The sequence below is a fragment of the Ostrea edulis genome, chromosome 8 (genome assembly GCF_947568905.1).
Source record: "Ostrea edulis chromosome 8, xbOstEdul1.1, whole genome shotgun sequence".
In the NCBI taxonomy this organism is placed as follows: domain Eukaryota; kingdom Metazoa; phylum Mollusca; class Bivalvia; order Ostreida; family Ostreidae; genus Ostrea; species Ostrea edulis.
The window spans coordinates 47,179,313-47,251,401 of NC_079171.1; the positions used below are offsets into that span (position 1 = coordinate 47,179,313).

Consider the following 72,089-nt stretch of genomic DNA (forward strand, 5'->3'; position numbering starts at 1 on the left):
ATACCAAAGATTTTCTTTTGCTCCTATCATCCATTTCCTGAAGGGTGTTCCGAATTGGGTGTACTGCTTGTAATGCAGCTGCAGATTCTTGGCTTTCTATCCTCGCCAAACTCTTCAAGGCAAAACTTATCTAAGTAAAGACTTATGCTTTAATATACTTCAATATAATAAAATGAACATCTAAACAGTGTAATAATTAATGCTTATGTAATAGGTCATATCCAATGGATAAAAGAGTAAACATGTGATGAAAAAGATTATCTCATAATCAATGAATCAAAATAATGTAGAACTTAGATAACATTGAAATTCATATGCACAGGTAGAGTCTTTCACTAAATGAGTCTATTGTCTAAGCATGTGTAATGTATACCTGTGTCACTTGAGGAATAAATATGAATGTTAAAAAAGGGCCCACAGGTCTTATCGGTCACCAGGGTGAAAAAATATCACTACTCCCAAAGGCTATGCTAATAACACTAAAGAAGATGCATTTTAAGTGTTTTACACATAAACTCTATATGCTAAATTTGGCTCGCCCTGGGGTCAGAACCGCTACCCCGAGGATCATGAAATTTACAACTTTTGGAAGAGGACTTCCTGCTCTGCATCACAATGCATTTAGTTTTTCTTAAAGGTGTGCAGTTGTAGAGAAGATTTTTGAAAATGTATAGTAATAAATTTGAATCATACAAGCCATGGGAAACATGTATAAGAAAGCAGATTTGAATTTAGAGTGCATGTTCGTGATAAACGTAAATACCTGTACGTAATAAATATCTTTCTTATACATGTTTCCCATGGCTTGTATGATTCAAATTTATTACCATTGATTGGGATTAATTTAAATGACCATGGTTATCGACCAGATGGTTTATCATCCATTTCTTGAAATTCCATACTTTCTTGACAAATTTCCCTTCCTTTATAAAGCTCAAGTGTTGAAATGAATCAAGCAAATCTGTAGATAGAACGAAACTCTATAGGAAATATCTTGCTTTATAACTTTTAATCCTATTCCAAGAGTTAAGATGATGAATAGTAATAAATTTGAATCATACAAGCCATGGGAAACATGTATAAGAAAGCAGATTTGAATTTAGAGTGCATGTTCGTGATAAACGTAAATACCTGTACGTAATAAATCTCTCTCTTATACATGTTTCCCATGGCTTGTATGATTCAAATTTATTACCATTGATTGGGATTAATTTAAATGACCATGGTTATCGACCAGATGGTTTATCATCCATTTCTTGAAATTCCATACTTTCTTGACAAATTTCCCTTCCTTTATAAAGATCAAGTGTTGAAATGAATCAAGCAAATCTGTAGATAGAACGAAACTCTATAGGAAATATCTTGCTTTATAACTTTTAATCCTATTCCAAGAGTTAAGAGCATGTAATCATATTAACTTAATTTCTGATACATTTTATATATTGTTCTCTCTCTCTCTCTCTCTTTTTCTCTCTCTCTCTCTCTCTCTCTCTCTCTCTCTCTCTCTCTCTCTCCGTGTTTCCATACACATATGCTTGCTGTTAACAACCTGAATCTCGGTGGACAAGTACACCCAGCAAATGAGTCCTGATTTGTTGAAGATTTGCAATTTGTTTTGAATTTCTGGATTTTGAATAGAGAATTGGGATGTTGGATTTTCTGGTCCATTCCATCCATCATGATAGTTAGGCATTTGCTGAGATGTATTCTAGATATTTCCCTCCTTTGATAGAAAGCTTCGTTTTTGCTTCCTGCAATGTATTTATGACACGCATAGTCATGATCATACTAAGATCTTGAAAGAAACTCAGGCTTGCAAATATGTAGAAATTGTTTATTTTAGATGAGAATTATCTCACATAATCCCAGTGCTGTTTCTTTCTGTCAAGGATCAGGTTTTTCCCATCTCTGTCATACCTCCCACATTTTTCATATGCAAAGTGTAGAGTGGTACATATATGACGCTTTGAAAGAGGATTTTCCTGTCAACAGAGGATTAATTGATGAAAGGGGTCGAATTTTACACTTTGAAAAAGGATTTTCCTGTCAACAGAGGATTAATTGATGAAAGGGGTCAAATTTTACGTATAAAATAATATCTCATTTTACAATACAGACATGTTAGAAGCATAAGTTTTGATGAGTTTTAACCAACCTGTCCACAAAGTAAATTCATCTTAGTTCTACGCAAGTAACTTGGGATATGAAAGTAATACTCACTTTAACAACAGTCACGTTTCGGAAGGATCTCTTCCATATCTGCAGAAAAGATGACCTTGATAAGGACTGTGAGTCAAGGTCAGCAGCCATTATTTTCCACACTTCAGTTTTTCTCATCCCAGCAGGAAGAGTTATCTTCTCCTGATGAGGCATGTGTTCACCAATGTCACTGACAAAGTTTTGAAACCACCCAATGCTCTCTGCAAACAAAATAATCAAACACACATAGAAGGATTGAAGTTCGAGAGATCATACACCATTTTCAGATAACATGTGATTATCATTTGAAAATTATATTCAATATTGTTATAAATTGTAAATCAATAACTAATTCAAAAGATTATCATATAGCAATCAACATCAATTATTGTGATAATATATATCAAGATCCATTTACAACCAGCAATGGTATATGTTGAACCTTTTACAGATGTATGTATACCACTATTTTTAATTGAAGGCCTCACTGATCCAGCATTTGCATGTATATTTTCTCTGGTACCATTCCTACTTTCACCAAGGTATGTGTTGTATTTATAAGTAGAAACAATATGAACCTCCCTATGAAAGAATACATTTATCAATATAGATTGGACACATGATCACACATTCCTCTACTGTACATGAAAACTAAATCACTGCGTATGCATTTGATGTCTTAAAATTCTTTTTCACTCTAGGCAAACGCAGGTAGGACAGATTTTAATCTGATATAAATGAATTTGTAAACTATAAACCTAATTCATATATCTTACTAATGATATATTAAACGTCATGTCCATATGCTATAAATGTTCCCACCACACCTCTGTATGAAGCTTGAAATCAATAGTTTGAATGCTGTCTTTGAAAGTGAGCATAACCTTAAGGTGTGACAGATGGAAGACGGACATGACAAATATTAAGTGTTCCGGTCATTACATGACGAGGTGTTAAACGAATGTGTGATAATGTAACAGTACTTCCAACACTTCATGCAGACTTCCTTTCCACAAATGAGATGGTAAACTGTGTCCTGCGTTGCATGCTCAAAGAAATAGTCTAGTAACCATTGAGTATGATCTTTCTGATTCTTTGGTTCATTTCTCCTAACCTCCATATAGTTTTCACTACAAAATTACGTTTCATGAACAGAAGAAATCTCAAAATTAGATATATATTGAGAAGTTAAAGTTAAGACAATTATAAAAAAGAGTTGGACATGTACCTTGAAAGTTTAAATGTGCAATATTTGGGACATATTGTTCTACAGAGTGCAGATGAGTGATGTCTTGTCAGCCTGATGCCTTAAAATTAAGATGAAATGAATTTAATTGATTTTAAATAAATGATTTTGACACTGAAATGAGAGCTAGTTGTTCTGCCTGGTTTATAACGGACAGGATTTAACACATTGTACTTCAATATAATTCATTAATATACCTTATAACAACTTTTCATTACAGATGTTTACATGTACATGTAAATAGATCGTCGAATGACATCAGATTTCATTAAAACTAAAATTTTGTTTAATTACGATCAGAATATGAAGATTCTACTTCATCATTTGGATAGGGTTCTATGTCAACAGTTTCCTCATCAGTCTCGATATCTGAGTATGGCTCTATTTCATCTGTTTATACAACAGATGGAGTTATCACACCCATTTCAACATATTTACATGGTTCTACTACATCTGGTTTGATATTGTAACACTATAAGCTAGATTATGTGCTATAAAATAAATATACAATGATCTACTGCACTGTAGATTAAATGATAAAAAGTTGTCGTTTGTAAAAATGTATGTATAGCATAAGTGATTTTTTAAAATAATAAATAATACAAGAATAATATATTTATGTATAGAAATGTATAACTCGTTTTTTTGTCCTTACCCATTAGGACGTCCAATATGGTCCCGGGCCGAAAACTCTGTCTTGTGGGCTGTACCAATAACTGCAGTTTCCTAATTCTATTTTTTTATGTTAATCGTCAATAACAATTAAAATCGTATCATACACACCCTTTTCATTGTGCACAATAACGTTACATAACGGTTAACCCACCAGTGCGTCTTTCGCGGATTTATTATCACTTTTAAAAAAAAAATGACATATGCGGTATGAAATGCACGTTACGGTGTTCGCGACAGTTATTTTGGAGAAACGAATCAAGAAAGATGTGGGCTATTCAGAAAGAAGAAAACAATTGCTATGCCATTAAAAATAATGTCAGAATGAGATTTTCTAGGAGCAAATATGAATGCCCCCATTACAACGAGTGGATATCCCCAACAAGGACGAATTACGGGCGAAACACATCAACTGTGATCCCCAGAAAGCAATTATTGTAAGTACTAATTAAAATAAATCTCTCTTTATAAATCAAACCTATATAAATTAAAAGTATTTCCATAACGTTGTTTTCGTGATTAGGTCCCATTATGTACATCAAGATACGATAAACCAAGTAACACCAAGTGCCGGGTCAAATTTCTTCGTTGAATGAAAACAAGTATTTTTTAATCATTATTTCAGTTTTAATGACAATCTATATGTATGATTCGGATATAATGAAAATAATGTTAACGTACATGTAGGATAAATATACAGGAATAACATACCCCTAAGTCAGTTCGGTTACTCACCACAATTTTCACCGTATACTATGCTTGTTCGAAGTAGGGGTTTTCCAAAATACAGTTGTGTTCAAAAGATGTATTATGATTAATGGTCTATTTAAATGTAAAACTTATACGGTACCAATTTTGATGCACCAGATGCGCATTTCGACAAATAATGTCTCTTCAGTGATGCTCAAGCGAAATGTTTGAAATCCGAAATAACTATGAAGTTTTAGATCTAAATATAGCCAAAAACAGCGTGCCAAACAAGTGGAGCCAAATTCGTCCAAGGATAAGAGCTATGCATGAGGGAGATAATCCTTAATTTTTAAATGAATTTCTAAATTTTATAACAGCAATTAAATATACATCCGTATTTTCAAGCTAGTAACGAAGTACTTAGCTACTGTGCTGTAGAGACCCTCGGGGACTAACAGTCCACCAGCAGAGACCTCGACCCAGGGGTCATAATGTAAAAGTTATACGGTACCAATTTTGATGCACCAGATGTGTATTTCGACAAATAATGTCTCTTTAGTGATGCTCAACCGAAATGTTTGAAATCCGAAATAACTATGAAGTTTTAGATCTAAATATAGCCAAAAAACAGCGTGCCAAACAAGTGGAGCCAAATGATGCTTTTTAAAATGCAAAACTATTTTTAGATTCATGAACAACCAAGTCATTTACAACAATGTAGATGCAAGTTTTAAAATTCAGATTCTCTCTCTCTCTCTCTCTCTCTCTCTCTCTCTCTCTCTCTCTCTCTCTCTCTCTCTCTCTCTGTGTGTGTGTGTGTGTGTACTGTGTTTATGAATGTATAATGCCTCATGTATTTTTGGTCTTCAAGAAACGGTACATTGTAAATGATAATTATGAAAGATGTATTTCCTCAATCTAGGGAGTTATGGGTTTGTAGAAGAAACTCAGATGGACTCCGAAGAGACTCAATATGCAGATGACCCTGGCATCCTCGAACTTGTATGCCCTGATACATGCCCTACAGAGGATTCGCAGGTACATTGGTGTTATGTCCATCTCTTCATCAAATTAAATCTCTGAAAGAATGTATTGAAAGTATATATACGATATAAATGTTGTATTTGCATTCAATAACCAATTCATGAAGGTGAATGTAACGCATACATTAGGAAAATTTTGGAAACACATGGAATGCATAAAGAATTATATCTTAAATCCAAAGGAGGTGAATGAACCCCCTCTAAAGAGAGCCAGAGTTAAACCCCTGCAGGCATCTCTATCCCGAAGACAAATGACATCGAGTGATGCCCAAGAAAACATTATCAAAAGGTTAAGAGAAAAGAGCATGCCGGGTAAGACTACTCGTTATATTACAGCAGTTTACATTACACTGATACACGTATAATCATGATGTAAGGGGAATTATTCCCAAATAGAGGAATGAGAAATAATGAATAATTATTTCAATGCAATGATTTGTGACTAGAGAAAATATCTATGTGGGATACGTATCATTTCTTATTTTCTGTTTTTCTTTTTCTAAATGTCAAGTTCTTAAAAAAATGTTTTTATTGCAAAGTAATATAAATTTCAGGAGTACATCAGAGACTACTGAGCAGAATAGAGGGCTCAGTGACACCTTGCAGATACACCAATGCCAGTTTTGTGGAACAGGTACATACTTGAATACCGATAATTTGTATTTATAGATATAGTCTGTCTATCATTACACCAAATACATGCAATCATTTAAAAACATTTCATTTTCAAAACGTATGCAGTTACAATTTTAACTCCCTCCATCTCAATAATCCCATGATTAATGTCCTAAATTCTCATTCATAAGTAAATAATGTTACAAGGAAAAAAAAAACTTGAGGACCTGAGCGACTGTTTAATGTAACCAAGATTTAATGTGATTAATCGTACAACAGATTCAAAATGGACAAACGGCAGCTTGCACCTCTTCCCAGCCCCTTGCTGTACACCTTATTGGAAAACATGTAAATAATGTTGATATCCAACATTTAAATGGATATTCCTACAGATGTCTTGGGGAATCACCTAAGGCAAGTTTAATTTTCAATTCCTTTAGATGAAGACTCAATCTGCATTTCATTTATGTGAATTTTATCATATACATTAAGTCAAAATGTCATCATCATACAGGTTACGAATTTGTTTAATAATTTAATACAATAAAACATAAATTAATACCAAATATGATAACTGTTATTCTAAATTAAAACAGGTTAGCAGCTGTTGAAAACCATGTGCTGTGCCCCATATGCCACAGTTTCTTGATATGCCTTCACACATCTTTGTAAATCTTTCAACTGAAGAGGAGATTTTTGTTGCCAATAATCACAATATCATTGGACATAACATCCACAAGATTTCACACACGGATATGGTAATTGATACATATAATTTAAATTCCTTGTCAACCCTCCTTTTCACACTTTTTTGGGGATTAGAGATTGAACAGTCCAGATAATGTGTGCACTTAATTTTATATTTTTCTTATGGTCATAATGGCTGAGTTCCTGTAAAAACATGGATGAAAAAATGGATATCAGCAATATTTGACTTTTCATTTTCAATTTCAATACCTAGTCGAGTAGCTCAGTAGGTTTCAATACAGACTGCTGAACTGTAGGTCGTAGGTTCGAGTCCAGCAGGGGTTTTATTTTTTTGTTTTTAGATTACTTTCTACTAAAACTGTATTTTTTGACAAAATTAAGTACATTTGAAAATTTACAACTTCAATATATTGTACATATCTTCCACTTTTCACCCACATCAAATTTCTCTGGTTTAGCATACATCCTTAATTTCAAATATACAACCTCCATATCAATTCATTTCATTTTTACCTATCTTTGATTATTTGAACTAATTGATTACAGGTAAAAGTGTTTAGGAGTGTTAAACCCACCCTCATTGATGTGACCTCAAAGAGGTGCGAAGACACAAAAGAATGGAGGGAAAAGTGCCAGCAGCATCTCTCTCCTGGAAAGGTATATTGTTCATTGAGTGTACTTAAGATCAACCCTCCAATAGAAGAGATAAACGAATCTGGAATATAACAAATAATACAATTTATTAGATTACTGCCCTATATTTGCTGATATAGTCTCATTGTCTTTAGAATTTGTACTTATTTTAGGTTATGGACAAAACTTATATATACACTAAAATGTTACTCTTTCATAATGCGTGTTCATGAATGTGTCATATATGTATAGTACTCAGTTGTGAATTTGGGGTTTGCTATGCAAAAAATCGTTAACTGATCTCATTGTAATTTTAGGAGATATCAAGCTACCAATCCATCTTTTGGATCGCTTGTTCCAGTGAGGCGGTATACAAGCAATGCGTATTGGTGTTTGGCCTCCATGAACAAGGGGAGTTAAAGAACCAACAAATCAAGGTATGGAATCATGCACAAATTAAGATGACATGGCATATTACACAAATAAAATGTTCTTTTACAATTCTATTATTGAAAATTTTTCATATATTATTTCCTTTATATCATATTGATTTTCAGAAAAACGAATCCATCTCTACTCCCTCCCTAAATGTGACCACGCCCTGGAGAGCTTTAATGACTCTACCAAAGGAGACGATCCTGGAAATGCTAGTAAAGGTCACCAATTTAGATTATGATTTGGAAGAAATGACAAAGGTAGTTTTGTTTATATATAAAAAAGAATATATCTAGAATGATGTAATATATATAATCATCTGACATCCAGTTAGATTCAGAGATTCATAGGTTACTCCCCCCCCCCCAAATCTTTCCACATCACAGGAGGCTGAATATCTAAAGGGGACAAGGAACATGCAGGTGGCTGTATGCAAACTTTCAAAAATGACCTGGTAGAAGACTTTGAATACGTTTTGGACTAATGAGGATGAGGCAGAGGAAGAACTCAGTCAGTTTATAGAGAGTGTTGACGAAAATTTTCAGGAATATTATAATGTAATCAGTTCTCTATTTTTTCCTTCTTTCTAAGAGCAATCAATGAGATATCGATTTCATGTGAAATGCAGCTTTATGTATATGATACATCTATGATTTGGACGCATGTATATAATGTTAATGTCAATGATATCGACATGTCATTCATCTTAGGTATACTTCCAAAAATTACAGCAGCATCTGCAGCTTTCATTGTCCAAACTCCTTTTTTACATGTTGTTGTGTACAGGTTTATATGTATAAGCTATATGATAGTTCCAGTGAGGCGAAGCAATTTCATATCATATCATATTTTACAGAGATGTGAAAAGAGGTATCCCCGGAGAGAGGCTGCGACAATTCATGGAGAACAAAGAAAAAATCCAGGGCAGAAATCAACACCCATGATTTTCCAGGAGGATTCCCTGACATTTTTGAAGGCTGGGAGAGAGGAAAGCACTGTCGACATAACAATTTTTAATGAAGAAATAGTAAGTAAGATGGAACATATAATCACCAAATAATAATATTGTTAACGTCTATAAATAAAGCATTATATATATATATATAGATATAAACATATATATATTTATATTTATATATTTATTATAGTTTTGTTTATATATAAAAAAGAATATATCTAGAATGATGTAATATATATAATCATCTGACAAAATATTATTTAAATATAATATATTAAAACTATTATATATTTATATTTATATATATATGTTTATATCTATATATATATAAGGAATTGAGTCAATGCAATCAAACACATTTATTTTTATTGCAGTATGATTGGCAACCGTTACTCCGCGTATGTGTGGATCTTCCATTTCTGAAGGAGGACCACACATTCATAATTTCCACTTCATGGAGCGGAGTCAGCGACACGAAAAAGGCCATGGAACTAATGTACCCCGACAAAGGCACAGCCGTTGTTGTATATTACAACAAAAAGAGTAAGTTCAAAATTAAGAAAAAAAGCTTTTTATAATTTTTAACGCAAGTTTATCTAAGCTTTCAAGTTTTCATAGTATTGTAAAGCAAAATATTTTGTTTCAGGTAACTGCATCCAGCCCTTTGTGTGTCTTTCTTCTAGCAAGAGTAAGGTAAAAACTTTGACAACATTGGTAGAAGGGCCCACAAAGACAGCCTTCTTTGGAAAGTTATTTTCCCAGGTCAACAAAAAGGGAAATACCCTGGTTCTGCACTGTGGAAAAGGTAAAGTATATCTTGCATGTAATACATATTTTAAAGTATTTATGCTATTGGTTGCTAATGCATTGTTTGGTGGTCTATATTTATAATGTGCTAATTACTTATTCATTTTCTGATTTACTTAATCACATATTGGTATGCTAAGTTCTAGATATTGCTAGGTAATTGATCAACATCAATATTTTGTAGGGGAAGTCTTACAATCAGGACTGAAGAAGGGCTTCAATGTTGTTGGAGTAGATGGCAGAAATGACATGATCAGATCCTGCAACAGATTTCTTTATTAGATTAAATTATAAAATATTGATTTGCAAACAAAAAGAATTGATTGAAACGTGTATCAGTCTTTCTTGTTTTCTTTTTCATGAGCCAATAAATTTTAGTCATCTCATTGATGATAAAACAAGGAAATCTATGAAATGGTAAAGTAAATTGATAATTGGCCATACATTACTTGAATTAACTGTACATAGAAAGACATTGAAAGCCTACATTGAATCTGGAAAACAGTTGTCTCATGTCTGCATTGGTGTAACACATAACATAATTCAAGCCCTGCGTTGGCTCTACAAAAATTGCTTCAATTGAGTCCGAAAAATGGTCATCAACAGCCTGCATCATCTCTACATAATAAGTTTAGTCGAAACATGCAGTGGCTCTGTATAATTACATATGGATCCTGATATAGCCACTTCACATTCCACAGTACATATATGAATCATGCAGTGTTCTGATTCATTTGTAACAAAAGTAGACCAATGCCTGCATTGGCTCTTGAAAGAGTGGCCCAATGCCTGCTTTGGCTCTTGTGTGAGTGATCCAATGCCTGCATTGGCTCTTGAGAGAGTGATCCAATGCCTGCATTGGCTCTTGACAGAGTGGTCCAATACCTGCGTTGGCTTTTGAGAGAGTGATCCAATGCCTGCATTGGCTCTTGACAGAGTGGTCCAATGCCTGCGTTGGCTCTTGAGAGAGTGATCCAATGCCTGCATTGGCTCTTGACAGAGTGGCCCAATGCCTGCATTGGCTCTTGACAGAGTGATCCAATGCCTGCATTGGCTCTTGACAGAGTGGCCCAATGCCTGCATTGGCTCTTGAGAGAGTGGTCCAATGTCTGCATTGGCTCATGTCAGAGTGGTCTAATGCCTGGATTGGGTCTTGAGAAAGTAATCCAATGCCTGCATTGGCTCTTGACAGAGTAGCCCAATGCCTGCATTGGCTCTTGAGTGAATGATCCAATGCCTGCATTGACTCTTGAGAAAGTAGTTCGATGTCTGCATTGGGTCTTAACAGAGTGATCCAATCTCTGCATTGGCTCTTGAGAGAGTGATCCAATGCCTGTATTGGCTCTTGACAGAGTGGTCCAATGCCTGCATTGGCTCTTGAGTGAATGATCCAATGCCTGCATTGGCTATTGATAAACTGGTTCAATGCATCCATTAGCTCATGACAGAAATTATTCCAGTGCCTTCATTGGCCATTGAAAAAGTAACCAATTGCCTTCATTGGCCTTTGAGTGGTCCAATTCTTGAATTGACCATTGAGAGTCGGCATTGGCTCTCTCGAGATTAGACCAATGCTAGAGCCACACAATGATGATATCTGCTCTACAGATAGTCATGGAATTTCTGCATTGGCTTTAAAATGATAATAGTCTTGTACATTGTAATCATTTGTGAGAAATATCCATGCAAAGTTTCATTTCGTAATATTGGTTGTTGCATTGTAAACTAATTCAATTCCCTCATGTTTATTCATATTATGTGTTAATAATGAATGGATCCAAATACGCAATGACATAGATACCCATTTCAGGCGCATTTATAATTCCCGTAAAAACAAATTGCCAAATGGAGAAAAATTGCAACAAATATAATCGATGGTATGTTGATGTTTCCACACCACCTTTCGCTGGTCCTTTTTGTGAATGGATAGTTTAAACCATATCCTTTGAATCTCGTTACCAATATGATTATCAACAACTTTTAAAATAAATTAACTCAAATTCATTGAATTTGATACTAAAGCCACCATTTCTTTTCAAATCACCCCAAACATTGATCTTATATTACAAAAAAATAGTTTGGGCCAAAAAAAATAGTTCAGAGTCCGTTCACAGAATGGACAGTTTGAGGCTTATATCCTTTACACAGACCATGGGCTAGTAAAGGTAATGGGAGACCCCCTAAAGATTTTTGTAAACAAGTATTTTTTGAAAGTACACAGTCCCTTCATTATAAATCAGGTTGTTTGACATTTTTACGTGGGGGCGTGTACGAGTTTTGGGACAAAAATCATGAAATTTGTAAAAATAATAGCTGAAAACTGGAAAAACTCTTTAAATTCGATATATATGCCATTGACATTTGCAAACAAGTATTTTGTGAATGTATTTATCCCTTTCATTACATATCAAGTTATTCGACATAAATATGTCGGAGCATCTACGAAGTTTTGGGGCTAAACATTACTTCTTTCTTTAAAAATCGCCGAAAAATGAAAAACTTCTACAGATCCTATATAGATAATGTGGTCATTTGATAACATTATTTTCGGAAAGCTTGGAAGCCTTTCACTATAAATCAGATTGTTTGCATGGATATATTTTCCAGTTTAGGGGCAAAAACCTATAATTTGTAAAAAAATTTAAAAAAAAAAATTAAAAAAAAATTATAATAATAGCCGAAAACTGGAAAAACTCTTCAGATCTGATTTCGATGTCATTGAAAATTGTAAACACGTAATATTTTAATTTACGTAACCCTTTGATTGACAAGATGTTTCAAATATATATATGGAACATTTACTAATTCTGGGTCTAAAATATTTGTTTTCTTTAAGAATCACCGAAAAATGGAAAACTTCTTCAGATCATATAAAGATACCATAGTCCTTTGCAAACAATTATTTTCTGAAAGTATTGTAAATCAGATTGTTTAACATCAATGCATGAAAACGTCTTCAAGTTTTGGGGCAAAAACATAAACTATGTCATTAAAGTATTGTTAAACAGGATGTGTTTGTGAAACACAAATGCCCCCGATAATGCCAATTCCGAAGATGGTCAAGGTCACAAGGACAAATATCTTGAAACCAGTAGAAAGATCTTGTCACAAGAAATGTTCATGTGCAATATGAAAGCTCTAATATTTACCATTTCGAAGTTATGACCAATGTATTTTTTTTAAAGTAGGTTAAAAGTCAAGGTAAAAAGGTTTAGCACCAACGGAAAGGTCTTGTCACAAGGAAAACTCATATGAAATATCAACAAACTCTACCTCTCACTGTTCAACAGTTATTAGCAAGGTTACATTTTTTTTTTAAAAGTAGATCAAACTCCAAGGTCAAGGTCAAAGAGTCAAAAATGTTGGTACCCACGGGAAGGTCTTGTCATAAGGAATATTCATATAAAATATCAAAGCTTTCGCTTTTACTGTTCAAAAGTTATTAGCAAGGTTAAAGTTTCAGACAATGACAGAATTACAGAATGACAGACAGGACAAAAACAATATGCCCCCCCCCCCGATCTTCTACCTCGTTGGCATAAAAATGATAAACTTCGAGAATCTTACTAACACAATATGGCATTTGCAAACATGCATTTTACTTTAAAGAATGTAACCCCTTACAATTATATCAAGTTCTTTGGCATTAAGGCGAAGTGTATCTATGAATTACTGAAATATTTTTATTTGTCAAACTACCTTCATTTACCTTCATTTTATACACACTTTCCAAAATTCATAGTGTAGAAAAATCCCTAGAGGGGGGTGGGTGGTAATGTGTTGTTGTCTAAAATTATTTGTTGCCGCGATTGCTCTAACAGCAATATCTTCACGGTCCTATGTAATGTTGATAATGACATTTCGCGAATATACTACCTGGAAGTCTTAAACTGAATTACGCAAGTGCACTAATTTCCGGATTAAGGAAAGATAAATCATCTTTTCCGTCAGGCCTATAGTTTTACATCACCTGAGCTGAAAGATCAAATGCGTTTTTCCTATCATCTTTTCTTTATCGTCTGTTTCTTTGTAACCGTTTTCTTACATTTCCATTTTCTTCTCCAGAACCAGCATAATCGGATGTACCTTCACAGACCCATCCTAAGCAGTGATATTTATTTCCTTCAACAATTTATATATAATATTTGTCGTATTAATGATGTTTTAACTCTTGAAATGAAGTTGATACTAGAATTTATCGTGTTTTAACATCACGGTCTAAAACACCTTCACGTTACATGGAAAGCGTGCAATTCCGTAAAATGGAAAATCCTAAATGCCATGAATCGAAATTATCAGAAGGCCGAGATCTATGCTCGGTTATAATCTCCTGGAAGGAGGACCGATATGTTTCTTATTCCGTAGACCTTACTTTCTGTGATGTGTACAGCTGGAATAAATTTAGAAAATCACTCAATTTAAGGGTCCATGATAGGGGCAAATTGATAATTTATTCAAAGAAAACATTATAAATTATATGAATCGTTTCCTTTACTCTACAAAGAATTAAGTATACAAATAACAATAGTCCCTGTAATCAAAATGTGCATGTTAGATATTGCTGAACACAAAGCTAGCTTACGATTGAATGCGTGTACTGTTCGATCACAAACCCTGAATGCTGTCTACGTATTTCAGACATTTCTACATACGTATATGTTGTAGACACACAGAAGAGAAAATGAAAGAAAACTATAAGTACATGTATGTAAATAATAAAATGAATCTGATTTGGGTAATTGATGGAGGTAAATTATACAATATGTCTACTGTACAGGAATTACCCACTGCCTTCATTGTTTATAAGCTTTATATCCCTGAATACCAAAACAAAACTAGACAAATATACACGTGCTTATATTTTGGGGAGAAATTTGTTCCAAATAGTTTTCCATACAAAACAAGTAAACAAGTCTCTGTGACGCAATCAGGTGCTTGAGGGTTTGTAAATATTCAACAAGTAAAGGATTATACATTAACCAAAAATATGCAGTTTAAACACGCGTGCATTTACACATAAAGGAGATACTATCGGCCCTAGAGAAATGAAATATATGACGCCGAGAATCGTGGGAAGTTTAACGATGTACAGGAGTTTGTTTTATTTATAACTGTGGTTTGTGTTGAAGGATTTCTATTCTTGTGGAGTGAGGTTACCATGGTAATCATCATCTGTCAAATATTACTGTGTGTAATATACACCACAGCGTATGGTATGTTTCCTTCCCTTCTCTCTCCCTCATTCATACTTCATATTGAATGTGAATTGATATTGTAAAGAAATATGGTAATCCATTTCCATGAAAATGTAAAGATTTCCGAACAATCACAAAAAACTAATAAAGAATACAAAATTAAGAAAAGGGCAAACATGAACCCGTGGATATTTAGCGAATATTTCCAGTATTATTCACATTAACTGTGAATGATGGATTCAAAATAACCATGAATACAAAAAGTGGAGATGTATGAGTGTGTATTTCATTTGAGGATTTCACACCTTTTATAAATCACTTTATATCACACATCGCATTGTTTTTCCATACCTTACTGTGGGGAATATTTATTCCAGTTGCACTTTCGGTTTATCACTTACAGGTGCATGTATTTATGTGCGTAAGTTTTTGGAGATGACATGGTTTACGTATATCGTATCATCAATTTCCAAAACGTTTTATGTGATAGATTGGGGAATTTCAAAAATTAGGATCCCCCTTTTATCTAAGGAGTGGGGTTTCGGATGGTATGACCACATATCGTGATGTTGTAGCAAATATATACCGAGGTTACAAAAAGTTAAAATTGCATCTGTTGTCCCTTTGTCGGATCTATTTTAACACATGCATGTATCAAATAAGCATTCTTCTGTAACTGTACCGAAATAAATTGTTTCCAAACGTTAGTGAATCTGCATAGATACATTTACAATTTACATAAATCGATTTCAAGTTAGATATAATAAGTAAATTGATCATCGGATTTCTTCATATTGTTCTGACTTTATTTGTTCTATGTGTGGAACATGTAGATAAACAGAGGCATCCTTCCGTGTTTGAGGACATTAAAAAGAACAGGAAAAACCAACCCACCAAAAAAACCCACCATATATTAGAAAATGAGTTACAGTTGATATCCTGTTGATTCAGGAAATGTTGACCATATACAAAACGGAAGACACAAAATGAAAACAAAAATTCAAAATGCTGCCCCCCCCCCCAAAAAAAAAAAACCTCTAGTGAATTTTACTTGCTTAATCTGTATTTGTTAAAGTATTATATACATATATCATAGTCACATAGCAATTCAACGAAACAAGGAAGTTTGAAGACTGACAGAAATATCTATTGATATTGTTTACGAGATTTACAAGATTAGTTTTACTTGTGCAATACATATCAAGTAAAATAATTCTTAGCATGAGGAGTTAAATATGTCTCTATATCATGATATTATCAGGGCTTTCAACAAATTTAAAAGTAGGAGGCTGAAATGAAAAAGTAGAAGGCGATCCAATGCGAACGGCACAGCCGTATCGCACGCCGAGCTATGTTCGGCGCCCTTACGGCCGGGGGTCTGGGAGTTGCTCAAGGCCCCCAGAAGCTCTGGGGTAAATGACGCAAAATCCTGCATTCTGACAGTGATTCATTTTGGCGTGCGTCCTGCGTAAATTACGCATTGAATTTGCTCAGGACGCATTATTTCAATAACTGTGCATCCCAGCGGACGCATAAAACTTGAAATTATATGAAAATGTTTTCATTTTCCCTCCGGTAATTCGTACAAAATCGAAGCTCCAGAACGTACTACACACCCGAGATATTCCGAATTAAGAATTATCAACTCGCACTGCATTAACCAATGAAACAAAATGATATATATGGCATTACGGCAGGTAGACAAAACTGGGAACTAGAACTTCCTCGCATATAATCCGATTCTAGCGATATTTTTTTTACTTTAAAAAACGTCTAATCAAGGAAAGTTAACAACTTTTTGCAAAGTGATGTGAATGATAATATTGTCAGTTACTACGGGTAAAAAAACAAAACAAACGCGGAGTCCCCGAAATCAAACGTCGGTCCTGAAAAAGAAATAGAGGTTGAGAAAATTCGAAAGGTGAAAAAAAAAATGTCACCATATATGGTTTACACTTTATTCTTCGTTAAGATTTGAGAAAAATGAAGAAAATGGAGAAAAAATTATTAATGCAGCATTTGCACACAACACAAAAATTTGTTTAAAAGTTTTATAAAAGTTTTTTTTTTTCATTGGACATACATTTTTGTCACTAAAGTAGGCGGCACGTAATGTTACTATAGGTGGCGGATATCTGCCGGCTACCGGCTACTTTTGAAAGCCCTGTGTTGTTAACGTTGTATAATTGACATTCACAAGCTTTATTCGATATTGAATTTAATGTCAAACATTGAAATATAATTATATTAAAGAGAGCTAATTTCTTTATTTTAAAAGAAGTTGTGTGAACATGCCGAACAACAAACCTATTCATGATTAGGCACCGATCACGCATCGGGAGTTTAAGATCCGCATTGATGTTACCCGGAACAATCCGTCGCCAAAATCGATGTGGTAATAATGACCCAATAATCGGTATGAAACCTGCCAAACACCAACTAACCCAAAGATAGGTCACATTGGCAAACAAGACCATTATAACGTTCATATGATTTGGGAAATGCTGACTTTAAACGGCAACACTGTAACATCATGTTTTTGTAGTCAGTAGCCTGTCTCGATTTAAAAAACTGATCACACGCAGAAGCCCCCGCGCTTCAAATTTGTCGAGAGATATAAACACCTTATACAGGTGGTAATGGAATACTGCTACATAAACACGGGAAGCCGACGGCGGAGAAGCCGAAATCGTCCCGTTTGTTATAAAGCTGAGTCAGCAGTTAGCCGTTAATATTTATTTTCAATGTAATATCTAAGTACATTTCAGATGTGAAGGACTCTGGTGTCTTTTATTTCGAGTTCACATGTATAGATCAAGACATATGAATGAAACTATTTACTGTTAATAAATAATGAGTCTTCGATGAAAGGTGAAGATAACGAACATTGCTCAATTTCATAACGCCTATAAGCCGTCAACCCTGTATCTTATTAGGTAAATGGAGTTATCCATCGTCAGAATCAGTGTGCCAGGAATGAATCCTTAATAACACAGCAGAAGAACTTACGAACAAAGACTATAAAACAGTTAAAAGCTTTTGTCATCACAAAATTCCACAGTGTATTTATAACAGGAATGTGTGTGTAATACATCTATGCCTCAATGGAACAAAAATAGACATGCATAGTTTAAGCGATAGTAGTGCGAAACCAATTCAAGATATTGAGCAGACAATATCTTCATAGTGGATTGACCATGTGATCTAAAATCAATAAGGGTCGTCTACTCTTTATGATGTACCAGTGTAACAAGTTTGGTATCAATCAAGATTGATTGATTGAATGTTTTCTAACGTCCCTCTCAAGAATAAATCACTCAAAATTATGGAGACGTCACCACTGCCGGTGAAGGGCTGCACAATTTAGGACTGTGATCGGCACTTATGAGCAGGGTTCAAGCCCAGTATTCCGACGGTCCGATAGTCCGACGGGCCGGTATTCCGACGGTCCGATAGTCTGACAGTTCAATATTCCGACGGTCCAATAGTCAGACATGTTGACCATCATCAAAAATGTTAAATATTAGAGTTAAAATTTATTCATGTCAGGCATTATTTTAAGGAAATTACAAGAAACCGCCAAACTCGACACGGCCTGAATATAAATCAGACAATGAATTTCTGACCAAAATCATTCAAGTGTGAACTCACAGTGGCGTAGAAAGGCCATATCTAAATATATTATTTGTTCAGACGAATTAGCTATTTGTTCGGACGAAATAGAAAATCGTTCGGACAAATTGGCAATTTGTTCCGACGAATTAGCTATTTGTTCGGACATATTAGTAATTCGTTCGGACAAATTAGTAATTCGTTCGGACGAATTTCGGATTTGTTCGGACGAAATAGACATTCGTTCGGACAAATTAGCAATTTGTTCGGACGAATTAGCTATTTGTTCAGACAAATTAGTAATTCGTTCGGACGAATTAGCTATTGGTTTGGACAAATTAGTAATTTGTTCGGTCGAATTAGCAATTTGTTCGGACGAATTTGTTATTAGCTATAAGGCAACGCCAATGCCGTAGTCAAACATCGTAAAGTGTTAGTAGGAGAGCACAAAACTTAGATTGGGGCACATGCTAAAATTGGATTCAATTCCAAAATTTTCCATATAAACGTCATGAAGATAGCGACGGTTACCTACATAATCACCGCCAACCCCTGAAATAACAAGCTAAAAATGGTAGGAATCCCTACACCCTGATCAGTCTTAAAAGTTTGAATTAGGCCTCAAGTTCCCCCCCCCCCCCATCCACGGGAAAAAGTTTATTAAATTAAAATTTTCTGTATAACAGGGCATAACGCAATCAATAAGGAAATCAATTTTTGTGTGGGACGACAATAATGCAATTATTCGCCAATTAGAGCCTATCTAAGTTTTTCAACGCAAATCTGTATATCCGAATTTTATACCAATTTTATGGTATACCTTTCTTTATAGCAAATAACAATTTTTGAACAGAAATTCCTTGCACTAGAATTAAGGAGAGGATGTTATCAAACAACATTTGATATAAAGATGAGGGTATTGTTTGGGGTCCCAGAAGTGTAAAGAGGGGGCAAATACATACTCTTGTCCCCACCCCCTACTTTTGAAAGTGTTAAGGAGACACGAGCAGGCGTGTGGCATCGTTTTTGAAAGGGGGAAGGTGGGTGCCAGCCAAAAAAGGATTGGTGGGGGGGGGGGGGGGTAGATGAACCAAAAAGAGTTTTAACTTGTAAAAAAGAAGAAAGGGAAAGTTTTTAAAAAGTGGGGAAGGGATCAGCGCCCCCCCCCCCTCTCTGTTGCTACGTCCCTGACGAGTATCAGCTGTCATCCCCCCTACAAGCCTATAAATATATATATATATATATATATATATATATATATATATATATATATATATATATATATATATGTATACCTACATGTATCTACATAGCTCTCTAAACACGACACGATGAAAATGTTCCTTAAATTCAGCATACATACAGACAGACGTAGGTGGGTACCTGTAAAGTGCGAAACGAAATCTACCGAAACGAAAACCCACCGAAATCAACCGAAACAGATTGTATAACCGAACTCTTTTATTAGAAATGGTATCTTAGGGCCCTCTGAAAATTACCACATATAAATAAAATTCACCTCCCCTTTGATGTAGGCTTTCATCTTGACTGATACACAGTTTTAAAAACTGGAAAGGGGGGAGGTGGTGAGAAGCAAAATGTACATATCCGATCTTGATTAAATAACATGTGCAATTAGTTTCAGACCCATAAATTTTAGAACGGAGAGTTACAGTCTCACAGGTTTGGCGAAACACACTAAACAAGGGGTGGGGTCGCTGGCGTTGGATCCGCCTTTGAGTATATATACATTGTTTTAATAAACTGGTGTCTGAGAAATTTGAAAGCAGGAAGAGCTCTTAACTTTTTATTTAATATCTAACTGCTGAGGTGCGAGTACTTTCAATAATGGAAAAAGTTAGATAGTATACCATATTAAATGAATGCAATTCGGTAAAATATATATACATGTGTTATAAAAATTATTATTGTTATGTAGTGAGTCTAAATATAACTCTATGCATTTGTTTTGTTGCTAGGACGGGAAATTGAAAACGGGACGGAAAACAGATTTTTTTTATGCAATAATATCAGAAGGATGTCAGCATTTTGTAAACTCAAAAGGCTTATGAACAAGGGAAGCAGAAATTACAAAGAAAACGGGAAGACATACTCAGAATCCACCGTTTGACATACAAATACACAATATCCACATGTATACATAGATTTGTCTTTAGAGCAAAAAATACTGAAACGTGTATTTATGCCGAACTGTAACCCTCTGTTCTGAAATATATAGATCCGAAACTAATTACACAGGGTATTCAATCAACTTCGGATCTGAACTTTGTGCTTACTCACCCTCTTCCAACTTTTAAAACGTTGTATCTGTCAAGCCGAAAACTTACCACAATGGGGAGGCGAATTTTATTTATATGTGGTAACTTTAACAGGGGCTTAAGATACCATTTTTAATTATTATAATTAATAGAGTTCGGTTATACAATCTGTTTCATCTCCTTTGGGTGGGTTTCGTCTCGTTTCGTTATATTTCGTTTTATTTCGCACTTTACAGGTACCCGATGTAGGTCGAACCCGTTCAGAGTTTTCTCTCTGTGCGATGTTTTGCTTTTGTGACGTAAAAATCGCTCTGGCACACGGCACTTAATCCTGTTTTCTGCTGCCTATTACATAGCAATCTCTTATATGTGGCCACAAATTATCGGCGTTTCGGACTATCGGACCGTCGGACTACCGTATCGTCGGACTATCGGAGTGTCGGACTATAGGACCGTCGAACTACCGGAACGTCGGACTATCGGACCGTCGGAATACTGGTTGATCACCTATGAGCAGGGAGGAATTTTTATCGTGCCACACCTGCTATGACACGGGACCTCGGTTTTTGCAGTCTCATCCGAAAGACAACCCAGTTTAATCGCCTTCTACGACAAGCAAGGGACACTGAGGACCTATTCTAACCGGGATGTTTCTATCAAGCAAATTATTCTTAAAATATAGGATATGATATATTACTATATCCAGTTTAACCCTTGACCTTTGACCATGCGACCTCAAAATCAATAGGGGTAATTTACTCCTACCAATGTACCAATTTTGATGCATGTCAAACAAAGAGTTATCAAGGTATTGAGCGGACAGCGTCTTTCTATGTCCAATTTGACCTCAAAATCAGTAGCAGTCATTCACTCCGTATGATGTAGATGTAGAAGGTACCAAGTATGATGCCTTTCGAGCAAATGGTTGTCACTTTTAATCCATTCTGACAATGTATCAATGTATCAAGTTCTTCTTTTTCATATCTAGCCCATCGTCTGGCATAATCCTCAGCATAACTCATAATAGAATTGAAATTATATCGCCAATTGAAAGACCGAGGTTCTCTGTATTTAGAATCTTTTAGAATAAGTTATTTGCGGTCCTTGTTTTCGACATATTTACCTGAGTAGCCTGGTCAGTTAGCTGGTCGAGTGGTAATCTGTAAATAGAAGCTTCGATTCTTGTAGTAATTATTTAATAGTAAAGCTGTATTTTTGACTAAATTGAGTTTGAAAATTTTAAGTTTAAAATCATCATTGCACAAATCCTCCACTTTTTATCCATATCATATTTCCCTGGTGTAGCATTTTCCTTAACGTATTAGTTATTACGTGTATCATACAGTATGGGAATGTGGTGATAATATCAAGTGATAAAAGGTAGACCAACTTGTTTGATGAACATAACAATACACATTTAAATTACGTTTTACATAGTTTTACTCAGAAAACTTGGATGCGAGAGAAATCTGTGGTTGACGGAAAGAGGCGGATCATGTTTATAGCTCAATATATCGGAAGTGTATTGTCATATAGTGGGTTGTTTGGTTGTTTTTAAATAGTATGTACTTGCTTTACCTTAGGGTTCGGGTACATGATAGTGGGACATCCACAACTTCCCAGCACAATGTATGCTTAGTATTTGTATTATAATAAATGATTTTTAAAATTGCAATTTGCTGACGAGTGGAACATACTACATATTCAGTACAATAATCTACATATTTTGATCTGATGTTAATTTCAATGCATGTGCATGTGGTAATCGTAAATATAAAACGCAGTCTATTACATCTGCAGTTTGTATATTTCATTACTTTTCTTACGTTCAAGAAAATGCAGCATTACGAAAACCAGCATGGCAGAAACATAACTGGCCTGAGGCACATTATGATGTGGAATGGGGCGCAGCGAAGGCTGTGGACGGAATGTATACCGACCGTGCAGCAGGAGGAAACCAATGTACTCTATCAGGCCCGAGTCAAACAACAGCGATGTGGAGAGTGGACCTGGAGAGTATGGTCAGCATTAGTCACATTAACATCTACTATAGGACGGACAATGTTCCGAGTACGTGTTGATGTTTTTATCTTGCATACCTAATTTTATGTTGGGAATGGTTGGTTCAAAATACTAAGGAAGTTATGTGTCCAATTATTGAACTCTCAGTAAAATGATTTGATTGTAAGTGAAAATTTGAGTACAAGTTAAAAGTATGTCTCTATTGCAGTTTAACAGCAATGCAAGCGTTATGGTTTAGTAATATTGAGTATCCAGTTAAGATGGTTTTACTGTTTGTGTATTTCTGAAAATATGTGGACTTCTTTTTTAAATTATAGAATGACCAGCGATACTTACTTTTAAATCGATTGGTTTAAATTAGGAATTAGTTCATGCGTCTAAGCACATAAAATAAAAGAATGTAATGAATTCGGGATATTAGGCAATCATTTCAGCTTAGTTTTAGAAGTAAATTAAACATGTAAGACTGCTAATTATGTTAAACTCAGCCCCGGTTGACTATGGATTTCTTGATGTATTATTTGTTATGCCCAACTACATTCATTATTTGTTTTACTATATTGATCATCATATGTGAGTTAAATATGCAAGGACTGATCAAGAACATGTTCAAGGAAAATTTCATTCAAACTTATGGCTGAAAAGCCCTAAATGGCAAAACAAATTTCTTAAACAATGTGCAAAATTTAGTATTTTCAACAAAATGCGTGTTTTAATCCCTTGTAATATACTACAGGTCGCATCTGAAACGTTGAAGCGACGTCTTTCTAAAATCTTCAGATGGTCATTTTATGATATCACCCGTTCTGAAGTAAACTTTTCTATTCCTAGATATATAAGCACTTTCATCCATGTATGGTAAAATGTGTATACTCCTCTTCCGATCCATTTCACCATACTGTACGTATATCGACCAGAGGTATGAGGCCGTGTGATTTTGAGCGCAATACTCTAACCACTCCGCCTCTACTAAAGGTAATTACGGTCATTAAGGGTTTTAAACCCTCCAAGTTCAATGTAAAGTGTGTCTTCCAGGACAACTAACATCTGCCTGAAAACGCATCCCCTTTGAAGCAAGCAAATCTCTAAAACTATCCAGGAATGTTGTTCTACCCCAGGTACAGTGGTTGTAAAGTCTAAGGCTGCAGTTCTATTTGATTAATGTATACTCAGTTCGCCCCATACATGTTCGATAGGGTTCAAATCTGGTGATTTGGATGGCCAAAGAAGTACCTAGATATTGTGTTTATGCAGATCACCACATGATAGTACATGACAACGAACATCTATTCATCTTATAACTTTTATAATCAATACAAAATAGAGTTGTGCAAACACGCAACCATGGACACACCATAGGTGGGATCAAGTGCCGAGTAGGAGTACGCATTCCGTACATATAGTGTATATGTGTAAACACTTAAATGACATCTTCTTTAGTGCTGTTGATACTAAATTGAATATCAATAGGTATTTAGAAAGAACAGGTAGTTTCTTACCAAAACTGTGAATTTGATGATCCCAGGGGTAAGAGTTTGGTTGATTGATTGTTTGATTGATGCTTTCTGCCACACTCAACAATTTTTCAGTTATTTGGTGGCGCCCAATTTTTATTGTTGGAAGAGAGAACCCAGATACAATGTTCCTGGGAAGAGACCACCGACCTTCCGAACGTAAACTGGGAAACTTTCTCACTTACCGGCGCGAACAGGATTCGAACCCTCCCCGACAGAGGCGAGCATCCGTGTGATTTTGAGCGCGATGATCTAACCACTCGGCCACGGAAGCCCTAGGGGTATGGTATCAGCTTGGGGTCATAGGAGTTTGGTATCAGCTTGTATCAAAATTGGTCAGTTATTAAATGTGTTAACAATATAGATTTTTAACTTCTTCATAACTATCATTCCAATTCTTTTCAAATCTGGTATGCAAGGTGAAGATAACGAACAGTGATCAATCTCATAACTCCTACAAGCAATACAAAATAGATAGTTGGGCAAACACGGACCCCTGGACACACCAGAAGTGGGATCAGGTGCCTAGGATGAGTAAGCATCCCCTGTCAACCGGTCATACCCGCCGTGAACCCCATATCCCGATCAGGTAAACGGAGTTATCCGCAGTCAAAATCAGTGTGCCAAGAACAGCTTAACAATCGGTATTAAACACGTCTTTGTAACAAGAATAAAACAATGCTGTAAATGCCAGGATTTCTGCACCCTGGGACTTTAGGGGCTGGGCATAAACTGCCCTATATTAACCAATTTTCAAAAAGTTTCTCTCTATAACCGCACGTGTTTAAGAAAATGTAGATGCATAGTAATGTAGATCAGGAAGGCCTTTACCAAATTTTAAATTTCATGATCTCCAGTGTAGGGGTTTTGACCCCAGGACGTGGTCAAACCTAATATAGTGTCTATGTGTAAAACACTTTAGTATCATCTTCTTTAGTGTTATTAATATGAACTTGAAACTAAATAGCTATTTAAAAAGAACAGGCAGTCCTTTACCAAAATTGTAAATTTGGTGATCCCAAGAGTACGGATTCTGACCCCATGATGGGACCAAACTTAGCATATAGTATTTATGTGTAAGTTTGCTGGTACTATATACAATCTAAATGCATACTTAAGAAGAGCAGAGAAGAATGCACACAAAGGTGAATTTCACATCTTTACGATGGATCCAATTTAGTCATATATTTTGATATTTTCATGTTGATATTATTATATTATTATACTTATTATATTACGTAAAACCTTTCATCAATGTAGCATTTTGAGGGCAGTGAAGTTTTAAGAACACATCTTGTTTTATAATGTTGCTGGATATTGGAATTTAAATTAGATATTCAGAACAGGAATTATGTTTCTAGATTTCATAGCCCTCTGTAGTAGTGATGCTTTTTCACTAGTATTCAGATGGCTGATAATGCATGTGGGCTTCTTGTTTGGTTTTTCATTTGCCAAAACGTGAAAGCAGCGTATCTGGTTTTTCATGTAAATATGCATATCACTTATCTAAGATCGATTTTATCTGCAGGCCCCGGTGTGTTTTATAATCGATTTGCTGGATTTTACCTCTACGTATCCAATACTACGTCAAAGGATGACGGCCATCTTTGTTTCCATGAAATACAGAATGTGGACGGTACTCCAGTAGAGAACCAGACAATAAGCTGTTCTGTTCATGGACGATATGTGATATACTACAACGAACGGAGACCGGGTGTTACCTACCCTAGCTACTACTCACGAGACGCATATAATGAACTATGTGAAGTGGAAGTTCATGGTAAGTTTCAGAATTGTTTCAATTTGTCTTTACTTGGGGTGTTATATGCCTTGATTAATAAATATGAAAATTGGACTTTTGAAAGTTTGAATATTTCTATTTGATGATCTAATTACACAGGATGCTCTGACCCAACATTTTACGGAAAGAATTGTGACCAACCGTGTCCCGATAAATGTCAAGAGAAGAGGTGTAACATCAGTACGGGACACTGTCTGGGCTGTATACCGGGTTATCAAGGTCTTCGCTGTAGTCAAGGTACTCACCGTTTATTCTGAGTTTATTGTTTTCCAAAGTAGGCCCTCTGAAGCTTTGATACACTTCTGTTATCAATCTGTCATTCCCAAAACACGTAATCCAAGCAACCAGATGAAATGCTCCGTAGCGCACCGATTACAGCAGTACCAAGATCTCTCCGAGTCTAATAATGATATTTCTCTTCCCGCCATTCTTTTTAACTGGGAATAACCAAAGTAACGAAACTACACCTGTTGTTGCTAACACGGAAAGTAATTTAAGAATTAGAATTATTAAAGTTGTTAAGATAACAGCAAAGACCGGGTAAATGCATATCAATGCTTTATTTTGATTAAAGATGAAACTCGTAAGATGTTTAAAAGCGGTAAAACAATTTTACCGTATACCTCTGCACCATACATTGATTAAGTAAAGTTGATTATTTGTATACAAGTTTACAAAGTTTGTTTTCTCAAAATTATTGTGATTTTGGCATTGGTAGGTGCTAACGAGAAGTGAAACCTATTAATAGAGTATGGAAAGAACACATAGTTTGACACAGAGTCAATGTGCTCCACCCCCTTCCCCTTCTCGTGGAAAAAAACGTCTTTAACGCACAAATATTTACACATGATGCAGTTTATGTGTGTACTTACATTGATCATTTTACAATAATAATTCATGATCTTATTAAGTCTACAAGTTGAACAGTTTGTGTTTTATTTAATATTTACCTTTTAAAACTAACAGAGACTGGATGACCGTAACACTTTAATCCTACATTTTTACAAATAGGCTAGAACTGTCGGCACTTTATTTCCAATCTAATTGCCACTCGTGTACGTCCTTGTTGACTTCACGTATACATAAGGTGTCTGACAGAGTATACGTTTTAGGTGACCTGAGTAAACTCAGGTTACCCATTGCCATTGCTTGTCGTCTGTCGTCATGCATCTTGCGTCGTCCGTCCTGCGTTAACAATTGAACAATTTTAACTTCTTGATAACTATCAGTCCAATTCTTTTCAAATTTGGTATGAAGCATCTTTGGGACAAGGGAAACATAAATTGTAAATTTCAGGATTCATGTACTCCTGTGGCCTTAGGAGTGGGACAAAAACTGCCCCAAATCAACCAATTTTCAAAAATCTTCTTCTCAAGAACCGCACATGTGTAAGAAAAATTAAATGCATGGTGATGGAGAGAGGGAATGTCTCTACCAAAAATTGTAAATTTCATAATCCCCGGGTAGGGATTCCGACCCCAGGGCGGTGCCAAATTGTTATATTATGCTAATGTGTAAAATCCTTAAATAACATCTTCGCTGGTGCTATTGATACTAAATTGAAACTAAGTCGATAGAGCAAATTGTAAGTTTGATGATCCTCAGAGTAAGGGTTTTGACCCCAGAGTAGGCTAAACTTAGTATAAAGTATTGATGTGTAAGTTTGCTGATACTGTATGAAATATAAATGCATACTTAGGAATAGCATAACATGATGTACAAAAATGGTGAATTGCGATCATAGCCGAGGGTTATGATTTTAGTATAAGTCCAAATTAGTCATATCTTTTGATGTTTTTATGTCAATACACCTATTATTTGAAGCCTTTCATCAATGTATGCACTTTTGAAGGCGGTGAAGTTTTAAGAACACGTCTTGGTTGATAGTATTGCTGAACATTAGAATTTAGCTTATATATTCAGAACAGAATTTTTTCTAGATCTTATAGCCTATGGAAAGTTTAATACTTTTTCACTAGTATTCAGATGACCGATAAGGGTTGTGGGCCTCTTGTGTGTTGTGCAAACAGGGGTTAGGGTAGGCTCCTGAGAAATTAAGCTTAAAAAATCAAGGGGTTCATTTTCATCATACGTAACGGGAACAACGTTTGATTCAATTTCTACACAGCGTCGTGCGCCAGAAATACTTCAGACGTTCAGTCTTCAGTCCGACTCCACACTGTCATAGATGACGACTTTTTAGCAGAAAATATTTACAATGGGTTGAACATTTCCTCAGTAGATCGGAATTTCCTGAATTAATGTTTTATGCTGACATTTTAGTTATTCATAGTGATAAAATAATGGGTGATCTGCATGTAACAATTCTATGACTCGAATCACCCTTTTTTTATAGACTAGTTTTAATCGCACATGGGAAATTAGAGTCATCAATTTATAAACAAGATATGGTCCAAAAATATATTGATGATTTCATTTCAAAATTATGAATGAACATGGTTGCTATCAGCAATCCCCCCTTCCTCCCTCTCTCCGCCGTAACTCGGTACGACGACACGACTCTATGATCATGGCTATAATCTGACTGTAACTGTAAGGCAGTGAACATTCCTAGAATTTGTTTTCATATTTTCATGACTGGATCGTAAATTAATTCCAACACTTTACTTTCACAGTTGATTTAGTTATAATTCAAAATGTGTTATAAAATATTGTTTGAATTTCAGGGAAAACGAGTTTGAATTCTTCAATGCATATGCCATCAATCAAAATATGCTAATGATTGACTGATATTTGTTTTATGCCGCACTCAACTTTTTTCAGTTATCTGATGTGCCTAGTTTTTATTGGTGGAGGAGAGAACCCAGATACAATGTAACTGGATAGAGACCACCGACCTTCCTCAAGTAAACTCTGCAACCTCACTTACCGGCACGAGCGGGATTCGAACCCGCACCGACCAGAGGCCGTGTGATTTTGAGTGCAATGCTCTAACCACTCTGCTACTTTAATTTATAGAATACAGTGGTTTTAGTGAAAATTGTTTGTTATTGGAATTACAATATTTTTAAATTCTCTTTCACGTGGTTTCTCATTGGAGGGGGTGATATGACATTCTACAACACAAAGTGAGTAGACATGATAAATATGTTTATATTCGTTACGTCTACAATGGATGCAGAGGAGAAAGATATTGTCTATGTAATATTTCCTGTTATTACAGCTGGTCGGGTTGCTAGGCAGTCAATATTTGATCCACCAGGTCTGAATGGTTCCTTGTTGACAATAATTGTTGACATATCTCTTTATCCACTTTTCTAATAATAATTTAGGAGTATTTGTTGATAGTGTGTATATTTCTATGAAATGCGCCATGCATTATGTCAGTGGACGCCATATTATTCTCACGCAACTGTTCTATGTAAGACGTCCCGGTACTATTTTTAAATAGTTAGGCGTAAACAGTATTGCTTTTCAGACCCATACATGTATAACTGATCATTTTCGTGATTGGTTTCTGTTTGATAAACCAATAAACAAATTAGTTAGTATATTGGTTGTATTTTAAAGTCGATAAATTGTGTTGATATTAAAAAAAAAGACTGATAATTCGTGTATCCTATTGATCAAACAGGAAAGCAAAGTAGGGGATATTGACGCGGGGATGATAGCAAAAGTAGTTCGGGTCAGAAGTGCTTTACGCAACTGGTATTTGAAAGATAGTGGTATATGAACCTAGCGATAAGCACCACAAGAATCAAGAAACTCTAAACAATACTGAATTGAAATATTCCGACCGTGTTACCGGTCTTCTGTAGCTTTTATTGATCATAGCAACTGAACACAAAAGTACTATGACGTCGCAGTGTGTTTTACCTTAGATGATATTATTCTGAGTTGTTTTTTTTTTCGTTTGGTGATATTTTCTTTTTTATTAAATTGAGGTTCGCTTGTTACATGTACTATTATGTTGTCACAGATTTGTTAGATTTTTTTTTACGGAGGGGGGTCGCATATCTAATTACACTGATTTACAAGAGTCCATTGATATCACCAAAGGAATCGTCAATTTTACAATTACTTACGTACAAGACAATTGCGGATTATGTTAACTTTATTGAACGTTTGTTTTACATGTGTCAGCTTCAGCGTTTTTATACTTTTTACCATGTGATTATTACGAACTCCTTTGACACTTTCAGTATGTGATAAACAGGCGTATGGGCTGGAATGTTCGTCATCATGTGGGAACTGTAGCGATGGGGAGCCATGTCACTATCAAAACGGCACGTGCCCTCGGGGATGTGATGCTGGGGTATATGGGGAGAAATGCCAGATACGTGAGTTCAACATTTCTTGTTTCTTTGAAATACAATGTTCATGAAAAGTATTTCTTATAAATTAAAGGTGTACAGTATTCATAAGCATGTGTTATACCATTTAGAAATATCAGATATGTTCTTGACATTGGTATCTGTTTTCAAGGTCATATCCGAAAGACATATTACTTTCCCTTTTGATACCGAACGTTTTGCTAAGGAATGGTTTATACCTATGTTATGCGAACATCTGATGCGTCTGGAATCCATGATTGAATTTAAAAACCTTAAAGCAGCTATGCACATTTCCAAATACACTAAACTACCGCTATTGCTATCAGATTTCATACGTCTTTATAGATATGTTATGAAACGCAAATATGTTGTCTTATTCACCGATCATGTCATTGATATGGTAGAATTAAGAATGAACAACATTAAGTTAAAATGACCGGCTTCCTATTGATTGACTGATTGATTGGTTATTGTTGAATGTCCTTCTCGGGAATATCACTCTTATGAAGTCGGGGGTTTTAGTCTCCAATCTACTTAATGGAAACTACCAAAACGAAGCCCCCCCCCCCAAAAAAAAAATAAGGTAACATCACAGATGCTTAGGTCTACAACCAATCGCATATTCTTGGACCTTTCCGGCAAGCGGCAAACCAACCCGAGAAGTTGCGATTGGTTAACACCACGATCAGCATAACATTGCCTCGGTGTTGAATATTATACTTATAATAATTTTGACGAGGTCCATTATTGTATGGAGATTTACAATTATAATAGTTATATACTTCTTATTCAATGAAAGATCCCTTCTCCCACCATTTACGATCATTAATAAATAATTATTATTCATCTAACATTTCCAATGGTTGTAATATATTTCGTAATTATAATCGTCATTGTTTCAATTTTTCGTGATGATTTATTAATAGTTACTGATGTGTAAAAAACGGATGGAGAAACAAGAAAGTTTTTATTTTTATTGAACACGTTCTCTGATACAAAGTAATTAGTCTAAAATTGTCCAATGTGTCAGATATCGAATGACACGGGACTGTTCTGTACAGTTTGGTCTTTATAAATTTAAAGTTAAAACATTATACCGAAATTGTTTGTACACTAACTGACCCTGTCCAAATAATCAGGTGATATTATACAATGTTGCACTTTTTCTGTGTGCTATTCACGTAGTGTATTATGCTAAGTCAATAAGTGTCTGACATGTTTCTTGTCAATAAATTGGAGATCACAACAAAATCATAGTACATTTTACTAATTGCGTAAGAATTAAACCATGTAATACATAATGTGCATGTATTTGCAAGTACCACCTGTCGTTTAAGTCAATGTTGTTTGAATCATTACATACCAATTGTTAGTCCGTCCTTTACTCACATTACTTGTTTTGACTACGGATTACTCCGTTCATCTGATCAATATAATGTTCACGGTAAGTGTGACCGGTCAAACGGGGATAATTGCTCCTCTTAGGCATATGACACAAACATCTGGTGTTTCCAGGGGGCCGTGCGTGTCCAGCTATAAAAAAGCTGTGTTTCTAAAGAATGTTTATGAGATTGCTCACTCTTCGCTATTTCCATCTTTTGATGGCAATGACATTTTTATGATACCCTTCCTAATGTTACAATGTTTGATGGACAAATACGTTTCTATACAATTTACTTTTCGCCTGAAATAGCATGCCAACCTGGTTTTTATGGAAAGAACTGCGGACAGAGATGCAGTGAGAACTGTAAAGTGACAAATCGTTGTAGCAGATTTACTGGGGAGTGTGACGGGGGCTGTAAACCGGGATGGAAGATGCCAACATGTCAGCGAGGTAACTGTATGTCGGAATGAATCTAGTTTTACAAACCCAAATGGTTTAAAATCCTAGTTTAAAATGTTTTATTTAGGACAACATTATGCATAATGCAGAATAATGATGATGATATGTTTAAAAAAAATATCAGACCTATGTTATGATTTTAAAGTTAATTCTAATTCAATGCATGGTATATTTTCTGGCTTCTATTGTACGTGTGCTGTTTAAAGAGTAAAAAAAACACCCTGTACATGTGTGCAAAGTTCCTTAGCAAAAAATGCGAATGCTACATTATTTTCATAATGTTTAAGAAAATAACCTTGTTATTAGTCCACCTAAATCTCACATTAGCATTCGTAATTTATTTTTGACGTCGGTAATATTTCAAATAATAAACACAGTTACAAAAATGCTTACACAATTGCAATCAAATATGGGATAACTAAAATGTGAGTAAAGGGACTTAAGACCAGACCATCTTACAAAGCGAAATAACAGTATCTTACACCTGATTTTTTTCCCAAGAAGCACTAGGTCAATAACAATGGAATTTAATATGAAGCACCCTCTGGTAAAGGGAACTTACATCTTTTCAGTCGAAAGGTGATATCTTTTTTTAAGGTGTACAAAATTGACAAAATATCACCCAAGAGAAACCAATGCTATATGTCAAGCAGGAACGACTGGGACATTCAAATTAAACTTTGCACAATGTATCGTTGCATGGAAAGGATTCAATTCCATCCACTTTAAATGTTACATCCCTTGGTATTTCCAGGGAACAGTATTACCCTATTTTCGATTCTCCAATTTCTGTAGCATTTGAGATTGAACATTGCTATCTGCAGCTTTTCAACTCTCTACAATGGCGGGGTAATTAATAATTATCAGAAATTTCAAGTTATATAACCAATGTTATCTTTCGTTCGTGTACCTATTAGAAAAGAACTAATATTGGAATAGTGAAAAACAAAATGGAACTAGATAAAATATTTCCTTCTTTTCAACATCAGTTTATAGTTGGGACTCAGATGTGTTTAAATCATGATAATGATCTCACAAAGACATCGTGAAAGGAGGACTGAATTTTTCATATGTTTATTTTGGGAAACCGCTTCTAAATATTATCGTTTGATTCATATTCAAAATATGGCGGAAAAGATTACTAGGAGGGGTAAGCATAATCTTTTCGCTGGTGGCGGTGATAAAATAATCAAATCAGGGTACAAGGGAACAGTCTCAAGTGATGTGAAACATGTCATATAACATTTTACTCATTGGCAAGTTGTGTTGGTAAATAGGACTGTTATAACGCAAGGCGAAGATAACGAACAGTGATCAATCTCATAACTCCTGTAAGCAATTCAAAATAGATAGTTGGGCAAACACGGACCCCTGGACACACCAGAGGTGGGATCAGGTGCATAGGAGGAGTAAGCATCACCTGTTGACCGGTCTCACCCGCCGTGAACCCTATATCCTAACAATACGATTTGCAAAATGCAGACTTTAAACGAGACTGTTGAAAACAAGTGTAGCTTCAATTCATTTATCAGAAGCTTGCCTCGACTTAAAAACTGGCCATACGTAGAGCAATTATGTGCGTATGAAATAAGCTAGGATACATGAACACCATATCCAGGTGATAATGGAATATTGCTACAAAATATGATAATTTGATGCCGTTTTGACAGTATATTTTTGGGAAATTATTATATCTTGATTTTGAAATGAATTACCTTCATAATGTTTTCTTCATGCAAAATATACTTTGGGGCAGTATCTTCTGGTATACATGGTTTCTTCCAGAATGTGATGGTGGGATGTACGGCGCAGGCTGCACACAGAAATGTGGTTCCTGTCTAAACAACAAACAGTGTCATCATGTTAACGGCACGTGTTTGAGTGGCTGTTCTTCAGGATACCAGGGAGGACATTGCAAGGAGAGTGAATTTTATATTTATTATACATTTATTGTAAGACTGCATGTAATTGGTATATAATAGATATTGTAAGACTGCATCCAATTGGTATATAATAGATATGTATAAATCATGAAGTACAGTTACTTGTTCATCGAAGTAACCGTCACAAAATTTAATACCTTGCGAGTAAACACAGTGACAAAGTGAATAACAAGAGTGTTTATACACAAAAATTGAGGTATTGTACATTTTGAAATTGTTTTCATCTAAGGTATTTATTCATGTATATTTGCAAAACAATGATGACAGAAAACGGGGTATTTCATGTTTTGTCATGAGTAAATGCTTTGCCATGTGAACAAAATATAGAAACGGCAAAATACATACATGTATGAATATACTAACACCTTTAGTCGTCTTTGATACTTTATAACTTTGATATTTATAATGTTATAACGCTTTAACGTAAACAAAATAATAATTCACCAGACTGTCCCAGTGGGTATTTCGGTATCAATTGTGAGAACAGCTGTACCGTGTACTGTGGTAGAAATGGTAGTTGTGATCAGACCACTGGGATATGTGATGGAGGATGTGAGGAGGGGTGGAGCGGGCCTCTCTGTGGTACAGGTAACACAATAAAGAATTATCTATCTTTCCGTCTTAATTGTTTGATAAGTGACGGCCATCTGTTCTACAATATGAGCAAAATCCAAGTTGCTGTTTTTTTGTTTTTTGGTTTTTTTTTTTGTTGTTTTTTGTTTTTTGAAATGATAAAAGGGATAGCTATTATGATGATTTAGTTCCACCCTGAAACCAGGGATCATGAAAATTTCAACTTTGGTAAATTACTACCCGCACCTATAAGTCTATGTTTTTGAATGTTTTACATATAAACACAATATGATCAGCCATCTTTATAGATAATTTCTATATTCAGACAAACGAACCACTTCTCGATCTATGTTGAATAACACTTATCTTACAATACAATGTTGAATTAAAAGCTAATACTGATAACCCTGCATTTATCTTACAATACAATGTTAAATTAAAAGCTAACTCTGATAACACTGTATCTATCTGCGTTTTCCATCCATAGTTTGAAGATTTGTAAGATTGATCAGTGTTCGTTATCTTCACCTTTCCTATAAGAAAAACAAGAAGTGTATAAAATGAATCGGTCTACAAGTTAAAGCATATACATGATTCTAACTTGCCTTTGAACACCGTAAAACCCTCATTATGTTCTGCAATACCACCATGTAAATTACTAAAGCAAAAATACATGCACCAAATTCTGAAACTAAAAATAAAGATCTTAAACAGACGTCGTTGTTTAAAAAAAACTATTCTGAATAAAACAATCCAAATATTCTTCAGTTGATATTTATACAAATGATACAAAGGACCAAAATAAAGCCGCTGCTGCTGCAGTAATCACAAACGACGTTTTCTCTGCACGACTTTCCATTTAAACGACATATGAATGCAAATGAGCATTGTATATAAATAATGCGTCCTCGATACATTTATGCCTTAATTTGTTTTAGTACGGTTTTGTTTTAGAGGTATTATCTTCCCCTATAGTTTGAAATAAATTATTTCAATAAATACCAAAGTACAGCAACTTTTAATACTTCTAAATATTGCGTCTTATCATTTATTATTGCTGAAATAGTTTATTACCTTTATTTACAGAAGAGTTATCATCCCGCGTTACAAGTTGTACAGATGACAACACCGCCACCATCATAAGTATTGTAGTATCTATTTTTATAGTGCTTATTGGAAGTATCATCAACTTCCTGATGTGGAAGAGAAATCAGAGTAAGTATAAAAAGTTAGATGTATGTACATTACAGGAAACAATAATAAAAATGTCGATTGTCTTTCCTTCACAGATTTTCCTTAATATTGAGCACTTAAAACAAACACATAAAAAGCGAAAATTAATTTCAAACATAAAGTGAAGATCACGAACAGTAATCCATCTCACAAATCACATGGAAAATACAAAATTGAAGGGATAGCAAACACGGAACTCTGGGTGGATTTGGTGTCTATGAGGAGTAAGCAGCCCCTGTTGACCGGCCATACCCGCTGTCAGCCTTTTATCTCGTCAATCAAACTCACTTACAGAATGACATATCATTTGTTATGAAACATAACAGACAACTTTTGAATTATTGAGAGGTTGTACTTGCAAACTAGATCATTATAAGTGCAATATAATTTGCGAAATGTTTACTTTAAACGATACTTTTAAAATCTCTGAAACATCAAGTTATTTGACAGTAGTCTGCTTCAATTTGAAACTGATCCTACGCAGGGGATGCTCACGCATACAAATCAATTAAGAGACACAAACAGCAACATCATCAATATTGAAAAAAACAATACAAATGTCCTATTGTAATATACACTACCTGTGTATATTAGCTTCAAAATGTTCTCACATTATAAATAAGTCAGTATCCATTACATACATATAGACTATTGTTTAATACATGTTTATGATATTGTTATTTCAGCAGAATATGCAAAGAAAGGGTAACTATCACATTTGATTGTATACTTCATTTCTGTAAGACACGTTAAAGAAGTTGTTCATTAATCGGATACATCACAAGGTATGTTTTATTGATTTCAGAGAAACCTGTAGAAGTGAAACAAGGAGTGCTCACAATTCAGGTAAATGCATCCTCTTGTCACGAAACGGATAATTTTAAAGAGTTGACAGACTTTATCTTACTGCATTCCAGCTTGTAGGCGATTATTGTTGATGAATTGGTACACGTGCATATCATTAACATTCTAAATAGTTCATGTTCAATAATGAAACTAATATTTCGTTGTTTTCTGTTTACTCTGCTTTACAACGTGTTATCTCAAACGATGCTTGATCTGAAAGTGGAGTGACGGGATGCTATAAACAATGGAGAACCACATTTGCACAAATTCAGCACTTGACATAATATATTCTTGCACAACGTTACTCACCGTCAACTCGTGTTACATTTTATTCACATGTGAAATGTTTATTTACTTTCCGAGCTTCAGATAAGGGAGAAGGGTTGCTCAATTATGCATTGCTTTGTGAAATACGCAGTGGAAATAAAACTGAGTACACATACACATTGAATTTGTAGATATGCATACCACTCTGAAATATATTTTCTTCCTATAAAATACTCATGATTTTGAAAACGAATTAAAATTAACACTGATTTCTGACTTTTCTTGAAAGGCATATAGATTAACATACATATCTTCGTACATTTTGCTGGTATTCTGAAATAAAATATGCATTTATTTAGAAATTTGGGGAGGGGGATGTGTACTACACTTTGTCTTTGAAAAAATACCATTAGGATCTCTGGACTTTCATAAAAACCTTAACATGAGATGACTGCAAATTCGTTTTCACTGATAAGAGATGAAATTCTCATTGGTTTCTGTTTTTAATTTCCATTTTCCTAGTAAACTCAAAAAAAGAAAAAAAGAATGCTTCCGAAATCTGGAAACTTTCAAAGTGAAGTCATGGTCCTATGGTTGTTAGTTCTTTAAATTTTGATTTCGATAACATGGAGTGGCATATGTTATTTCGACATTTATTTCTTATCATGTAAATTATATATGTCTTATGTAATATATCAGCGATATGTAAATTGCACAAATGTTATTTTTATGGAAGGAGCACTTGACCCCTTGTATTGTAAATTATTAAACATATGGGATACTTGCTATTAATCACGTGTACGATTGACCATATCTCTGACACGTGTCACAAAACTGTGGTAAACAGTAACGTCAACCGATCTGCAGCTTCTTCATCTAATCAGGCGGACATTAATGTTTCTTAATTGATATGAGGGTTAGGGTAGATAACATTTTAAAACTTGATACCACATGCTAATTCTACTTTCGTATTTTTTAAATCATGAAATAATTTGCTACAAATGAAAATAAAGTACTTGCTTGTTTGGTCAAAGTAAAAATTGTACTTCAGAATTTGTGTATCACCCAAAATCACGACTATGAAGCATGCGTCTCATACGGTTAAATATTGTGTAATGGAACATAATGATCGGCGTGTCAGTTTCCAGAAAAACCTTTTAAAGATGCTTTCACGGACAAGTGAACTTTGATTATTGTCTCCAGTCACCTGTAGTAAAAGCTGTTGTGATTTCTGAGAATTGTAAACGCCGAAAATGTCACTTTGATACCACGTTTACTGCATGCATTTGAATTTGAGATGTAATGCAGTATCAGGTCCCGATGCCGTTGCGTTTGTTTTCTGCAATTTCTTTTATAAATCAACATTTCGCATTAAAACTCGGGTCAACGTATTTTATTTTATTCTCAGATATACCAAGCGTTTCAAATCGGTATGTATGTCTTGAATTGTTGAAGGAATGAGCTTAATATTGAAGTGGTTTATAAGTTAGATTACCTTATAGTATTTACTATCCAACATTGTAGTAATATATTGGAACTATGGTAGAGGACACATTATACTAAACAAATTATTTCATTGCTTAAATTAATGAACATAAGGATGGAATCGGTAATTTTCAGAAAATCTGAAATGAAACTGAAATTTGTACCACGTGTATTTCTCAATAACAGGGTTGGATCCCCGTATGCAGAACTGGGAGACCTTGCCAAACCGAACACGTATGAGGAACTTCACCATTATACCGAATCTACCGGGAAAGTCTAAGACGAGTTATTTGTACTGCAGTTATTTCCACTGTACTTAGTTTTCTATGATGAACTTTCACATAGAACGTAGCCGGAAAAGTCTAAGACGAAGATATATATTATTTTTACTGCATTTATTTCCACCGTATTTAGTTTTCCATGATGAACCTTCACATATAATGCAGTACAGTTTTGACGTCGAACGTCCAATGTATTTCATTTTGTTGTCCACAAGGCTGACCGTTGATGAGTGTGTTTGTTATTTTGAATGCAATCTAATGTCTCAATGATTTATGAACATATGACGGGAGTACGTGGGATAAAACTGTTGAATATTTACTTATATCTTACATGAACGGTGTGAACCTGTCTTTATATATTTTGAATGTATATATATATTTATATATATATATATATATATATATATATATATATATATTGTTGTATTATCATTGGCGCCCTAGCGATTATATCCCATGTCAAAATGACCGTGATTAACTGAGAACTCACGGGAAAACATGATAAATTGTAATTGTATGTATTGAAATCTATCAATATTATTTTCATTAATTTATTGAATCATAGAATTACTTGCGGTTTTGGCGAAATTCTGCCAAGTTTTTATGGGGAAAAATTAGTTTGCGTTGCAGATATTTTCTTCTTTAATTTTTAAAAGAGTAACTCATACAGGTAGTTACTCACAAACACATATGGAAATCAACTCATATATGCGCATGCGTGTTACATAATCAAATAAAGTAAGGGTCATGAAACAATTTATGATGTTTTTATTGTTTTGTATGGATAAACCACTGAATTTTAACACCTCTTTCGTCGTCGTCCCGAATACTTTTTATATGGATTGAAAATTTACGAAAAAACTGACAATTCCTGTTAGTTTCATCACGGAAGACGATGGAAGAACGGTTAAAATATCAATTGAAAGATGCTTACAGAATTGTCATCATGACGTAATTTCAGGTGATGAAATGCACACTTCTTGGCAGTTGAAGAGGAAACGGGAATCATTAGGGTAGTAAATGTGTTTTCAAAAAATATATGCTCATCGGATATTCATTTAAAGGGCTTGAGATTTATTGGAAACATAATAATAATAAAAAAAAAAATTCCGGATGAATTTAAGCCAGTCTTACAGACGTGATTTCATATTTGTTGTTATTGCCAGTGTAAAGAGAACGGTGTATAGATAGGACGCACCACCGCTTAATGATAATTCATGTTACACGGTAGATGATCAACATTTGAATAGTTTATATGATGATGAATGAAGCACTTCACAAACAATGTATTTGTTGAAAATTTTACCATTATATTAACTATGTGGATACATTTCATTAAACATAAAATAACATGTGATATCAACAACAGACGACGATGTTTCACCTAGGCTAATCGCAACCAATGCGCGTACGCACATCAGTGATATATAGTGGACGTTCATATTTTGAATGGGTAAAACAATAGTTTGTAAAGAAAGTGTACGATTTTAATCCACGAATATAAAATTTTACGTACAGTATTTATAAATATACAAAACGCGTACAGTATGCCATGAAAATGCACGTGGTACAAAGTGGTGCAAAATGCATCAGCTGTTTATTTTTTTATCGTAACCGACAGTGTTCTACTGTACATACGATGTTCACAAAATATTGCGTTCCTTGGGGAACAATAATGTACTTTTCTTTTGTGAAAAAAACCCTGATAATGTGTAGTTAAGATTGGGATTAATATACATGTATTCCTTGTAATGAAAGGTGAAGATAACGACCAGTGATCAATCTCAGAACCCCTATAAGCAATATAAAGGAAGTAGATGGACAAACACGGACCCCTGGACATACCAGAGGTGGGATCTTGTGCCTAGGACGATTATTCACTGTTTGACTGTCTTGCATTATACGAAATTAAAAATATGTTACTTAAGAGTTGTTTTTTTTTTAAATAGGATAATGTTACATTGTAATGCTATTTTGCTATATGCTTTACTCGTATTACTTTTTCTATTTCATAATGTCATTTAAGGTTTGAGATAGAATATAGGCAAGTAGATAGGGGGCAGCTGGAGAAGTTGATCTTGCGAAAACATTTCAATTGACAAGCAAAAAAAAAATGTTGATTACTTATATCCATTTCATCACCTTACAATTGCATTCAACTACCTTTCTCTACTACTATAAAACACGGTCCAGGGGGCGGGGTGGGCATAGAGGGAATACACAACAACTGGACATAGGAATATATACATAATTATGATATCCAGACTTATGTATTGAGCATTCCGTCAAAATGTTGGTTCCCCATTGAAGATGAAATTGAATATTACGTTATGTATAGATGTAGTTTATGTTTGAGTAATTTGGTTTTCTTTATGAGGTGGAGGGGGACTGTAGTTTATATTTGAATGTTCTACTTGGGTGGGGGTTAATATGTCTTCAGTTATATGTCCTGTTTAAACGATCGAATGTTTTTGTATTTCATGACAATGAGGTGCTCAAGAAAAGGGCGTTTCTTAGGGCAAAAGTTGATACAATGACACAGAATTACGTCCACCAAGTTTTTGAACGTACCAGCTTCGTATGGCTCAGTTGCAGAGTCCTGAATATCTTGACTATTTCTTTAATGCCTAATCGGTCAATCATTGAAAAGAGAGAGAGAGAGAGAGAGAGATAGAGAGAGAGAGAGAGAGAGAGAGAGAGAGAGAGAGAAATGGCATGTGTGGATATGTTTGAGATAAGGTCTTTTGAAGATATGGCTAGTTTATGAGAGAGGGGGTAAATATTTTGACTTCTACGATATAGATATGTTTTATGTTTTGCTTGTATGTTTGTTTTATGCTCCTTCGAAAACCTTTCACTTAAAATGAGACGACAACAGTGGTGCACGAAGTGCTTAAGGTCGTAGTATTGAAGTTCCATTAATGTATTAACGTCCGCCGTGACGCGGGACCTTCTTGTTATGATCAATAAAAAGTAAAGATAACAAACAGTGATCAATCTCATAATTCCTATAAGGAATGCAAAATCAATCAAGAGTATAGGACAACCAGAGGAAAGGAACATATGCATGTCTACGTCTTGTAGCTTTGACTCGGTCATGGCATGAGCGGGGTTTAAACTCGCGACCTCCTGGTTACCGGGCGAATGGTCTGCCACTGAGCTTCCACGACTGATATTGTGTGTTCCTATTTCTCAGCAAGTATTAGAATAAATGTTGGTATTTTTCTGAGTACATCACCTATAAAATGACATTGTGCTCCAAATACCAAGCATATCATATTGGAATGTATAAGCCAACAATCAATGTTGATGATGTTTATATTCTCAAAGTTCTTGGGGTATTTCTTATGCCAATTAAATACAAATACCGAATAATTCCGTTATGTTCCGATTCGGGAAAAATTATATTGGTGATAACCCATGTTTCTTAGACAATCTGTAAGCCACCTAAAATTGATGTCGCCATTTTTTTAATGATTGCAAGATACTAACAACTATAAGCATTTTTTAAAACTCCGCCACAATAAAGAGATTTAGAGACAGAAATGAGAAATTGCTGTAAAATATCGTCACTGGTGTAAAAATATGTTTTTGGCGTTTTTATCATTATATTTCTAAATCTGAAACGTTTTTCACGAAATATTGTGCATTTGGTCCTGCTATGTGGCCTATCTTATCTGGTTATATCCAGTCTAATCGGTACAAAAGCAGCAGTTTTGCATGAATTTAAAATTATTTCTTATATTTGTGATACAACTCCCCACCCAACACGGTCATTCTTAAAATAGAAAACATCTTTACATATAAGAGTCGACGACCTTATGCACTGAACCACGCAGTAGATCATACATTACTATGAAAAATTAACGTATAGGTGAAGTTGAAAATAATACTAGTGAAGTCGTTTGGATTTTTATTTAATTTACAAAAAAATGCCCTCGTGAAACAAAATATCAAGGCGACAGTTTTTTAGAGGAAAACTCGAAGAACATGTTCATGTTAAATTTATTTTGGTTCACGAAGGCAGTTGTTCTGAAATTAAAGGATATCCATCCATTTTAACGTTAAAAATCATATGAATCTCTTATTACTTGATTTAAACTCAATATAGTTTGGCTAATTTTTGTCAATAATGATCTTTTAAACTTATTTTCAAAAATTATTGAATCAAGACATACGTTCCAATTGGTTTTATCATGTATCTGAATAACTTAAATTTTTCGATCTTTCATGCAACACCTTGAGGAAAATTTACACGAGACGTGCAACACCTTCTTTGAATTGCATATACATGTATGATGTAGACGTACAAAGAGAAAATAATAGAGAAGTATACGTATGTAGGGAATAAAAGGAATATATGATGGAGGGAACTTATGAAATATGTTTATTGTACAGAAATTAGCCATTGCTTCCATTGTTTATATGCTTTTTTAAATCACTGAATACATATATACATGTACTTATGTTTTGGTGAGAAATTTATTCCGAATAATTTTCCATACCAAACAAGTAAACAAGTCTCTGAGACGTAATCAAGTGTTTGAGGGTTTGTGAATATTCAACTAGTAAAGGATTATACGTTGACAAAAAATCTGTATATGTAAACACAGGTATATTTGATATCACGAAATAAACACATTAAGGAAGTATTCTCGGCTCTAGAGAAATGAAATAAACGACGACGAAAATCATGGGGAGTTTAGTTTGTTTTATTTATAGTCGTGATTGGTGTTGAAAGATTTCTTTTCTTGCAGAGTGAGGAAATGTTACCATGGTAACCATCATCTGTCAGATACTACTGTGTCTAATATACACCACAGCGTATGATATGTTTGTCTTTCTATTTCTCTCCTTTTCTCTCTCTCATTAATACTTCATATTGAATGTGAATTGATATTGTAAAGGAATATGGTAATCCATTTCCATGAACATATAAAGATTTACGAACAGTTATCAATCTCATACAACCTATTAAGAATACAAAACTAATAGAAGGGCAAACATGGGCCCCTGGACATACAAAAGGTGGAATCAGGCGCGTGCGACAACTAAATATTTCCCGTATTATTCATATTAACTGTGAATGATGGATTCAAAATAACCATGAATATAAAAAGTGGAGATGTATGAGAGTGTATTTCATTTGAGGATTTCATACCTTTTATAAATCACTTTATATCACACATCGCATTGTTTTTCCATTCCTTACTGTGGGGAATATTTATTCCAGTTGCACTTCCGGTTTATCACTTACAGATACATGTATCTATGTGTGTAAGTGTTTGGAGATGACATGGTTTACATACATCGTATCATCAATTTCCAAAACGTTTTATGTGATAGATTGGGGAATTTCAAAAATTAGAATCCCTTTATTTTAAGGAGTGGGGTTTCGGATGATATGACCACATATCGTGATGTTGTAGCAAATATATACCGAGCTTACAAAAATTTTAATTGCACTTTTTCTCCCTTTGTCGGATCTATGCAAGGTGAAGATAACGAACAGTGATCAATCTCATAACTCCTACAAGCAATACAAAATAGATAATTGGGCAAACACGGACCCCTGGACACACCAGAGGTGGGATCAGGTGCCTAGGAGGAGTAAGCATCCCCTGTTGACCGGTCACACCCTTTCTACATTAGCATGTATCACATATGCATTTTTCTGTAATTGCACCAACATACGTTCTCAAACGTTAGTGAATCTACATAGATACATTTACATAAGTCGATTTCAAGTTAGATATAAGAAGAAAATTTATCATCGGAGCTTCTTCATATTGTTCTGTCTTTATTTGTTCTATATGTGGAAAATGTAGATAAACAGAGGCATCCTTCCGTGTTTGAGGACATTGAAAAGAACAGTAAAAACAAACCCACCAACAAAACAAAAACACCATATTTTAGAAAATGATTCACAGTTGATATCCTGTTGATTCAGGAACTCTTGCACATTTTCAAAGAGGAAGACACAAAATGAAAACAAAAATTCAAAATGCCCCCCCCCCCCGAAAAAAACCCGCTAGTGAAATTTACTTGCTTAATCTGTATTTGTTAAAGTATTATATACAAATCCCATAGTCACGTAGCAATTCAACAAAACTAGTAAGTTTGAAAACTGACAAAAATATGTATTGATATTTTTTATGAGATTTACGAGATTAGTTTTACTTGTGCATTACATATCACCTAAAATAATTCTTAGCATGAGGAATTAAATGTGTTTCTATATCATGATATTGTTGACATTATATAATTGACATTCACGAGCTTCATTCGATATTGAATTCAATGTCGAACATTGAAATCTAGTTATATTAAAGAGACCTAATTTCTTTATTCTAAAAGAAGATGTGTGGACATGGCGAAGAATAAGCCTATTCATGATTAGGTACCGATCACGCATCGGGAGTTTAAGATCTGCATTGATGTTATCCGGAACAATCCGTCGCCAAAATCACTGTGCCAATAATGGCCCAATAATCGATATGAAACCTGCCAAACACCAACTAACTCCATGATAGGTCACATTGGCAAACAAGACCATTATAACGACCATGTTATTTGCGAAATGCTAACTGTAAATGACACCCTGTAACATCATTTTGTTGTCAGTAGCCTGCCTTGATTTAAAAACTGATCACACGCAGAACAAGCTCCCGGGCATCGAATTTGTCGAGTGGCATAAACACCATATGCAACCGACAACAGAACACTACCACATAAACACGGGAAGCCGACGATGGAGAAGCCGTTAATATTTATTCTCAAAGAAATATTTAAGTACATTTCAAATTTGAAGGACTCTGGTGTCTTTTATTTCGAGATCACATGAATATATCAAATCGACAAATGGATGAAAATATTTACTGTTAATAAATAAAGCATCTTCGATGAAAGATGAAGGTAACGAACATTGCTCAATCTCACAACGCCTATAAGCCGTGAGTCCTACATCTTGATCAGGTAAATGAAATTATCCGTCGTCAAAATCAATGTGCCAAGAACAAATCCTTAATACACTGTAATATAGCAGCAGGACTTACTAACAAAGGCAATAAAACAGTTGATAGGATTTTTAAAATTAATAACCCAAAGAGCTTTTGTTATCATATAAAAATCCACAGTGTATCTATAACAAGAATTGTTTGTAAAACACATATACCCCCGTTGGGCAAAATTGAAAAGGGTTATAGACATGCATCATTTAATTGATAGTAGTGCGAACCCAATTCAAGATATTAAGCAGATACTATCCAGTTTGACCCTTGACCTCTGACCATGCGACCTCAAAATCAATAGGAACCATCATCTACTCCTTAAGCTGTACCAGTGTACCAAGTTTAATGTCTGTCAAACAAAGAGTTTCCAAGATATTAAGCGGACAATATCTTTCTATGTCCAGTTTGACGCTTGGACTTTGACCTCAAAACCAATAGCTGTCATTTGCTTCTTACGATGTACCAATGTATTAACTTTGATGCCTGCCGTGCAAAGAGTTCTCAATTTTAACCCATTTTGACAATGTATCAAGTTCTTCTTTTTCATATTTAGCCCATCGTCTGGCATAATCCTCGACATAATTCATAATAGAATTGAAATTATGTCGCCAATTGAAAGACCGAGGTTCTCTGTATTTAGAGCCTTTTAGAATAAGTGAATTGAGGTCCTCATTTTCAACTTACTTACCTGAATAGCTCACTCAGTTAGCTGGTTGACTGCTGGTCTGTAGATAGAAGCTTCGGGTCTTGTAATAATTGCTTAGTACTAAAACTAGTTTTTGACTAAATGAAGTAGGTTTTAAAAATTTAAGTTTAAATTCATCATTGCACAAATCCCCCACTTGTCATCCATACCATATTTCCATGGTGTAGCATTCTCCTTAAGAGTACTATGGGATTATTGCGTGTACATACAGTATGGAATGTGGTAATAAGTTTCAAGTGATAAAAGGTAGACCAACTTGTTTGATGAACATGGTTACACACATTTAAATTATATTTTACTTAGTTTTACTCAGAAAACTTGGAAGTGGGAAAAATCTTTGATTGACGGAATATATCAGAGAGGGGGGGGGGGTTCGCTGGTTTAACATTGATACCATTCGGTCGGGTTACATGATAGTGGAATATCCCAATGTTACCAGTACAATGTATGATTAGTCTTTGTAATATAGTAAAGTTTCTTTTAGGTCACCTGAATCATTCAAGTGACCTATTGCTATCTGTTTTTGTCCGTCGTCGTTCGTCGTTCGTCGTGCGTTAACATTTGAACATTTTCAGCTTCTTCTCTAAAACCCTTGAAACAATTTCAACCAATTTTGGCATATAGCATCTGTGGGTGGAGGGAAACATACATTGTGAAAGTCGTGGTCCCTGCCCCCCTGGGGTCTTAGGGGTGGGGCAAAAACTATCAAAATGAGTGTAATTTTAAAAAATCTTCTTTACTCCTGGACATCAAGGAGACAAACTGTGGGCATAATTATAATGAGCGTTGAACCCTCTACCAAAATTGTGAAATTCATGGCCCCTGGGGCAGGGGTTCTTGTGTTAGGGTGGGGCTCTATTGGTCATATAGTGAAAATGTAGAAATTCTTTGAAAATCTTCTTATATAGATTTTATCTAAGGAGTAAATAACCGTTTTCTTTATGATGTCTCAGACCTAGGTTTTTTTTAAAAGGATTTTTGATTGAACATAAAAATGACACATGTACTTCATGACCACATAGCTATTCAATGTTTCTTCCATCCAAAAGTAAAATTCTTATATTTAAACACAAACCTAATTCAAACATTGGAAGGTTGTTACATGATACTCAGGTGACCTATAAGGCCCCTGGGCCTCTTGTTTTTTATTTTTTTGAAATTGCAATTTGCACACGAGTGGAGCATACTGCACATTCAATATAATGGTCCACACATTTTGATCTGATGTTGATTTTAAAGCATGAAATATTCGAAATATAAAGCTAAGACCATTACATTTACAGTTGCATTTTGCTACTAATTTTGTTACTTTCCAGAAAATCTAGCACTGCGGAAACCAGCATGGCAGCAACATGATTTTACTGGTCAAGAAGTGGACTGGGGAGCAGCGAAGGCAGTTGACGGAAAATACACTGACCGCTCAGGAGGAGGACACCAATGCACTCAATCTAATACTGGACAAACAACAGCAACGTGGAGAGTGGACCTTGGGAGTGTGGTCAGCATCAGTCACATTAACATTTACTATAGGACGGACAATAAGCCAAGTAAGTGTTGATTATTTTATTCACTATTTACCTAATTATATTTTGCAATGATTAGTTCTAATACTAACAAGGTTACGCACTCAATATCTAGGTAATTATTGAATTGAACTTTCAGTGATCGTGACTGAAGAAAATTTGGTACAAATTAAAGGATTGCTCTCTTGCAGTTTAACAGCGATGACATTCTACATATAAATCCCGACACGAAGTTTCTCTTAAATGCATTATATGAAATAATCCACTACTTAACGACTTATATCTGTCGCGGACGGAATTCGAATCCCGGCCTTCGCATGCGGGGCGAACGTTCTAACCTCTAGACCACCGCTTGAGTATGTTGATTTATTATATAGCTAATAGACAGTATATTAGATGTATATTATCTGCGTGAAATCTAGAGAATGTTAGCGTTTAATATCCTGAAAATTTATTGAAAGCTAACATTGCATTGCGTAAATTGTATGCTCACGAAAGATTCCGAGTATGAACGTTGAATATTGCTCTTACCGTAACGACGTAAACAAAACAATGACGAGTTTAATATTGAACAGTTAAGAAATGAATGCTGATATTGCACACTTTCACCTTAGATGCTAATATTAATGAATTCTCGTCTATTTTGAGTGAAAGGGGATATAATTTAACAATTAAATACTTTAGCTATATAATAAAAGGGTTATTGAACTTGCAAGCTCGTGCATTTTTACAATCAACTTGTGCCAATATTCACCAATATAAGTTCAATAACCCTATAAAATATAGATGACTACTTAACATTCCGTTATGATAAAAATTGCGACATTAGGGTTTAATGAAAAATAATTTACTATCACTTTACCTTACATTTAACGTTATTTCTGTTTTAATTTTGTCCCCAATACAAAAACCAACGTGCACATTTGTGATTCATTGGTAAAAAATCATTATCCCCCAAGTATAGGCCTTTCCGAAAACGTGAGTTATCTCGCTTTGTATTCTTACATTTAGTGTGAATATGGCAACTTCCGGGTAGTAACACACTCTGACTGCGCATATATTATAAGAGTTATATTAGTATGGGTGCTGTTCAAAATCGAAAACAGTTGAAATCATTTGTACGAGAGAGCTAGGAAATGTTAATGGAAACAAAAACGAATTTCTTGATCGAGTCGGGTGTGGGTTGTTTTTGGGGGGGTGGGTGGGTTAAAAATTAAATTGGAAATCAAGCAGACATTCATTTGTTTACATATGTCTCCAATAACGACTGACATAAATATTTTGTATGAAATCAGAACAGAACTTCTGATTCTCAAGAGATGATGGCATCTCATCAACTCAAAGCTCGGGTTTTTACGAGGATCGACACGTGTAAAGATCTTGCATAACATCCTCCCCCCTTCCAAAATTAAAAAAAAAATAAATTAAATTAGGAAATCAACACTCTCATTGTTTTATCGGGGCTAAAATTATTTCACCAATACCAATTGACTCTTTCAAAAATAAACCAGATTGCAATATTTGGGTAACTTTCTCCAAAGTACCTGGACCTGTTCAATTCTGTGTGCAAATCATTTGTACACTGCAGCATGAAGCTGGAATTGTTAATATTAATTGATATGTTTAAAATGCAGAAAAATAGGTAATTAAATTTTTTTATTTTTTTTTTAAAATTAATTTTGTTCAATATTGCTCGATTGATATAAATTATTTTTCATAGACCTGTGCGATCCCGCGGGAGGGGGGGGGGCATATTGTTAAATGTACTCTCTGGGGGAAGGTAAGTTTAACCTCCAATAGAATGCTTTTGACGTCTCTGTATCTTCCCTCTTTTATTCGTTTTAGCCCCCTTGCAATGTACTTGATTATGTATAGGCACGTATCGTGTCATAACAGAAATTGCAAGGACAGATTTAGACCCCCCCCCCCCTTTTCGCCACAAATTTGCAAAATAAATTTAATAAAACTCCAAATATTTTACCCAAAATGGCTGTATTTAGAGGTACACATTCTTGCCGACTATAAATTTAGGGCGTTCAATCATAATTAAGTTATTTTATTTTCGAAACATTGCATGTGTAAATGTCAGTTTAAAGATGGTTTGTGACGACGAATTTCTTTATGGTTATACTTGTATTTGAAACGGTATAAAAGTTGTGGGCAGGCAGCTGGAAATCTGTCAGTGGCCTCTCACTTACAAGTACAGGCTGGGATAAATTTTACTCGCCAATCGAAGAGATGGACATTTTCAAAATCCAGGTGTCAGTCCGAAATACCAAGACGTAAATCGTGGCAGAACTTTTATCGCTGAATGTACTACATTGATATTGAACAAGTAACTTATGATATTTTATTATAAATCTGACTGTATTAAAACACGAGCTAAAGATCCAGAGACGTTGGTGAAAACATCGTAAAGTTGGCGAATCGTGTATTTCATACAAATATGTGCATCAGTTATGTAAGATCCGATTTCATCTTATGTACTTTCAGTTCCTAGTGTATACACTACGCGGTTTGCTGGATTTTTCCTCTATGTGTCCAACACTACGTCAAAGGATGACGGCCATCTTTGTTTCCATGATATACAGACTACGGAGGGTACACCAATAGAGAACCAGACAATAAACTGTTCTGTTCATGGACGATATGTGATATACTACAACGAACGGAGGCGGGGTGTTACCTATCCTGATTACTACTGGCCGAAAGCATACAATGAACTGTGTGAAGTGGAAGTTTATGGTGAGTTTAATATAGTCTCCTGAATTATCTTCTCAATTCCAATTATTGATCGTGTGAAATAGATAATTCAATGACTGAATGTCTCTCTCCTAATACAGGATGCCCTGACCCAAAATATTATGGACTTAATTGTGATCAACCCTGTCCTGACGGATGTCAAGAGAAAAGGTGTGACGTCATTACGGGTCAATGTCTGGGGTGTATGCCGGGATATCAAGGTCCTCGCTGCAGTCAAGGTAAACATACACAAACACGTATCATGCGTTTATCCTATGTTATCAGGTATATCGTGTATCGTGTTTGCGTATACCAGGTATATCGTGTTTTGCGTATATTAGGTATATCGTGTATCGTCTTTTGCGTGTATCAGGTTTTCCTTTTATCGTCAAAATCGTTTAGTGCATACATTCGAAAACTACCGGGGTCGTATATTGAATATAATGAAAAAAGAGTTGTATTCGTGTTGTTAAAGATGTTATTTTTAGGAATTGTGGAAACTGTCTTTGGATTCTAATTCTAGTTCACTTAATGCATTGTTTTTATTCGTGTTGTTATTCGCTTTATGTTAAGTGGTTACTAACTTATTTCGAAATAAATAGATATTTTCGATGCGTAAAAAGTTCATCTTGTGACTATTCTTCCTGTAATTAGTAGATTTTTAAAAGACATTTCTTGTAAAAGTACAGCACAAGAAACATTCTAAATTACAAAATACCGTCAAATCTATTACAAAAATTCATGTATATACAAGTCCTGATAAATCAGTGGAATTCAGATGGTGTTGGAATCAAATGAAGTGGATTTTGGGGGATTTGTATCAATATATTTAAGAAAAAAAAAAAGAAACTTAACATGCGCCAATTTAATGCTAACATAACGCAGTTATCTTACATCGTTGACCGATTGTTTTCCTTTTGCATTAAACTGCACCTAGTATATTTATCTAACTCGTCGGGTTGCGTAATGTGTACATTATCAAATTCAAATATGAGGTGAAGGCATCATTGTTATAAAATGTCACATAGACTTGAGTTACATGTATCATTGATACTCTCAATGAAACATACAAACCAATAAACAAATCATAACTACCCTACTAAGACAAACATAAATCATGCTAAATTAAATTATCTACCGTAGAAAACCCAACGGAAATTTGTATCAATATGAATTACCCCTATTACAAAGAATTGAAACAAATGAAGTTGGAACTCGAAATCCCCTCATTAAAACAATCTAAAATTGCCAGTGGAAATGCATATCTCTATAGTTTATATAATCAATATCTTAATAATATTTTACCAGAAATGTACAGTACATTATATTGTCTTCAGTGAATACACCTGTATACTCCGTGTAACACGGAGGGCTTCCAAAGGTCGACTGAAAAATCGGAACTTCAATGTCGATTCGATGTATTCCTGTGAGCTCGGAATTGGGGACACCACGGGGTCGTCCACTTCTGCTTCATGCTTGGGTATTTTATTAAAGGTAGATACTAGCGTCAAACTGGCAACTCGGCTTGTTTTACAGGCGGGATTGTTTCGGCTTCTCCATCGTCGACTTCTCATGTGTGTCAGAGAGTTCGTATACAATACAGTTGTAATAATGAGCCTTGCAAATAAAGATAATGTTGTTACCATAGTTCCCAACCTCCAACATTCAAAAAGAGGGCCATGACCCTCTCTGGAAGGCAAACAATATGGTCACATTGTGTAACGGCATTCACTAGATATCTGTTAGGATTGCATGTGTTATAAGTGTTGATGTTTAAAAAATATTTGCAACAAAAATGTATATAATATGTTCTATTTTATTGAAGAGATGCATTGTAACTGATAGTGGCACATTTTAAATTTTAAATTTTCAAGACTGATATATACAAAGCAGACCATAATTTATTCAATTTACATCATAAGAGGGCACTTACTGTTTCATTGTATAGTTCAGATCCGAATTCAGTGTGCATATCCTTTACAATGTCAACAATTCAAAGATGATGGCAAGAATTACGACAGTAATTGTATGACTTTTGTGTCAAGTATTTTTTTATATGATTTTGCCTTTTAGCATGTGTTGTCAGATCACATTTAGATCCATACCTAATAGACAAGTGCGAGATACACAATTGACAATAAGCTTCATGCTGCCCCCAGTCAATAACTTTTTTTAAGCATGGAAAGTAATTTTCCCAGATTTGTTGGTAGGTAGAAACATACCAAGTATGGTTTTGTTTTTGTTGGCGTCTCTGCTGGTCCTGATAAGGGTCTGCTCTTGGTGGAAGCCATGTTACATAATGACTTTAATCGCCGATTTGTCGAAACAACTCGCAAATAATTGTTAACATCTGGTTCTCTGTAATGTACATGCCTATTGGCATTGTTTACTTAGATAATATTTCAGTTGAGCATCACTGAAGAGACGTTATTTGTTGAAATGCGCATCTGGTGCATCACAATTGGTACCGATTAAGTTTTACATTATGACCCCTGGGTCGAGGCCTCTGCTGGTGGACTGTTAGTCTCCGAGGGTCTCTACAGCCGGGTAGCTAAGTACTTTGTTACTAGCTTGAAAATACGGATGTATATTTAATTCCTGTTATAAAATTTAGAAATTCTTATCAAACTTGAGGGGTATCTCCCTCACGCATATCTCTTATCCTTAGACGAGTTTGACTCCACTTTTTTGGCACACTGTTTTTCCCTATAATAGCTCTAAAACTTCATTGCTATTTCGGATTTCAAACATTTCGGTTGAGCATCACTGAAGAGACATTATTTGTCGAAATGCGCATCTGGTGCATCAAAATTGGTATCGTATACGTTTTACATCAAAGCTTTTGTTGCAAACTGGAAATTTCTCACGCGAACTAATTTACAAAACCAAATCCAGAAATCGGATGAAAAATATGGCATGCCGGGTAATAAAAAAATAATCGGATTACCCGGAAGGGGTCAACAAATCGGGTGTAACCCGACAGAATCATGCGAGTTAGCAACTATGGTTGTTACAAGCTTGTCTGCTGGAACCAAAACACATTCTTCATCTGACCCATTTTATTCTTTTATCACTTCTGATTTACTAAACACAGAAGGATAGACGGTACACACTTTTATTTTTATATGTTTAATGCGGGATTTTGATATTTCTCTTATACACTGTACTTTTAATCCATTCTGTCGATGTATCAAATTCTTTTCCATATTAATAGATATCATAATCTTAATGATGAATAAGTACAATAATAGGTTATATACATTTAAACGGGGGCGTCTACTCTCGTTATTTAATTGTATGTATTTAAAAGTAGTTTTTTTTTTCATTTTTGGATTCAAATAGATCATGAAATTTGATAGCATTAAGTCTAGTACGAAATGTTCTGGTATATAATGTCGCATAATATCATTCAAAGCAGGATATATAAGATTATAAGACCCTTCAACTCCAATATCAGAGCTGCAAATATTCCATCATCTTTGATTTCCATTTATATCTAACCACTTCCCCGTTTGTATGGGTAATTTATGATTTGTAGCTCTAAACCTGGTTAGTATACAGTGATTATGTATTGAAATATTTGACAATATATACCCTTGATATCTACTGTAAGATCATTTAAATTCGTGGGGTCCAATTTTCTTGGATTACTGAATGTTTATGGGTTCGTGGGGACGTCATTTCGTAGATTTATATGTTTGTAAGAAAGATACCTCTGGAATGTAATTATGATTCTTTATTCGTTGAGGATATAAATTCGTGGGTGAGCGGTACCCACGAATTGCAGGAAAATTGAACCTCCACGAATTCTAATGATTTCACAGTATACATCGTATATATACAATTTCAATGGTATGTCAAAATGTCTGGTAATAAAAGTCTGATGATCAAATGAAAGCGCTTACGTTTTCATAGTGTTATCTTGTAATACCATATCCAGCTTATATGGAACATCTGGATAAATCCTTTAAGGAGTGTAGGTCAATGGCATTTGTAAAGCTGTCATACATTTTGATTAATTAGATAAATTAACAATACCAACACTACGTATGTGTATAACCATATTTTGGTAAAACTCCATATATTTAAAATGTCAACATTATTGAATTTACAAATTCTAATCATTATTGATTTGTTATCGTTATTGATGACACACATTAGATTAATCAAGATATGATTCAATATCTCCTTAGTTGAACTATCAAATCGTATCTGATGTTGTTTATGTTTCATATAGATTGTTATGTAGTTTTTTAATACTGATTTTAACTACGGATTGCCTAGTTTACGCGACTAAGACCATGGAAGGACGGCCAGTGTCTGGTCAACAGATAATGCTTAGTCCTAGGTATCCCACAAGTCCATGTATGTCCTATTCTCGATTCTCGGTTCGTGATGGTGCGCTTGCAGATGTGTTACTGATTTTTTATTTTTTTTTGGGGGGGGGGGGGGGGGGAGGGCACTCGCATATCTGATTGCACATATATATAGCTACAAAAGTTCGTTGAAATCACCAAAAAGATCTCTTGAATTGTACAATTATTTACACGAAAGGCAATTGTGAATTTCATTAATTTTATGGAATATTTGTGTTACATTTTGTAGGCTTCAGCGTGGATATACTTTTTAGCATTTGACTATTACAAACTATTTGGACACTTTCAGTATGTGCTGTACAGACATACGGACTGGAATGTTCTTTATCATGTGGTAACTGTAGTGATGGAGAGACCTGTCACCATGCCACCGGCATGTGTCCAAGGGGATGTAACAAGGGAGTGGAGGGGGACAAATGCCAGACACGTGAGTTCATCGTTTCTGTTTCCCTGAAATATGATTTTCACAAACGGTATTTTTATAGGATGTGTTCACTCACGATGAATATAACAACGTGTTAGACAATTTAGCAGATTTTGTCATGACATGGTCATCTATTGCCAAGGTCATATCCAAGAGGCTTGTGGGTTCGAGTCTAACGGGGATTTTAATTATTTTTCTGACTACTTTACAAAATAAGGTAATTTTGTATTGCACATATCCTCCACTTTCCATCCATGTTAGATTTTTCTGGTGTGCTACTCTTCCTTCACGCCAGTGATTCGAATACTACTCGTAACTTGACCGCGCCAGAACTTAAAACATAAAAGGTGAAAATAACGAACAGTGATCAATATCCGCTTGATATTTGAAAGCCATTTGCTTGACAGATGTCAAAATTGTTCTATTGGTTTCCCTTAAACATTAGCTAACCCTTCCGATCTTGAAGTCACCTCGTCAATGGTCAAGCGTCACACTGACAATTAGACATATAAAGATATTGTCTAAACGATATCTTGTGAACTTTTCGCATGACGTATTCAAAATTTTGTACACTTGTTCTCCTGAAGTAGCCATGACGCCTGCTGAGTTTGAAGTCACAATATTAAGGGTCAGACTACGCTGGGACATATGAGGATATTTTCACCAGTATCGTCAAAGTCAACTACTTGACAGACATCAAACTTGATACACTTCTACACCCAAAAGAGCAGACGACCACTATTGTTTGTAAGGTCATAGGTCGTATTACTATGGAGGGTAATTTTCGTTCAATATATCATGATCCCTTTGAATGGTACACTGGTACCCTTTTGAGGAGTAGAAGATCCAAACTTTATCATGATGACTTCTCTTCAATTTGAATCGCACCATGTCATCAATTAATATGAAAATATTGATAATTGTCATTATGACCCTCTACCTGAAATAGTTCAAACAAATAAATATTGTTTATTAGTACAAACTCTACATTTAAAGTTGATTTTTTTCAATATTAGCACACAAGAGGATTGTGTTTCATGACTTCTTCATATTCATGAAGAATACTCAATGGAAACAAAAGCAACAAAAACATAGCATAAAAATCAAACCATGGAATGTGCAAGTATTTGCATATACACCCAGTCGTGTAGGTTAAATGCGGTTTCACTTGTTTCATACCAATTGTTTGAATAATAATTGTAACTAGAATTGCCCCGTTCGCCGGAACAAGATATTATAAAGGTAATGGTAGTTGTAACCGATCAATAGGACATGCTTTCTCCTCCCAGACAGGTCACCCCACACCTGATGTTAATAAGGATGTATGCATGTTCTGCTTTAAATTCTGTATGCATTAGAATATATATGAGATTGATCATTGTTTCATCTTTTGGTGCAAGGCAAGGACACTTATATGATTTTCTTAATGTTAAACGCTTTGATTGGCAAAACATGTTGCTATACAATTTACCTTTCTTCAAAAATAGCATGTCAGCCTGGTTATTATGGGAAGAACTGCGGACAGAGATGCAGTGAGAACTGTAAAGTGACAAACCGCTGTAACAGATTTACAGGGGATTGTGACAGGGGCTGTAAACCGGGATGGAAGATACCAACATGTCTGGAAGGTAACTGTATGTCGGAGGGAATCTAGTTAAAACAAATTGGCGATCAGTGTTTGAAATGTTTTATTTTCAATAACGTGATGCATGATATATGGTACATTGTATATCCAGGGTTCCGTGTTTTGTATTGATTATAAGAGTTATGAGATTAATCACAGTTTTTTTAATCTTCATCTTTCATGATGCAGACAATCTGATTAAAACCAGATCCTGAGATCCGCTCACTTAGATCGCTACACTAGGATCTGACGTAACCCCATATAGGGTCACGTCCGCATGACCTTTCGTTAAGCCAATCAAATTGACCCTGTCGATTTATACCATCGATAATTTTTCTCCCATGAACCTTTGCGTCATTATTTACGTTAGAGATCAAAAAAATAAATAAAAAAAAATGGCTGCACGTTTGACAGACGACTGCACACCCTTCAAAACATGCGATTTAAACAACGTATGTTTTCTCTGCGGGTTTTCTTTCATTCAAACACTCAAAAATCCCGATGGAGTTCACAATTCAAGGAAAATGGCTGCGATTGTTTGATTTGAAAGAAAACATATCGCAGTTAGATTCGACGTCACAATGCACCATTTACGTCGACGGGCGTTATATTCCTCGCGTTATTTAAGTAAACCATCTTGAAATCTATTCAATTCGTACCCGTCCCTATTCATACATAAATCTGAATTCACAATTAATTTAATTTGGGTATATTTCATATTGTACGTTTTGTTGTTTGAAAGAACGGAATAGATTAGGCATTATTGCGAAAGTTTAAAATTCGTTATGCGAGAATATACAAATTTACAGTGTGGAATAAACTTCGAGGGATAGAGATGTATTTTAAGTATCCTTTGGTAAAGGGAACTTAAATTTGTTCAATCGAAAGAAAATATCACTTATAAAAAGACATTGTTACATGTTAAGCATATTCTTCTCAAGAACCACTGAACCAATTCGAATAAATTTGGCACAATACATCATGGCATCAAGTTTACTTCGAAGGTTACAGGCAGATGTTTTCAGATATTTACATTGCCCTATTTTTGATTCTCTGTTCTTTATAGTATTTATAAGATCGGTTATTGTTTGTTACTATGCCCTCTTCAAAGAAGAGGGACATATTGCTTTGCACCTATAGGTCGGTCGGTCCTTATGTCGGTCAGTCGGTCGGTCGGTAGGCCACATCTTGTCTGCTCAATATCTTGAGAACCATTCACGTGGTGGTAATGATATTCCATATGTGGGTTGGTTATGAGTAGAAAAGGAACCCTAGTAATGTATATTAGGTCCAAATGTCAGGGGCCAATCTACTCTAAACATAGGACGACATTGTCACCTCAATGTCATCTTGAGAAGTCTCTGCTTACCAAACATCAAACTTGATACACTGGTACATCCTAAGGAGTAGATTACCTCTAATGATTTTGAAGTCACATGGTCAAGAATCAAACTGGACATAGGAATATGTTGACTACTCAATGTCTAGATAACCCTTTGCTTGACAGACACTACACTTGGTACATTAGTACATCTTTAGGAAAAAATGACCCCTATTAATTTTGAGGTCACATGGTCAAGGGTCAAACTGGAAAAGTAATATAATGTCCTCTCAATATCTTGAGAACCCTTTGCTTGTCAAACATCCAATTTGATATTTCTTATGTGCGTTGGTTATGAGTAGAAGAGGACTATTGTTTTGCAAGTCAAAGTTCGAGGGTCAATCTTTTTCTGGATATAGGAAGACATTGTCCGCTCAATATCCTGAGAAACCTCTGCTTATCAGACATCAGACTTGATACACTGATAAATCCAAGGAGTAGATGACCCCCTTTTACTTTGAGGTCACATGATCAAAGGTCAAGGATCAAACTGGACATTGAAATATACTGACCACTCAATGTCTAGAGAACGCTTTGCTTGACAGACATCACCCTCAGTACATTGGTACATCTTATGGAGAAGATTACCCCAATTAATTTTGAATCCACATGGTCAAAGTTCAATGGTCAAACTGGACATAGGGATATATTGCCTGCTCAATATATTCAGAAACCTTTGGTTGACGGACATGTTCAGAAGAATATGACCCTAAATTGATTTTGAATTTACATGGTCAAACATTGTTTCCTATAATTTGGGACCTGATTGATTGATTGACACCAAGATTGGTAGACTAGTACAGCATACATGTAGAGAAGGAGAAGATTACCCCTATTGAATTTTAGGTCACTTGGTCAATCTACTCTTGACATAGGAAAATATTGTCTGCTTCATATTTTGAATTGGTGATACTACTATCAATAAAATGATGCATGTGTATAATTGCACCATGGAGGCATACATATGTTTTACAAACATCTTTTATGGGGTTAACCACAATCCAATTTTCCTTCTTTAAGCTACAACATGTAAAGAGCTAGGTTACAATTTTGAATTATGTATAGCCAATGATCATTGATTGCATACAAGTTCACGGGTTGCCTAGCCCTGTGGCATTATCATAGTTGAGTACAATTGGTGGCAAAATGAAAACGAAATGTCAAATGTCTAAGAAATCACAAAGGTCAAGGTAGAAAAAGATTTTTTTACCGCAAAAAGAAAAAGCGGAATGGGTACATATATTTGCGACGATGTGTTGATACGCATATATGATTTAAATTGAAGAATAAAAAAGTTTCAAACGTGTAACAAATTAGTTTTTAGTCAATAATTCAATGAAAATGGACATAGATGCTATCAATCCTGTAAATTATATTACGGGTAAGAAAATATAAAGTACTGGCAATAGCGCTGAATTTCTGACAGAAGGTACCGGTCATACTGCTGTAAGTATCAATCAAACCAGTAAGTTAGGATTATCACGTTACATGAAACTCTTTTTAAATTGAAATTGATCTTCTTCTCAGCATTGTCTGTCCTTTTGAAATTCGTCTTCTTTCGGAGTGAATGCCACTTCGATATACGTTTGTGAAATTGCCATTTTCTGATAAACATAACTTTAAAAAGTTGTACGTCGGATAGTTATGCTATTACGAACGACTTACTGGTAGGATAAGATATGCTACACTACTAGAAATGGGCCTAAAATTTACGGCTCTGTAAAGAATTGCAAAAATACGAAGTTGAACATTATTTTCTAATACTTGATACCCATTAACCTCCTAAGAAAATAAGCACTTGTCCCATGGGGCAAGTAAGCATTGAGTTTCATTTTTCCGAACTGGGTTTTTACTTGTATTGGGCAATTGGACAACCTTTAATATCGATCTCATTGTTTCCAGATTCTTTCAAATTCGTCTAATTAATATTGAAAAACTGGGTGGACTTGATAAAATATTCTGCCCTTTAAGCACGATTTCATAGATAGTTGTGTTCAAAGCATAGCTAATGAGTTCACAGCGATGCCATGAAGGAGCGCTGAATCTTTCAAAAGGTGTATGTTGGGTAACCACTACGATTTGACATATCTGGGTAAACTTGAAATAAATGCCATCATAAAGGCTTTCACATCTGCTTTGTACTTGGATGGAAGGCGAAGATAACGAACAATAACTCCTACAAGCGATACGAAATAGAGAGTTGGACAAACACATGCCCCTGGATATATCATATGTGGGATGAATTGCCTTGGAATAGTAAGCATCCCCTGTCGACCCGTCACACCCGTGATCTCTATATTTAGATAAGATAAACGGGGTTCCGTAGTCAAAATCCGTGTGCCTAGAGCGGCCTAACAATCGATATGAAACAAGTCCGACAGCATTTGACCCAATGAGAGGTTGTATTGGTAAACTAAATTGTTATAACTACCATGGATGTTGCAAAATCCTGACTTTACATAAGATATTTTATTGAATATATATGTTAACAGCAAAGTAAGAATTCAATCTTATGACAGCAGCTTCTCCTTTCTCAACTTCCCATAATTATGTAGGAATATTCTAATATCAAGTATCTATGATGTTATGTGTCTCAATCGATTCAATACGCAAAATACATATGATAGTATAAATTTGGAAAAATCAATCACCTTCAATCTGAAATCGATTGCTTTGATAGTGTTTCCGTCCTGCAAAATATACTTTGGGGTGTACATGATGACTTTAACTTGATATTGGTTTCTTGCAGAATGTGACGGTGGGATGTACGGCGCAGGCTGCACACAGAGTTGCGTCCCCTGTCTACACAACAAACAGTGTCACCATATTAATGGCACGTGTTTGAATGGCTGTTCTTCCGGGTATCAGGGATGGAACTGCAAGGAGAGTGAGTTTTACATGTAATATGTATTTATTGTAAGACTACATGTAATTGGTATATGATAGACAGGTACAAATCATGAAGTACAGTTACTTCGTCGAGATAACCGTCACAAAACTTAAAGTGTTAGAAGTAAACACAGTGATGCTGTGAAACTCAGAAGCGTTTATGCATAAATAATGAAATGACGTACATTGTGAAATTATTTTTATCCAAGCTATCTATTCATGAATATTTGCAAAACGAAAATTGATGACAGAAAACGAGGCATTTCATAGTTTGTCGTGAATAAATGTTTTGCCATGTAAACAAAATTTAGAAATGGCAAAACACGTAGATATCTGCATATACTACATTTTATCCCATACGTGTGGTGTATATTGCAAGTGAGATAAAGCATTAGCTTTATCACACGCCCGTTTGATAAAGCACTTCTGGTCCGAACTACTGTTGACACTGTCCCCGCCTGGATGACATATTTTCTGTGTTTATGGATATTGACGCAAGAAATAAAGCGTATAACTTGTTATTCTGCATTTATTTAGAATTTCCTTTATAGCAAAATTAAAATGATGTTGCCCCCACTGACATATACTACAAGTTACCGGCCATAAAAATGTTAACTCGATCAATAACTACTCAAAAATTAAGTCTAGAAAACAAAAAGATGTTCACACTATTATCATCGACAAGGAATCAACAAGTCTACTAGACAAGCCTAATCGAAAGTACCTCGTCATGCTGCGGTTCCAAGTATTCACACGCACAGCCATATTGAAATGTGATAAATCTCAACAGCTTTACTTACTAGGATTAAAATGCCTCAAGATCTCCTTTTGCCCTCAGATCCAAAGAAACCACGTGAATAAAATCCAAATGCACAAAACACTTTTACTTTTCATTGTAAACTGTTGAACATTCTACATTAAAATATTACTTTCATTGATCGTTGTTAGCCTACATATGTTTATTTCAAAAAGACGCCGACATCAAACTTCTATCAGAAGGTGAGACATACGTCAAAAAAATAAATACTCGGTCATTAGTTGTTAATTTGTTGGAATGGGAAAACTATTATTAATTATATTATAATCCCTTCTAAAACAATTTTCATCCATTATGTCTTTGATAAAAGTACCCTTTTGTACTGTATTGGATGGAGTTTATGCACACTATTTTTTTCCCGCGTAAGGCAGACCGATAAATCACGACGTCAAAACCACGGATTCAAAATAAATTCAATCAGCTGTTTTTACCATAGTGGGGATCATCTCAAGATTAAGCGAAAAGAAGACGTACAAAATAAATAGAACATCTATACATGTAGTTGCGCGTTTTGATATTTTGGCTTATCCAACGAGTTGATATGGTGTATTTATTATAGATAAACCATATCAACGCGTTGGGTAAACCGAATATCAAAACACGCAATATAGATATCCTCTATGTAGCTCCGTTGGACGTCTTTGTTACTTTATAAATTTGATACGTATGATGTATTTATAGTTATAACATTTAAACGTAAATAATGTAATTGAATAGAATGCCCCAGTGGATATTTCGGTATCAATTGTGAGAACAGGTGTACCGTGTACTGTGGTAGCAATGGAAGTTGTGATCAGGTCACCGGAATTTGTGAGAGCGGATGCAAGGAGGGGTGGAGCGGGCCTCTCTGTGGTACAGGTAACAAAATAAAGAATTATCTATCTTTCCGTCTTAATTGTTTGATAAGTGACGGCCATCTGTTTTATAATATGAGCAAAATCCAAGGTTTTTTTTCTCTAATGATAAAGGGAATAGCTATTATGATGATTGAATTCCACCCTGAAATCAGGGATCATGAAAATTTCAACTTTGGTAAATCACTACCTGCTCCTATAAGTATATGCGTTTGAATGTTTTACATATAAACACAATTTGATTAGCCATCTTTATAGATAATTTGTATGTTCAGACAAACGAAACACTTCTCGATCTATGTTGAATAAAACTTATCTTACAATACAATGCTAAATTAAAAGCTAACACTGATAACCCTGCATTTATCCGTAGTTTGAATATTTGTAAGATTGATCAGTGTTCATTAAAAACAAGAAGTGTATAAAATGAATTGGTCTACGACTTAAACAATATACATGATTCTAACTTGTCTTTGAACACCGTAAAGCCTTCATTATGTTCTACAATACCACCATGTAAATTACTAAAACCAAAATTACATGCACCACTTTCTGAAACTCAAAACAAAATCTTAAACAAACTCCGTTGACTTAAAAAAATATTCTGAATAAAACAATCCAAATATTCTTCAATTGATATTTATACAAATGATACAAAGGACCAACTTAAAGCTGCTGCTTCTGCAGTAATCACAAATGACGTTTTCTCTGCACGACTTTCCAATGAAACAGGAATTTATAGCATGGAAGCAGAGGTCATTCAGCCTGCCTTTGAGTACATTACATTTTTATAATGAAATTTTACTATATTCTCAGACTCTATCTTGTCAACAGTCAATATGCAACATGGACATTGGTCATCCATACAATCTAGATATTTCATACCAGTACTATCTTCTTCCTAAATAAGGTAAATGGTTGAGTTCTGCTGGATTCCGATTCATGTTTGTATCTACGACACCACCACAACACAATTACAAAAACACTTTAATTGAATATTGTAAATAAAATAAATATGGAGTACTCTGTGATGTCTTTGATTTTGAGTTAATTTACTGGAACATTTAATCGACATATGAATGCAAGTGAGCATTGTATATAAATAAGCAGTCCTAGATCCACTGATGCCTTAATTTGTTTTAGTACGGTTTTGTTTTAGAGGTATTATCTTCCTCTATAGTTTGAAATGAATTATTCCAATAAATATCAAAGTACACGAACTTTTAACACTTCTAAATTTTGCAGCTTATCATTCATTATCGCTGATAGAGTTCATTACCTTTATTTACAAAAGAGCTATCATTCCGCGCTACAACTTGTACAGATGACAACACCGCCATCATCATAAGTCTTGTAGTATCTATTATCATAGTGCTCATCGGAAGTGTCATCAACTTCCTGATGTGGAAGAGAAATCAACGTAAGTATAAAAATAACCCAGATGTATGTATAATACAGGAAACAATTATAAAGATGACGATTGTCTTTGCTTCCCAGATTATCCTTAATATTGCACAGTTAAAACAAACACATAGAAAGCGAAATATTAATTTCAAATATAAAGTGAATATCAGGAACAGGGATAACAAACACATAACCCTGGGTACACTAGAGGGGGATTTGGTGTCAACGAGGAGTAAGCAATCCATGTTGTTCCGTCACACCCGCCGTTAGCCTGTTATCTCGTCAATCAAAGTCAGTTACAGAATGACATATCATTTGTTATGAAACTGAACAGACAACTTTTAAACTATTGACAGATTGTACTTGCAAACTAGATCATTATCAGTACAATATAATTTGCGAAATGTTTACTTTAAACGATACTTTAGAAATCCCTGCAGTTATTTGACAGCAGTCTGCTTCAATTTGAAATTGATCATACGCAAAAGATACTCACATATATGAAATCAATCAAGAGACACAGACAGCAACATAATCAATTAAAAAAAAAAGACAAGTGCCGTATTGTAAGTTGCACTACCTGTTTATATCAACTCCAAAATGTCCTCACATTACAAATCGTGTGTACTATTATATAATTCTTAAAGACAGTATCCATTACATATAAATCGCATAGACAACTGTGTAACAATACTTATGTTTATAATATTGTTATTTCAGCAGGAAACGCAAAGAAAGGGTAACTATCACATTTCATTTCATATTTCATTTCTGTAAGACACGTTTAAGAAGTTGATCATTAATCGGATGCATCACAAGGTATCTTTTATTGATTTCAGAGAAAACTGTACAAGTGAAACAAGGAGTGCTCACAACTCAGGTAAATCCATCCCCTTATCACGAAGTGCATAATTTTAAAGATTTCGCAGACTTTATATTAATGCGTTCAGTTTGTAGGCAATCATTGTTGATGGAGTGCATATCATTAATAATCTAAATATTTCATGTTCAATAATGAAACTAATTTTTCGTTTTCTGTTTACTCTGCTCTATAACGTGTTATGTCAAACGATGCTTGATTTGAAAGTGGACTGACGAAATGCTGTAATCAATGGAGAACCATACTTGCACAGATTCAGCACTTGAAATATTCTTATACAACGTTACTCACCGTCAAATCATGTTACATTTTTAGCTCTTCTGAGCCGAAGGCTCAAAGAGCTAATCATATGGCCATATGTCTGGCGTGTAGTGTGCGGTGTGCATCAACTTTTTGGAAAAAGGAATATATCTCAAGAACCCCTTGGCCAATTTTTGTCAAATTTTCACAGGATATTTTTGCCCAAGGGCTTTCATTTACACTAAAAATAGGGTTGTGGCCCTTTAACAAGGGGAGATAATTAGGAAAATGCAAACAAAAGTAGTGGTTGCTAAAAAGTCTTCTTCTCAAGAACCACTGGACAAATTATCACCAAACTTTAGCATAATGATCAGGAAATGGTGTAAATGTAAAATGGTTCAAGGTATCATCCTGGGGCAAATGGTGTGGTCTCAAGGTCACTTCAAAATTGACCATCAATTTTGTTTTGTTAAAACTTTAATATTTTGCTTAGCATAAGGACTATGATCATCAAATTTTGTCAGTTGATGCATCTTAGTACCTAATATCATGTTGTCTGAAAAGTAGGTCATTGTGATCTACTTTTGAATTTCGCAGGCAAGTATTATTGAATGGATTTTGATGCATATCTTGGATATTTTTGAACCTATATTCATTAAAAGTTGTCAGTTGCGGATCATGGGACTTTTAAAGTGCTTCATGTGAAAAGTATGTCATCATCGCCTTTATTTTGGATGTTATGGCTAATCATTTATGAATACATTTTAGGTTGTTATTTCAGATACCGAGAGGTTTAGAAGGATTAAACCTTGTCTACGTCTAGAGGCTTCAAAATATATTTATAAAAAAGTAAGTCACAGTGACCTACTTTTTGAATTTTGCAGACATTCAAATGTCACATTTTCAATTTTAGATGCATATTTTGGACACTATAAAAGCTAGGATCATCAAACTTTGTCAGTTGATGCATCTTGAGTTTGACCGCTATATTTTAATATTTCAGATACTATTTGACTTACAATTATCAAACTTTGTCAGTTGATGCATGTTGAGTCATAAGAGTGTGTTGACTAAAAAATCGGTCGCCGTGACTTATTGTTTTGGATTTTGACGGCTAAATTTGAATATTTCAGATACTATTTGACTTATAATCATCTGAATATTTTAGATACTATTAGACTTCAATTATCAAACTTTGTCAGTTGATGCATCTTGAGTCTTTGGAGTGTGTCGACCAAACGTAGGTCACTGTGGCCTTCTTTTGGAATTTGACGGCTATATTTGAATACTATTTGACTTGTCACTTGATGCATCTTGAGCCTCCAGTGTGTCGACCAAAAGTAGGTCACCGTGACCTACTTTTGGACAGTTACATTTAAATTTTCAGGTACTATTTGACTTAACATCATCAAACTTTGTTAATTGATTAATATTGGTTAGTGAGAATTATTGCCTGTTCTACAATGTATCAGAATAACGATTCTAAGCCCATGGGGCTCTTGTATTCATATGTGGAATCTTTAATTTCTTGCTGAGCTCCAGATAAGGGGATGTTTCCCACTTATGCATTGTTTTGTAAAATATGCAGTGAAAATAAAACAGACTGTACACATACCCATTGAATTTGTAGATAGGTATAACACTCTGAAATTTAGTCTCTTCCCATAAAATACTCATGATTTTGAAAACGAATTCAAATTAATATTGATTTCTGACTTTTCTTGAAAGGCAAATGGATTAATACAAATATCTTTGCACCTTTTGCTGGTATTCTGAAATAAAATCTGCAATGATTTGGAATTATCATTGGTTTCTGTTTTTAATTTCCATTTTCCTAGTAAACTCAAAAAAGAAGAAAATACTCCCTAATTCTGGAAACTTTCAAAGTGAAGTCATGGTCATATGGTGGTTATTTCTTTAAATTTCAATTACAGGAAGTGACGTTTGTTATTTCGATATCTAGTCCTTATCATGTAAATTATATATGTCTTCTGTAATACAACTGCGACATGTAAATTGTACAGATGCAATGTTATGGAAGGAGCACTTAACCCCTGGAATTGTAAATTATTAAACATATGGGATATTTGCTTATAATCACTTGTACGATTGATCATATATCTGACACGTGTCACAAAACTGTGGTAAACAGTAACGTCAACATATCTTCAGTTTGTTCATCTAATCAGGTAGACATTCATATATCTTAATATGTATGAGAGTTAGTCTATATAACATTTTAAAACTTGATACCACATGCTAATTCTACTTTCGTTTTTTTTTTTAATTCATGTAATAATTTGCTACAAATGAAAATAAATTACTTGCTTGTCTGGTCAAAGTAAACATTGTACTTCAGAATCTGTGTATCACCCATAAATCACGATTTTGAAGTATGCGTCTCATACACTTAAAATATTGTGTGATAGAACACAATGACCGGTGTGTAAGTTTCCAGAATAAACTCTTAAAGATGCTTTCACGGACAAGTGAACTTTGGTTATTGTCTCCAGTCATCTGTAGTATAAGCTGTTGTGATTTCTGAGAATTGAAAACGCTGAAAATATCGCTGTGATGCCAACTTTACTGCATGCATTTGAATTTGAGATGTAATGCAGTATCAGGTTCCGATGCTGTTGCGTTTGTTTTCTGCAATTTCTTTTATAAATCAACATTTCGCATTGAAACTCGGGTCAAATTATTTTATTTCATTCTCAGATATACCAAGCGGTTCAAATCGGTATGTATGTCTTGAATTGTTGAAGGAATGAGCTTAATATTGAAGTGGTTTATAAGCAAGATTACCTTATAGCATTTACTATCCAACATTGTAGTAATATATTGGAACTACGGTAGAGGACACATTATACTAAACAAATTATTCCATTACTTAAATTAATGAACATAAGAATGGAATCGGTAATTTTCAGAAAATCTTAAATGAAACCGAAATGTGTACCACATGTACTTCTCAATAACAGGGTTGGATCCCCGTATGCAGAACTGGGAGACCTTGCCAAACCGAACACGTATGAGGAACTTCACCATCATACCGAATCTACCGGGAAAGTCTAAGACGAGTTATTTGTACTGCAGTTATTTCCACCGTACTTAGTTTTCTATGATGAACTTTCACATAGAACGTAGCCGGAAAAGTCTAAGACGAAGATATATATTATTTTTACTGCATTTATTTCCACCGTATTTAGTTTTCCATGATGAACCTTCACATAGAATGCAGTACATTTTTGACGTCGAACGTCCAATGCATTTCATTTCGTTGTCCACAACGCTGACCGTTGATGAGTGTGTTGTTATTTTGAATGCAATCTAATGTCTCAATGATTTATGAACATATGACGGGAGTACGTGGGATAAAACTGTTGAATAATTACTTATATCTTACATGAACGGTGTGAACCTGTCTTTATATATTTTGAATGTATATATATATATATATATATATATATATTGTTGTATTATCATTGGCGCCCTAGCGATTATAGCCCATGTCAAAATGACCGTGATTAACTGAGAACTCACGGGAAAACATGATAAATTGTAATTGTATGTATTGAAATCTATCAATGTTATTTTCATTAATTTATTGAATCATAGAAGTACTTGCGGTTTTGGCGAAATTCTGCCAAGTTTTTATGGGGAAAAATTAGTTTGCGTTGCAGATATTTTCTTCTTTAATTTTTAAAAGAGTAACTCATACAGGTAGTTACTCTCAAACACATATGGAAATCAACTCATATATACGCATGCGTATTACATAATCAAATAAAGTAAGGGTCATGAAGCAATTTATGATGTTTCTATGGTTTTGTATGGATAAACCACTGAATTTTAACACCTCTTTCGTCGTCGTCCCGAATACTTTTTGTATGGATTGAAAATTTACGAAAAAACTGACAATTCCTGTTAGTTTCATCACGGACGACGATGGAAGAACGGTTAAAATATCAATTGAAAGATGCTTACAGAATTGTCATCATGACGTAATTTCAGGTGATGAAATGCACACTTCTTGGCAGTTGAAGAGGAAACGGGAATCATTAGGGTAGTAAATGTGTTTTCAAAAAATATATGCTTATCGGATATTCATTTAAAGGGTTTGACATTTATTGGAAACATAATAGTAAAAAAAAAAAAAAAATTCCGGATGAATTTAAGCCAGTCTTACAGACGTGATTTCATATTTGTTGTTATTGCCAGTGTAAAGAGAACGGTGTATAGATAGGACGCACCACCGCTTAATGATAATTCATGTTACACGGTAGATGATCAACATTTGAATAGTTTATATGATGATGAATGAAGCACTTCACAAACAATGTATTTGTTGAAAATTTTACCATTATATTATCTATGTGGATGCATTTCACTAAACATAAAATAACATGTGATATCAACAACATACGACGATATTTCACTTAGGCTAATCGCAGCCAATGCGCGTACGCACATCAGTGATATATAGTGGACGTTCATATTTTGAATGGGTAAAACAATAGTTTGAAAAGAAAGTGTACGATTTTAATCCACGAATATAAAATTTTACGTACAGTATTTATAAATATACAAAACGCGTACAGTATGCCATGAAAATGCATGTGGTACAAAGTGGTGCAAAATGCATCAGCTGTTTATTTCTTTTATCGTAACCGACAGTGTTCTACTGTACATACGATGTTCACAAAATATTGCGTTCCTTGGGGAACAATAATGTACTTTTCTTTTGTGAAAAAAACCCTGATAATGTGTAGTTAAGATTGGGATTAATATACATGTATTCCTTGTAATGAAAGGTGAAGATAACGACCCGTGATCAATCTCATACCCCCTATAAGCAATACAAAGTAAGTAGATGGACAAACACGGACCCCTGGGCATACCAGAGGTGGGATCTTGTGCCTAGGAGGATTATTCACTTTTTGACTGTCTTGTATTATACGAAATTAAAAATATGTTACTTAAGAGTTGTTTTTTTAATAGGATAATGTTACATTGTAATGATATTTTGCTATATGCTTTACTCGTATTACTTTTTTTTAATTTCATAATGCCATTTAAGGTTTGAGATAGAATATAGGCAAGTAGATAGGGGCAGCTGGAGAAGTTGATCATGCAAAAACATTTCAATTGACAAGCAAAAAAAAAAATGGGATTTTGGTATCGTTGGGTAGGGGTAAATGTTGATTACTTATATCCATTTCATCACTTTACAATTGCATTTAAACTTCCTTTCTCTACTACTATAAAAACGGTCCAGGGGGCGGGGTGGGCAAAGAGGGAATACACAACAACTGGACATAGGAATATATACATACTTATGATACCCAGACTTATCTATTGAGTCTTCCGTCAAAATTTTGGTTCCCCATTGAAGATGAAATTGAATATTACGTTATGTATAGATGTAGTTTATGTTTGAGTAATTTGATTTTCTTTATGAGGGGGCCGGGGACTGTAGTTTATATTTGAATGTTCTACTTGGGTGAGAGTTAATATGTCTTCAGTTTTATGTCCTGTTTAAACGATCGAATGTTTTTGTATTTCATGACAATGGGGTGCTCGAGAAAAGGGCGTTTCTTAGGGCAAAAGTTGATACAATGACACAGAATTACGTCCACCAAGTTTTTGAACGTACCAGCTTCGTATGGCTCAGTTGCAGAGTCCTGAATATCTTGACTATTTCTTTTCTCTCCGAGAAATTGTTGCCTAATCGGTCAGTCATTGAAGAGAGAGAGAGAGAGAGAGAGAGAGAGAGAGAGAGAGAGAGAGAGAGAGAGAGAGAGATGGTGTGTGTGGAAATGTTTGAGAGAAGGTCTTTTGAAGATATGGCGAGTTTATGAGAGAGGGGGTAAATATTTTGACTTCTACGATATAGATATGTTTTATGTTTTTTTGTATGTTTGTTTGTTTTATGCTCCTTCGAAAACTTTTCACTTAAAATGAGACGACACCAGTTGTACATGAAGTGCTTAAGGTCGTAGTATTGAAGTTCCATTTATGTAT

General features: G+C 34.8%; 4 protein-coding genes across 10 annotated transcripts; all 4 read left to right on the forward strand.

The window, feature by feature from the left end:
- Positions 1 to 4,432: 4,432 nt before the first annotated feature.
- LOC125647252 (uncharacterized) lies at positions 4,433 to 10,340 on the forward strand. Its single transcript, XM_056146311.1, has 12 exons — positions 4,433 to 5,845; positions 6,033 to 6,162; positions 6,405 to 6,484; positions 6,745 to 6,879; positions 7,062 to 7,223; positions 7,720 to 7,830; positions 8,124 to 8,243; positions 8,364 to 8,501; positions 9,098 to 9,268; positions 9,574 to 9,742; positions 9,846 to 10,004; positions 10,191 to 10,340. The coding sequence occupies exons 5-12, from the start codon at positions 7,098 to 7,100 to the stop codon at positions 10,286 to 10,288; spliced, it is 1,092 nt and encodes a 363-aa protein (XP_056002286.1). The 5' UTR covers positions 4,433 to 5,845; positions 6,033 to 6,162; positions 6,405 to 6,484; positions 6,745 to 6,879; positions 7,062 to 7,097; the 3' UTR covers positions 10,289 to 10,340.
- A 4,554-nt stretch (positions 10,341 to 14,894) lies between these two features.
- Positions 14,895 to 39,951, forward strand: LOC130049106 (multiple epidermal growth factor-like domains protein 10). 7 transcript variants are annotated; one of them, XM_056146289.1, is made up of 13 exons: positions 14,896 to 15,219; positions 22,926 to 23,162; positions 26,157 to 26,408; positions 26,529 to 26,666; positions 30,593 to 30,730; positions 32,418 to 32,558; positions 34,353 to 34,490; positions 34,958 to 35,098; positions 36,170 to 36,298; positions 37,006 to 37,021; positions 37,122 to 37,162; positions 38,838 to 38,859; positions 39,101 to 39,951. In XM_056146289.1, the coding sequence occupies exons 1-13, from the start codon at positions 15,165 to 15,167 to the stop codon at positions 39,192 to 39,194; spliced, it is 1,542 nt and encodes a 513-aa protein (XP_056002264.1). In that variant the 5' UTR covers positions 14,896 to 15,164; the 3' UTR covers positions 39,195 to 39,951. The 7 variants fall into 7 exon arrangements, with proteins under 7 accessions (XP_056002267.1, XP_056002264.1, XP_056002262.1 ...); XM_056146288.1 differs by having other exon boundaries at positions 14,897 to 15,219; positions 37,003 to 37,021; XM_056146287.1 differs by lacking the exon at positions 38,838 to 38,859.
- Positions 39,952 to 46,097: 6,146 nt separating this feature from the next.
- Positions 46,098 to 57,630, forward strand: LOC130049719 (laminin subunit beta-1-like). The gene is made up of 6 exons (XM_056147665.1): positions 46,098 to 46,110; positions 48,228 to 48,458; positions 50,928 to 51,179; positions 51,278 to 51,415; positions 55,842 to 55,979; positions 57,464 to 57,630. The coding sequence occupies exons 1-6, from the start codon at positions 46,098 to 46,100 to the stop codon at positions 57,628 to 57,630; spliced, it is 939 nt and encodes a 312-aa protein (XP_056003640.1).
- A 4,051-nt stretch (positions 57,631 to 61,681) lies between these two features.
- On the forward strand, positions 61,682 to 69,874 carry LOC130049115 (multiple epidermal growth factor-like domains protein 10). Its single transcript, XM_056146326.1, has 7 exons — positions 61,682 to 61,868; positions 63,405 to 63,545; positions 64,836 to 64,961; positions 65,666 to 65,684; positions 65,785 to 65,825; positions 68,784 to 68,805; positions 69,047 to 69,874. The coding sequence occupies exons 1-7, from the start codon at positions 61,745 to 61,747 to the stop codon at positions 69,138 to 69,140; spliced, it is 567 nt and encodes a 188-aa protein (XP_056002301.1). The 5' UTR covers positions 61,682 to 61,744; the 3' UTR covers positions 69,141 to 69,874.
- Positions 69,875 to 72,089: the final 2,215 nt, after the last annotated feature.

Bases quoted from the DNA above. Each gene is read 5' to 3' on its own strand.
- LOC125647252 (XM_056146311.1), top strand. From the start codon at position 7,098: ATGCCACAGTTTCTTGATATGCCTTCACACATCTTTGTAAATCTTTCA. The intron at 7,224-7,719 runs GTAATTGATACA...AATTGATTACAG, and splicing joins AGATTTCACACACGGATATG to GTAAAAGTGTTTAGGAGTGT. The intron at 9,269-9,573 runs GTAAGTAAGATG...TTTTTATTGCAG, and splicing joins CAATTTTTAATGAAGAAATA to TATGATTGGCAACCGTTACT.
- LOC130049106 (XM_056146286.1), top strand. From the start codon at position 15,165: ATGGTAATCATCATCTGTCAAATATTACTGTGTGTAATATACACCACA. The intron at 26,667-30,592 runs GTACTCACCGTT...TGACACTTTCAG, and splicing joins AGGTCTTCGCTGTAGTCAAG to TATGTGATAAACAGGCGTAT. The intron at 34,491-34,957 runs GTGAATTTTATA...ATAATTCACCAG, and splicing joins GGGAGGACATTGCAAGGAGA to ACTGTCCCAGTGGGTATTTC.
- LOC130049719 (XM_056147665.1), top strand. The intron at 48,459-50,927 runs GTAAGTGTTGAT...ATGTACTTTCAG, and splicing joins TAGGACGGACAATAAGCCAA to TTCCTAGTGTATACACTACG. The intron at 51,416-55,841 runs GTAAACATACAC...GGACACTTTCAG, and splicing joins AGGTCCTCGCTGCAGTCAAG to TATGTGCTGTACAGACATAC.
- LOC130049115 (XM_056146326.1), top strand. From the start codon at position 61,745: ATGTACGGCGCAGGCTGCACACAGAGTTGCGTCCCCTGTCTACACAAC. The intron at 61,869-63,404 runs GTGAGTTTTACA...GTAATTGAATAG, and splicing joins GGGATGGAACTGCAAGGAGA to AATGCCCCAGTGGATATTTC. The intron at 68,806-69,046 runs GTATGTATGTCT...TCTCAATAACAG, and splicing joins ATACCAAGCGGTTCAAATCG to GGTTGGATCCCCGTATGCAG.